Below are 70063 nucleotides of genomic sequence, written 5' to 3'. Positions count from 1 at the left end.
ACATTTACTCACTATTGGAATAATTATTTGTATTTGACATATTAGTGAAATGAATTATCTTTGTTATTTATGGTATTTTATTTTGTATTATGAGATTTTTAATGTATTATTTAATTTGACAATTAGTAAATCTATAAATAATACTTTTTTTAAACATTTAAAATTATGATACGCAAAAATGTGTGTCATCTTCATTTATGACATGGCCTTTCTTGACAGGGGCTTTCTTGATACGCATTGTGTGTCATTAACACGCGTGTCGTAAGTTTACGACACGCGAATGCGTGTCATCTTCCTTTATGACAGGGCCTTCCTTGATACGCATTGCGTGTCGTAAATGCGCGTCGTAATTGCGCGTCGTAAATGAGCGTCGTCTATAGACGACGCGCAAAAGTGTGTCGTCTTCCTTTATGACAGGGCCTTCCTTGACGCGCATTTGTGCGTCGTCTGAGCCTTTTACGACGCGCAATGAGCGTCGTAAAAGGCTGTTTTTCTAGTAGTGGTTGTTGTTATTTTTAAATAATTTTTTAAAATTTATTTGCTTAACGTTTTCATTTCTATCATTTTAATTATTTAAAACATCAAAGATTGTTTTTTAATATGAAAGACAACAATATAATCATTTATATAGAATTATTTTTAATAATTGTTATTGTAAGTTATTTTAAGCTACTTATTTGAAAGCTTTTAACAATTATAAAAATATCTTTAGGAAAATTTTTACTTAAATTGAGATCATAATTTAGTTTTTGCATTTAGCACTACAATTTATCACTTTTAACTATTCACAAAATATTCATTGGGTTTTTTAAGTGGAACTTAGATTTATATTTAAGTTGACACTGTAATGTTATATTTAAATTAATAATTTAAGTATTTTGTCTAAACTGTTCCAAAGTTGTAGCTTTAAACTGATAATGGTTTACATAAAACAACATATAAATTAAGTATAATATGTTAAAAGTTAAATACATAACTTTATAAGTAGAAGTCAATATATTATTTTAATATTGAAATGTTGTTTATTTATTATTACACTTTAAGTTTGATATTTATTTAACTTTATTAACCAACTTATAATCATTATTAGAAAGACACTATATCTGATTACTTCTAACTATTTACAAAATATTATTTGGGTTGTTTAAGTTAAACTAAAATTTAAATTTAAGTTGATCCTGTAATGTTATATTTAAATTTATAATTTAAGTATTTTATACAAATAGTTCAAAAGTTGTAGCTTTAAAATAATAATGGTTTACATTCAGCAGTATATTAAAACTAATAAATTAAGTATAATACGTTAAAAGTTAAAAAACATAACTTTATAAGTAGAAGTAAATATAATCTTTTAGTATATAAATTAAGTTATATAAGATTACACTTTAGATTTGATATTTATTTAATCTTATTAACCAACTTATAATCATTATTAGAATGAAAATGAAAAGTCATGGGAGTTTCTAATGAATGTAGAGAAAGGAAAAATACATGAGAGTTTCGAATGAATGTGGTGAAATGAAAAATATTTCCTTTATAGTATAGTATGATACTAGTAATATATACATGATACAATAGGCCATGTGCCTACAAACAACACTATACAAATAGGATAATCTAGAATACAACTATTTTAGAAGAGGTGATATTTTTGTTCTTTATTTATTCATTTAAATTTTCTTTTTGATATTTATATCTTTCATTTTCGTTTTAATCGAAGAAAAAAAAATAATGATAAAAGTATAAAAATCAAAACACATTTATTTTAATGAAAAAAAAACACAAAAAAATATCACCTTTTTATTTCGTTGGTTTAGGAAACAACACATGATGAAATGAAAAAAAAAATGCACATACAATGAATTGATCTTACTCTAAAGAGTAACAAGCTACTAACTAGAATAAAATATAATGTATCAAATATTATTTTGAAACATTTTAAACATGTAACATATCGTACTTTATTTGATCACTGCTTTATAATATGTGTGTTATACGGTTGACATAAGTAACATAATATGAAGACTATAAATCATAATAATTAATCATAATCATAAATACCAAATATATATGTATTATAATATGTCAGTTGGTTAGATATTCGTATATTACAAAAGTTAATTAAAAAATATTAAATATAATGAGATACATAAAAAAAATATCAAAACTACTTAGGGGCTGTTTGATAAACGTCTGACCGAGTCGGGTCAGACGTTTTTGGCTGACTCGGTCAGCTGATGTTGTTTATTAACCCAAATCTGGATACCTGACTTGGTGAGAGATGTCTAAGTGAAAAAGTTGGGGAAAATTGTTTGAATAGAAGCGTTCGAAGTATGCCCTTGCCCTAACGAACGATCTAAGGACCGAACGATCTGAGATTGACGAGCCTGCCCCCCCCCCCCCTCCCCCACCGATCGAAACCCCTCTTCTCATCACTCATTAGGTGCGCTGATCTTCTTCTCTTTCACATATGTTTGTTGTTTTTTCTTCCAATTTTTTCCACTTTGTTGATGTTTCTTGTTAATAAAGATGTTTTCGATTTTTTTATGATATGTATATGTTTGTTGTTAATGAAGCATTGTTTGCATTATGAGATCTTTTTTCTGATCTATATATGTTTGTTGTTAATGAAGAATTGTTCCAATATCAGATTACCTAAACTGAAAAGAAAAATAATATACAAAAATCACAGTAACATCACTTAAGGTAGAATTGATTGTTACTAGGTATTATATTCATGTTTGAAACTGTAATATGAAAGTTAATTGATGTTTGTTATGTTAATATTTTGTCAAAGTCCTTCATCCTTGGTTTCAACAGGTATATCTTTTTTCAAAAACATGTTAAATTTGTGATTTTTGTTTATGTCTACTTCTCAATTTACAACTTAAAACCCTACCAAAAATGTTAAAGCATGTGTATAATGACTTATACATTAAGGATTAAGAGCAGAAAAAGAAATTATCTTCAAATGGTGCTTGTGATATCTTCAAAAGAAATTATCTTCATAGCATTACCAATCTTATGCACTTTTATAATAGACATATCACAATTCCATAGACTCTATGCTTTTATAATAGACATATCACAATTCCAACTGTTATGAAATTTTTTGGATATATGTTAGCAATGTTGACCGTAATTTTGTTATTATTATTTAGGATGATGTTGATTTCATTGGTACAAAATTGTTTTATGTTTAAATTTGCTTTTAATCATGATAAAAGTTATGATAAATTATTTTAAATATTAATGTTTTAGGATGTTGGTTTGGAATAAGAGTGAGGACAAAACTTTTCTTGATGCATGTATCCATGAACTAACCACTAATGGTCGTGAGGGTTATGGGCTTAAGGCAAGTTCATGGAAGACAATATGCGAAAATTTGATAAACGAACATGGTAAAGAGGTTGATCAGAAGCAAATGAGAAACAACTTTGACTACTACAAATCAAAGTATGTTGCTTAGGTGAAACTGAAAAACAAAACCGACAATATATATGATCCTATAAAAAAATTAATTTGACCGATGAACAACGAAAGGAAAAGGTGAAGGTAATATTTTTATAATAAATACTAGTATGATTATTTTTATAACTTATACTAATATTTATAAAAATTGTAAACAGTTGAACAAGTTCGTGTTGTCATTGAAAACTAAACCCCTGTTGTTCCCTGATCTTTGCATCCAACTATTTGAAGGGTCGACCTCAACCGAATTTCAAAGTTGGGGGCCATCTTCTACACTCCATCATCCTATAGAAGGGTTTAGTGTCCATGATTTTGATGATGATGTTCCAAGGGAAACCTCAACACAACATGTAGGTGCAAGTGAACAATCTTCGGGGCGTTCACAAAATAAGGAAGTGGGTGGAAACAAAAGAGTTGGTGGAAAAAAAAAAGAGATCCAAGGGCATTAGAAGTTGAAGAGGAGATTGTCAAGATTGCAAGGTCGTTAGTGGAAAAAATGAAAGAATTGAAAAAGGTGAAATAGATAAGGTTGTTGATGCATGTATGGAGAAATTGAATAAAATGGAATGGGGTGAAGAAGATAAAAGACACAAGACCGCTCTTTTACTATTTGGTGAAAGTGTCGATGGTAGGAAAGTATGGTTACGACTTTTGTCTACTAGTGGTGAGTCGTGGGTGATGGGTACTGGTGGGAAGTTTGGTTACCTTTGATGATTTTTACTAGTTTTTGGTTGCATGACTTTTGGATATTATGTTTGATAAATTTTTTGGATGTTACTTTGCATGATGCTTACTAGTTTTTTGTTACATGACTTTTGATATTTTGAATGATATGTTATTGGATATTGAATATGACTTTTGTTATATACTAGTTTTTGTTACATGACTTTTGTTACTTTGGATGATATGTTATTGCATGATTTTTTTTACATTAACATTTTATCTAATTGTTTGTAACATGTAAAGTATGGTTTCTGATGGTGAAGTTGTAGCTTTTATTTAACTAGTGTTTTAGAGGTTGAGCTCAAACCGGTGCAGGCTAATCAAAATTCATAGAATTAGAGATAACGATTCAAGCGTGTATGCGTATATGCAAGATTTGATGTACGGAGACCCTACACAATGTTACGATATGATGCATCTTAAACAAGAGGCATTTTCATTATTATGCAACCATTTTATCAAAAAAAAAAATCAGGTTGCAAGGTAGTAGGACAATAAGCATTGAAGAGAAGATGGTTATGTTCTTACATGTTATAGGACATAATGAGTGTTTTCGTGCAGTTAAGGGAAGATTTCATCACTCCACACTAACGGTTCATCAATGTTTTCACGAGGTCCTAACTGCAATGATTTGTTTTGCAAAAGAAATAATAGTACCAGCAACTTCTAATCCAACAAGACATAACTCGAAATGAGATAGACGGTTAAAAGAGATTTTTTTCCGGAGAAATAGGTGCATTAGATGGAACTTTTGTACATGCGATTGTACCCGTTGATCAACAAACTCATTATAGTAGAAGAGGAAAAGGATAATGTTTTCAAAATGTAATAGGAATTTGGATTATGATATGATATTTACCTTTGTTTGGGCTGGATGGGAGGGTATAGCACATGATTCGAGAGTTTTGAAAGAACTTGGATTCAATTCGACTTCTAGATTTCCATTTGCTCCACTAAGTTTGTAGTACTTATATAACTTTTATTATATATATATATATATATTCTTTATATAATATGTGTCACACTCATTTGCAGATAAATATTACCTTTGTGGCGCCGCATATACAAACACTTGTGGGTTTATGGCTCCATACCGCAATACTAGATATTGGTTAGTCAATTTTCGAAGAGGCGGACCTTTAACTAGAGAAGAAAGGTTCAATTATGCCCATGCACAACTTATAAATGTTATTGAGCGTTCTAATGGTGTGTTGAAACCGAGATTTCTAATCTTAAAACAAATGGCTCCTTATCGTTCTACAGTGCAAAGAGACAAAGTTATTGCATGTGTCGTGGTCCATAATTTTATAAGGAAATACAATATAGAAGATGACTTGTTTACAAATTTTGAGGAGAAAACTATAGTTACTCCTGACGTCCAAGGTGGGGTAATTGATAGAGAAAACATACAAGGCATAGAATAGAGTCCGGAAGCCATTCAATATATATGTGTTTTGCGTGATCGGGTGCAAATCAACTACTTTCACATACTTTACATTAAATTATTATGTTAATTTAAATTTCATTATGTTTTTATTTGGATATGAAATGATTTATGTTTAATCTACATTTTATATGAAAATTTTTATTTGGCATTTTAAATGACTTGTGTGTAATTTACATCCTGTATGACAATTTGTAATTATTCAGCAACTTCAGCAACTTCATCCATCACTATATATAGCAACAGAGTAATATGATCATTTTTCATCAGTCAACACATTCAATCAGATGTACAATCAAACAACATGATTTCTTACTAAGTCAGGATTTCTTACCCGGACAGACCTTTCTCAGTCAACACTTTCTCATTCAGCAACAATCAAATGGGACCTTATTTATTAAATATAAACGATTATACAATATATGCAACCCGAATTAAGCACCATGCATAAGTGCATACTAAAATCTTTCGCAGTATGGTAATTACAAGTAACATTCATGTAGAAGAAAAGAGTACAAGATTTCTTCAATGAAGAAAGTAGAAGAAAAAACATACATACCTGTTGAAAAATGGATATTATAAGGAATGTTGCAAGCCTTATAATGAATATATTGTAAATATGAGTTCAATTTCTCAATTATGCCTATGAAAATTAATTGATTTTACGAATATGTAGGTACTTATTAAACCTCTGTCTCCATATAGGAACTAAAACTAACTAATGTTACTACATTATGTAATGGTAGATCCCACATGAATGGTAGAACCTTATAATCCTACAAAAATAAACAAATCAATGTTGTCATAAACTATTACAACCTAGTTGAATGTTTTTTTCGAAAGAGCAACCTACTTCAATGCTAAAATCATATAATCCTGCAAAATTACGTATATAAATAAATTAAGTTCTATTTTATAGAATAATTCGGGTATTTAAATAGTATTTGCACCTGATTACACCTACAAATACACATATAAATCTATACCTCTGCTTGGCCTTTAGTAAAATCTTTCAAAGTTGGACATTACTCCATTGTGTATACCTTCCTACAAACAATGGAGCTCAGATCATTACATTCAAAACCACAAAAGAATTACTCTAGAAAAATGAAATAATACAACCAGATTCCATTTTACGTTTTACTTACAGAGACTCACAATATCATATATTTCCTCAAGCATTCTACTTCCAACTCAACCACCAATTTTCTCCTTTAAAACATCAACAAACAACACCAGATTATAGAATATGAAACAAAACTTGTCTACACAGACACACATTTATACTCTTATATTTACACCCAAAAACTAATATGTAGAATCTATTAATCTATTTTACTAACCATGGAGTTTTCCTTCATAAATGAAAACACAATGAAAAACCAATATACTTTGAAAAATTATTCATTCAGACATTTCATCAAACACTTTATCTATGTACTTACAAAAAACTTTCATCAATCAAAGTTATATTATTAATGAACTTAACATCTAAAAGTTTCATTAGGCTAATGTGAATGCATCTTAGGTCTTTTTTGTTTTGAGAAATCAAATATCTCTTTCGTGCATAAAATTCATATTTGAAATCGATGTCACTTTGATCAAGTATGTAGTTAAAAATAAAATTGGAAGAAGAAGAAGAATGATACATTACTAACCTCAAATCTTGAAATTGAGAATGCTTGGCAAAAAAGAAACAACCTTCATTGAGGCAATGGTATATATGAACTGATTGATTTGGAAATTGGAGAAGATTACATGGCTTACATTGAATCGATAGAGTTGTTACCTTAATAATCTGGTGCAACTGATAGTAATCCTGAAAAATTATTAAATCTATTACAGCTTACAATGGGAAAAATTAATAGTAGCATAATAGAAGGTAATATAGCGGGAATAAGATTGAAAGGGCGCATGGAAAACAAATATATGTTAGAATTTCGGGGTAACAAAGTCACTTTGATATCTGAGAATTATGATTTCACTTTCAAATCAAAGTATTTGGGTGGTACTCACTAATATTTTGTTAGATAAGACTCAGAAGAGATTCAGAATAGAGAATGAAATGAATGAATTTTGTGAGTACCAGAAAACTAACCAAAAAATTGGTTAAAAACCTCATTTGTCTGAAAATTGTCATAAAATAGTTTTTTTTTCAACAGTAAAAAAGTGTCACAAATTCGGGTTTTCTATAAGGATTAATGTAAAGCCCAAAACGGGCCAAATATTCAAAACTGTCAGCTCGACCCCAGCCTGGGGATCTGCCCCTTAGACCCCGCTCCCAGAGGTGCTGCCCCCAGACCCCCGTTCGTTCAGGGGCTTCGCCCCTAAATGACGATCTGCTTTTAATTTTGAATAAACTTAAACAAGTGTGCAGTCTGCACCTTCCTTACTTGTTTAATATTTATCAAGATTGATTTTGGTCAACAAGTCAACCTATTACACTTAAATACAATTAGTGAAACAAATCACCAACAAACCTCCTGCCATTTAAGTGTAATCTTGATTAACTTAAAAGAAAACATAACAACAACAACAAATTGATGCGTAAATGAAATGTCGAGATGATTGAATTTCACATTAGTATATTATTCATACTAAATATTTGAATATCAGGGTGTCACTAAGGATTGAACCCTTTCTATTCATAGTTAATACATGAAGATAATACACACAACAATTTACATTCTCATAAGTTCTAACTTGACACTATATTTTACTAGCTTGTGTCCCATCCTTCAATAAGCATATCAAATTCAAGTCCCAACTTCTTGAAGCAGCTAAATTTCATGCTTATATAGGTAGTTCTTTTGTTCTTGCACCTGCAAAATGCAATTTTTCAAAGAACTATTAATAAATAAAATTTCAACATCCTTAACTTGGAGTACTGAACACATACCTTGGGATGATGATAAAATGTGTTCCAATCTTCAAATATCAAGCTTTCCCCAATTAATTCAACATCTAATATTGCAGTATATGGGAAGTGGGTATTTCAATATAAAAGATTTTAAGTGGGCTTTAAACCCATCCCTACAGCCACCTTGTGCACAGGCTTTCTGGCTAACCCTTTGGTTAGATGATTGGATAAATTCAATTGAGTTCTTAAAAACTCCACAGATATCACACCAGTCATGATAAGCTCATGAATCATGCTATGTCTAACACCTAAATGTCTAGACTTTCCATTATACACTTGACTATAAGCCTTAGCCAAGGTTGCAATACTATCACATCTGATTGAAATGGTAGATATCAGCTTGGGCCATAATGGAATTTTAAAAATCAAATTCCTTAGCCACTTAGCTTCCTTACCTGCATCAAACAATGCAACAAACTCAAACTACATGGCTGAGTTAGTAATACAAGTTTGTTTCTTAGATGCTCATGAAATGGTACCTCCTCCAAGAAGAAACACCTAACCACTTGTAGAGGAGTGATCCTCTAAGTTGTTAATCCAACTAGCATCTGAATAACCTTCCAAAACAGAAGGATATCCACTATAAGTTAAACTATAATTTATGGTCCCTTTCAAATACTTGAATATTCTACTTACAGCTTGCCAATGATGTGAACTAGGATTACTAGTATGTCTACTAAGCCTTCCCACAACATATGCTATATCAGGCCTAGTCTTGATTGTATCATCCGGACTTCCAGGTATATTATTTATTTATTTAATTATTTTGAGGACTATTGAGCTAGTCGACGATTCGGTGCTTCAACTCGTCGAGTAGAGTCGCGATGTGCTACGTGGGATTAATGACCTACTCGATGAGTACAAGAGCCTACTCACCGAGTAGACGCTGTGACGAGAAACCCTAAATCCCCGGGTCTGGGGCCTATTTAAGGGCAGTTATAGCCTCATTTGCGACTATACTTCCATGAGATTAAACCCTAATCGGCCTGTGAGCTTAGAGAGAGAGTTTTGAGTTAACCTTGAGTGTTTGGTGCATCTTTTGAAGAGAAGAGAAGGATTCCAAGCCAAGGGACGAGAAAGAGTTGCTAGATCCATGGCTATATCACCTCAGAGCTTCTGGGAAAGGTATAAAGCTTGCACATTTCTCATTTTGTTGAGTAGATCTCATGATTTTGGGAGTTTAGGACTTTTTCTATCTAAATAAGGACCGAGAGTGTTTTAAGTTCATATAGAGGTTTGGAATTCATATCTGGACCATGTGCGGTCCCTAGAGTCCAAAAGTCCTTGCTTTATTAAGCCATAATAATGATCTTGAGTGAAAAACCCTTTTTCAGGTATGTTTTGGCATTTCAAACCCTTAGTGCCATGCATGGACGTAAAGCCTGTGACTTTAAGTGATAAAATAGCCTTAAGAGTGTAGATCTAGAGTTTGGGAAGGTTTTCTGCCTTGAAATCGTCTGAATGAGAAAAGAGTGTGAATAGACTTGTCGAGTCGAGGATCCGACTCAACGAGTCGGTTAATGTTTGTCCCGATGAGCTGGCTATGCTATAACTCTGCGAGTTAGGGGTTAAATCGACGAGCTGGTCCTTCACAGATACTTCTGAGGAATGACTAGACTCGACGAGTCACAAGAGTGCACTCGGCGAGTCAGGTGAAACTGCGACTATTGACTCGAGATTGACTTCTGTGAACTTTAGGGTTTGGTCAACATAAGTGATGGAGACCATGGAGGGGTAAAATGGTCTTTTACCCATTCCAAGATTTAGAGAAAATGAGAGAGAAACCTTTAGTGTAATTGAGTATGAGTGGAGTATTGATTAGAGATACTTATCTAACATGTGAGGCGGATGCTAGTTCGGGATTCTCGAGTACGAGACTTTTACTTGCTAGTTTACAAGGTAAGTCTTCTCACTATACCTATCAAGAGTGGTATATTTGCATGATTGGGCTATCTTATGTGCTTATTTGTGTATTGTTATATATTCTGCATTTTGTCTTTGTGATTATGCTAAATATTGTTATTATGAGTTTACTGAGTTGGGGTCGGAGAGTCCCACTGAGACACACTAACCGCAGGGTCTTATTGAGTTAGGGCCTAGAGTGGCTAATGAGCTGTGTGTGGTATTTTGGGGAGCTCACTAAGCTTTGTTCTTACCGTGTTATGTGTTATGTGTTTCAAGTACCTCTTAGGATCACAGGAAGGTGCCGGCTTGATTGTACACATATCGGAGATTGAGTATGATTGAGAGGATCCTAGAGTTTTATATACAATTTTTGGACATGAGTTTTTGATGATTTGACATTGTGACTCTTTGTGGGTTTATTATTGGAATAAATGTGTTTTGAAATTTAAAAAAATTTGGTTGAAAATTTACGTCATTACACTAATCATGGCATACATTAGACAACCAGTATCCCTTGAGTATTCAAGTTGAGACACTGGAGATCCTTTATTAGGTTGAAGCTTAAGACTTGGATCTATAGGAGTGCTAACAGGAGAACAATTCTCAAAATTAAACTTTTTTCAATATCTTATCAATGTAATGAGATTGAGAAATTGAAATCTCATTGTTTCCTCGTTTAATTCTTATACCAAGAATTACCTCAGCCTCCCCCAGGTCTTTTATTTCAAAACTAGATGATAATAATTTCTTGATTTTATAACCTTCTTCTAAATCAGTACCAAAAATCAACATATCATCCACATATAAATAAATCATGACTCCTTTACCAGAAGTATCAAATTTTCTATATACACACTTGTCAACTTGGTTTAATTCAAAACCATTAGACAAGACAACATCATCAAACTTTTGATGCCATTGTTTTGGTGCATGTTTATAACCATATAATGATTTCTATAACTTGCACACTTTGTGTTCCTTTCCAAGCATCACAAACCCCTCAGGCTGTTACATGTATATTTCCTCATCAAACTCACCATTCAAGAATGCAGCTTTCACATCCATTTGGTGAATCACAAGATTATGTATAACTGCAAGAGCTAATAATAATCTAATAGTAGAAATTCTAGCAACAGGAGCATAAGTATCAAAGGAATCAATGCCTTCCGTTTGTCTAAAGCCTTGGATAACTAATCTGTCTTTATACTTATCAATTGTGCCATCCACCTTTATTTTTCTTTTTAGGATCCATTTACATCCTAATGCCTTGCAACTAGGAGGTAAATCAGAAAATACCTAAGTATTGTTATGCATGATAGAATCATTCTCATCCTAAATTGCCTCTTTCTAGAAATGAACATCCCTAGAAGCCATAGCTTCACTGAAAGTCTTTGGAACTCCTCAATATTAAAACAATATTGATGTTGAGACATAGTCTCATCCCTTGTTTCTTCAAATAAATATAGTTGAAAATCAAATCCAACAAATTTAGCTTTTCTAGCTCTAGTACTCTTTCTAAGTTCAGGCACATAACTTGTACCACCAAAAGATCTTCAGCTTGAGTTGTGTTCTTGCTGAAGGATTACTGAATCATGTCCCTTGTTCTAGGTATAGATGTAAATATTTCGTTATCAAAAATAGCATCTCTTGACTCTATAACAATGTTCACAGACTTAGAGTCATTAGATTTTAAAACATAGAATCTATAAGCTTTGGAATGCTCAACATATCCAATAAAGATACAATCTATACCTTTTTCACCCAATGTTTTCCTTTTGGGTTCAATGAGCTTCACAACTCTTCGATAACCCCAAACATTGAGATAACTCAAATTTGGTACCTTTTTATACCAAAGTACATAAGGAGTATTCTTACTCGTTTTGTTTGGAGTTCTATTCAAAATATAACATGTTGTTAACATTGCCTCACCCCAAAACCCTTCACTTAATCTAGAATATGACTGTTACGACCCAAAAATCTCAACTAAAAATTTTCTTTAAAACATTACTAAAACCAAATTTATAAACCATATCATAAGTCATAACATAATTTCAGAGTATTAATTCAAGACATATTCTTGTTATCAGAGTAAAACATCCCAGGCTGTCTAATCAATGGTGTGTGTGCCATGTGATAATCTCGAGCTCTTCCCTCCACTACCGGAAGTACCTGAAACCAAAATTGAAAACCGTAAGCACGAAGCTTAGTGAGTTCCCCAGCCTACCACATACCCTGTATAATCACATACTGCAAATACTGGGCCACACCCGCTACTTCGGGCCTCACCCACTACCTCGGGCCTCGCCCGCTAAAATGGCCCTCGCCCTAGACCCCGCCTGGTTTCGAGCCCTGCTCAGATACATATATGTTTCTCTTAGGCCACGGCTGTCTCTGGGCCCCGCCCACTAACCACATAATACAAAATAGCATATCACGCATAACTGAACATACCCTACTGTATTCCTATCCTATGGCCTCGCCTGTCTTGGGCCTCGCCCCTATCCTGTTACTAGTGAGTCATGGAACCCTGTCCAAGCTCCTTCTGTAAGTGAGATACGGTCCCCCGCCCACACTCACTCCATGCCTATCTCGGTCCTCGCCCCTGCTCTGCTGCTAGTGAGATATGGAACACCGTCCATACTCTGCTATTGGTGAGATACGGGACCTCGCCCACACTCACCTCCCTACCATGTACATACATGCATCACACAGACAAAAAGTATACTCTATCACACAAATCATTCCTTGGGCACCCGCCCGACATTGGTCCTTGGTCCTGAATATCATACTAACAAACAATGCCTAGGGCTACCCCTGAGTCTTCCTACTCATAACTACATGGGCCGGCATTGTGGCCATAGACCCATTCACACAAAAGGGAAACTCACATGCACTGCTGAACTTTGCTGATAACCCTCTGGATGCTGCCCGACAACTCTCCGAAGCGCTGCTCCACTAGCTCCACGAGCTACTAATATCAATATAATACTTAGCTCCAAACCGAACTCTAGAAATCAAACTAAGTCAACTCTGGTCAAAGTCAAAGTCATGGTCAAATTCAACCTTCCAGGTTGACCCTACTCGCCGAGTTCATGAATCCAGAAACTCTCAAAATACGACTCAACTCGCCGAGTCACCCCAACACTCGTCGAGTTAAATGATCTCTAAGTCCCATCCTGTCTAACTCGCTGAGTTACCACTCAACTCACTGATCTGCGTCTTAACCAGAAAATGTTGGGGTTCTTCTACCAGACTCGCCGAGTCCAAGGCAATCTTCAACAGACTCGCCGAGTTGTTCTTCCAACTCGTCGAGTTCCTGCCCATCTTCATACAACTCGCCGAGTCGCTTCAATTCTTAATCCATACAGTGGCATTTCGAGCCATGCAGGGGCTCCAAACTATAGATCCACTCTTCTAAGGCCTACCCTTCACATAAAGTTGCAAACTTTACGTGAAACCAAGGAGCTATAGGATTAAAACACTCTAGGGCTAGGGTTTAAGACAAACATGCTTCACCAATACACCAAGGGCTGATACTTTACGGGTTTTTAGACCAAGACAAGCCTAGATCTGAAGTAGCAACCTCAGATCTGGACTTCTAACTTGAAATAGCTCCTTAACATGCCAAAATGGCCCTAAAACATCATCCAAGAAAAGATCTAGAAGCAACAAAGGAAAAGTGACGGATTTTTACCTTCAAACTGATGCTCACAACCAAAAAGTTGAATCCTCCGACTCCTTGGTGGTCAAATCCTCCAAATCTTCCTCTTGCAAAAGCCCCAAGCTCACTTTGTTCCTCCACTTACTCAAATTAGGGTTTGGAAACGCTTAAAGAAGCTTCTGGACGACAAGGGGGGCTGAGGAGAGGACATAAGGTCCTTTAAATAGGGTGCAAACCCTAAGTTTAGGGCTTTTCTCGTCCAGACCAGACTCGCCGAGTCGGTCACTCATTCTATAACCCGGATCCCGCTCCGACTCGTCGAGTTCTTCCCTAGACTCGACAAGTTGACTCCTTAACTTAGAACTTTTCCTTTCTTTTCTTGGTCTTTCTGATTCTGGGTGTTATAATGACAACATGGAATTAGCCATTTCTTTCAAAGTCCTATTCTTCCTTTTAGCTACACCTTTTTGTTGTGGTGTATAAGGAGCTATGGTATGATGTATTATTCCAGTTGATTCAAAGTAAACTGGACCATAATACTCACCACCTCTAACAGTATGCAATACTTTTATTAATTCATTTTTATGAAGCTCAAATTGTTGTTTATAAATTTTAAATTTATCAAGTGCTTCATCCTTAGAATGTAACAAATAGACATAACAATATCTAGATGCATCATCAATAAAAGTAACAACGTACTTTTTTTTTTCTAATGGAAGGTATTCCATGGAAATCACATAAATCACTATGTATAAGAACAGCTTGCTTTCCCTGACAACATCTTTGAAAGGTCGTCTTGTGATTTTAGTTAACATGCATGTTTTACATTTTTCATTATTTATATCAAAACCAGGAATTAAACTCATTTTTACATGTCTTTTAATCTCTTGTAATGAATGTGTCCTAGTCTAGCATGCCATAAATCAGATTTATTAAAGTTATTGCTAGTACTAGAAGAAGCCATGCAAACAAAATTAACATAAGTAGGATAATTAATCTTAAGCAAAATCATTCCATTACATACATATCTGAAACCCATAAAAGAACCATTTCTTGATAAGATATACTTGTCACTTTCTAATACTTGTTTGTAACCACAATTATTTAAAACAATTTCAGACACAAGAGTCTTTCAAATCCCGGTACATATAAAACAATGTTCAGACATAAACACTTTCCAAAAGTAAAGTAAAGTAAAATAGATCCTACACCCTTTGATTGGTTCGGTTGAAACATTTCCCATTTTCACCACAAATCCATCTTCAATTGGTTGACATTCCTTGAAACAACGAAGATCTTTACATATATGGCTTGTTGCTCCCGAATCAACCCACCATGCAACATTATCATCCTGTACATAAAATGCTTTAGTAATCACAAAAATCTAATTCTGAGCACATTTAGAATTTTGCATGAAAATAGAAATCTGACCTTGTTGCTTTTCTGGATCCTTGGATCCACTTGGTCGAGCGCCATCCTTGTTCACTTTACGAAGACGACAATCTTTTTTGAAGTGATCCGGTTTGTTACAATTCCAACAAACCAACTTAGACTTCTTGTTGGAAGACTTGTCATCCTTTCCTTTAAACTTCCTTTTTTCCATTAGACTTCTTAGGATTTTTTGAACTTTCTCCTTCCACCATGTTCACAGAAGAGAAACCAACATGGTTCTTGCCTTTAGGATTGTTATCAAGTTCTTGACTCCTTAAGGACTCTTCAATCCGTAAATGGCTTCCAAGTTGAGTCAAAGTAAATTCCTCTTTTTTATGTTTCGGATTGTGTTTAAAATCCTTATAGGAAGGGGGCAGTTTGTCAATGATCACAACCACAGAAATGGCTTCATCCAGTTTCAGATTGTGTTGAGAAAATTATCTCAGAATCCTTAACATTTCATGGAATTGTTCTATAACAGGCCTGGATTCAATCATCTTGTAACCCATAAAGTTACTAACAAGAAACTTCTTTCCAGAAGCATCTTCAACCATGTACTTGGATTCAAGAGAATCCTACATTTCTTTTGCAGATTCAAAATTTTGATAGATATAAAACAGAGAGTCAGACATACCATTAAGAATATGACCACGACATATGCAATCATCATTTTCCCACGTTGACCTCCTTCTTGTTGCCACCATATGTTCATCTTCAATAGATTCTGTTAAGACTAGCATGGGTGTACTCATAACATACACCACTTTCAGAGTTATAAGGAGAAAGTGCATCTTTTTCTGCCATCTATGAAAATCTTGCCCTTCAAACTTGTTTAATTTGTCAAACTTGATTGTCATATCCTTCATAGAATCACCACTTGCCATGATTACTGATTACTTTGATTTTTTTTTTCTAGAATTTCGGGATAATAAAGGTACTTGGATATCTGAGAATTATGATTTCACTTTCAAATCAAAGTATTTGGGTGGTACTTCCTAATCTTTGATTGGATAAGACTCAGAAGAGATTCAAAACAGAGAAGGAAATGAATGAATTTCGTGAGTACCTGAAAACTAACCAAAAAATTGGTTAAAAACCTCATTTGTCTGAAAACTATCAAAACTGTCATAAAACAGTTTTTTTTTTTTTTTTGAACAGTTAAAAACTTTCATAAATCCGAGATTTCTATAAGGATTAATGCAAAGTGAAAAACGGGTCAAATACTCAAAACTGTCAGCTCGACCCCACCCAGGGGCTCTGCCCCTTGGACCCCGCTCCCAGGGTCGCTGCCCCCAGACCCCCGTTCGTTCAAGGGCTTCGCCCTTAAATGACAGTCTACTTTTAATCTTGAATAAACTTAAACATGTGTGCACTCCGCACCTTCTTTACTGGTTTAATATTCATCAAGATTAATTTTGGTCAATAAGCCAACACATTACACTTAAATACAATTAGTAAAACAAATCAGCAACAGATTCAAAATCAAATTAAAATAAAATCAAATTCAAAATGAAGAAGCAATACACTGACCGGTGGCATATGAAATTAATGAGGAGGTGTAATACTTTGACACATGGCATAAAGAGATGACACTTATTCTTTTATTTGAATAGAGTGATGTGTATATATATTGATGATGAAAGGGTAAGCCATCCAAGGTTAAAACCTCTATAAGTCGAATCTAACCCCACATTATTTTGAGATGTTAATTTGATACAAAATGATCACCACTAAACCATGTTTATGATGCAATATTTCACAAGTACATATGAGCTACAAGGCAAAGATCATTCCGCTTATGCATGGTTATTCCTTCCATCGCCTCAAAGTCCAAGTCTTCCTTCTTCATGCCATCAGGCAAAGCCCAATCAAACAAGTAAACAAGATTAGCAATCAATAACTCCACTGTCACAACACCCATCGACATTCCAGGACAAATTCTTCGACCAGCTCCAAATGGAATGAACTCAAAATTATTCCCTCTAAAATCAATATCACTACACAAAAACCTCTCTGGTATGAACTTCTCTGGGTTCTCCCAAGCTTCAGGGTCCCTTCCAATGGCAAATGCATTCACATAAACTATGGTTTTTTTCTTGATTTTGTAGCCATGTAAAATGACATCTTTCTGACTTTCTCGAGGTACTAAAAGAGGAGCCGGAGGATATAACCTCAAGGTCTCTTTTACAACAGCCTTCAAATAGGTGAGCTTTGAAAGATCATCCTCATCTACTCTACCCTTCTTTCCAACTACGTTCCTCACTTCTTCTTGTGTTTTCTTCATTACCCTTGGGTCGCTTACTAATGATGTCATTGCCCAAATCACTGTAGCGGCACTAGTATCTGTCCCAGCTACCAAGATATCCTAACACAACAATCAGGTGTTGGACCCAAGAGAGCAGAGAGTGAAAGGTTAATCTACCATTAAAAGATCCTTAACAATAGCTTAATTAAACGCTAAGGCATAACAAGTTTAAATATACATGAAAATTAGAATCATATTGATGAAGTAGACTACGTTTTACTATTGTCGTGTGAATGGTGGTTGTTGAAATAGTTATGCGAAAGGTAGGGTAGGCTATATATAATTTAACTTTCATAAAAAAAAAAGGTGTGCTTGTGAATAATTTATGAAGTAGAGACCATATAATAATTACTTATATGCGTTCATTCACCTTATATTCCAATCAGGGACCATATATTAATGGCGGGAACACAAGAGTGGCTGGGGGAGGCCACTCCTATCACACTAATTTCCAAATCATATTACAGAACACATACCACTCACTTGCCTTTTGGATTGTCATTACTTTTAGAAAATAATTTATCAGTTTTAAATTAAGTTTTAAATTACCACAAAACTTATATATACTGTAAATTAAATTACTGAATTTGGTTCATCAATATACACCACCAGAAAAAGGAGGCACTATAAATTAAAAAGGAGGCACCGACAGGCAGTATATGTGGGGACTCAGTCGGAGACGGCTTTTACCGACGGATTTGCAATGGGCTGTTAAAATTCGAAATGATTTTATTAACACTTACAAATGTTTCTACACACAAATAGTATTTGTTTACTGTAAATTATATAAAATATTCAATGTTAAAAACACAAAAAAAAATATAATTGTTTTAAATAATCTGTCATTAATCAAAAGTATAATTTAATTATAATAAATTAATACCTAAATATAAATAACATATGATGTGTAATTTTTAGTAATTTAAAGTTCACTCATAATTAAATTATTCAAATAATGTCATTTAGTGTTAATAAGTCTTTTTTAGTAGTGATGTATATCAATTAGTACAAAAAAAATTATCTTCCAGATTTATGTGATTATAAAAAATCACTTTTGAAGATGCAACTTGAATGAAGACGTTCAATGTGAAAATTATAGACAATCAACATCTTATTTAGAATTATCAAATTGTTAGTTAGTTGCATATTTACTCTTCAGGTTTCTGCTATAGTAGATATCATTTCCAATACGAGGAGAAGACCACAGGCTCCAAATTCAACAGGAAATCGTTGGATGGAACAGCTTTGACGTACCAACCGTTTAATTTATAAAGTAAGGACATCTATAATTTATAAAGTAAGGACATCTTATTTAGAATCATCATAATTTTATTTGGTATACAACTCTATCAAATTATTTTTACAATTCAAACTCTAAAAATAAAAATAAAAAGATTAATGAAACATATATTTAGAATTAAAAATTTTTATTTTTTTATTGAAAAGTTCAATGGTCATTAAATTTTATATTTTGATTAGCATGACATAGTGATATCTACGATAAAGTTGAAGTCATTGAATGTCAATTAGACATATCCTCTCATTCAATTTTTTCATTAAAACTATGCATTATAGATGTTTTAAAAGTTATAACATAGTTTATATATTATGAATATAAAAATTAAAATACTACCCTTGTTATATAAAATCCGTAAGTTTGATTGGATTCAGAGTTTTAGAAAAACTTTCGATGTGATTAAAATTTATCAAACCTTTATTATGATAAGTTTTCATGGGACATATGAAAATCAAAGTTGATGGTTAGTGGAAATCTTGTAAAAAAATGACCACTAATCCAACCAATAAAATGAGCAAGTAATGATTACCACGAGCATGCCTTTAATGTGGTCGTATGTGAAATTGAAATCTTTGTCTTTCTTAAGGCGGAGTAGAATGTCAACAATATCCTCTTCTTCCTCATTAGACTTTCGGTTTTGAGGGTCGAGGTGTTCACCAATGAGTTCTTCGTAAAATGAATCAAGACTTTTGAAGCATTTTTCTACCCGATCCATCTTTCCCAAGAACCTATCAACCAAACCCACAAACGGAAGACCAGGCCAAAGATCTGAAACAAAAAATTCTGCCGTTATCGATTGAAGTTCATTAAGTAGTCGAAGGACATTTTTTCTTTCATGTTCATCCTGATAACTCTTCCCAAAACCCACTCTTGTCACTAAAGTAATGGCCACATGCTTCATAGTTTCGCTCAGGTTTACCATCTTAGACGAAAGAGCTTGCTCATATATCTTCTTCATGGTACTTGAGACCTCGTCTTCACGAATATACCTAAAAGATTCTACTTTTTTAGGGCTCAACAAATGAAACATATAAACCTTTCTCATATCTCTCCAATAGTCGTTATAGGGAGAAAAAGTTACATCAAGGCCATTGTAACTTAACTTTTTTGACCCAACAAATGAAGGCCTATTGCAAAAGATGATATCTTGGGTTTTCAAGACTTCTTTCGCTACATTCGCAGAAGAAACAACGATAGCTGGAATGAAACCGAATTGAAGAGATATGACTGGGCCGTAGGATTTAGAGAGTTGCCATAGGAAAGTATGGAGGCTTGAGTAATCGATCTGGTGCAAGTTTCCAATGAAGGGTAACCCATGAGGGCCTGGCGGATATGAACATGATCTGTTTTTGATGATTTTTGAAAGAAGGTAAAGGAGAGATAGGAGAGGAACACACACAAGAAGACACAGAAAAAACAGTGCCATCTTTTAGATTCTACGAACCTCTAGTAGTAGTTTTGGTTATATTGACTACATACACGTAAAGATAAATGGATAATAGTGTGTTGGATTTGGATGCATGATAGCCACACAATAAAAGTACAATTGCGTGCACAATGGTATGCAAATCTAATAAGAGTTCTATTCAAGTGAAAAGAACAATCTCAATTTGTCTTCCGGCATCACAATCAGAGGATATTATGTAGGCTCATTTAGTATATGTACAAGAAATTAATTGAAACTTTTTATTTATATAGCAAAAGAGGTTTAAAAGATTATATTTTTATTATCATTATTTACTAATTTGTTATTAATATATAACCAAAGCAATTGTGTTATTTGTAATGAATTATAATAAAAAAATTATGATTGGTCTGTTTGGTTTTTAAAAACTAGATAGTAAAAATTAAGGATGAGCATTAGAACCGCCGGAACCGGAACCATAATTGGTAATAAGGTCTGGTTACCGGTTCTCCATTTTTATGAAAACTGGTTTTGGTTCTAAAAACCGGAACCGGTTTGACATTTTTTCTGTTTTTATGAGTATTAACTCGCTCATATGAGATTGGAGTTAGTTGATTTTTTTCCAACATGTAATTTGGACTTTGTAATTATTTTTGACTGTATATACATATGGTTTGGTTAGATATTGAATAAGACACATGCCTCAAAAGAAAGAATATCGATGTCGCGTTTTTTTTCTATTTTAATATTTTTTTTGAATCCGTCCCATTTTTTTAAATATGCATAACCTATTCATATGACGTCGGAATTATTTAATTTTTCTTCCGGCATGTAATTTGGTGTTTGTACATCATTGTAGACTATAAAAACACATGTTTTGGTTAGATATTGAATCAGTTATAGACCCTGGAAGACAGCATATCAATGTTGTCATTTTCTGTTTCAACATTTTTTTGGAATGCGTAGCACTTTTTTTTTTTGAACCGGCAAATCTAATCTAATGCACATAACTCACTCATATGAAGTCGAAATTACTTGATTTTGTTTTCATCAGGTAATTTAGTGTTTGTACTTCAATTTAGAATGTAAAAAGTCATAATTTGATTAAATATTGAATCATTTATAAACTCCGGAAGATAACATATCATCCATAATATTTCAATCGATTATAATTTGAAAAATAACCAATAAAACCGGGACCGAAACCGGAACCGACACTACAACCGGTGGTCCAGTCCCCGGTTCTTATAATATAGGAAAAACTAGTTCCGGTTTTAAGTCGGTCTAGTTCTTAGCGACATAAACATTTACTTCATGTGATAATTTATGACATTTGGACACTTTTTTTTACTCCATTATATTTGTCACTTTTTTATGTATTGAGTAACTAATGGATCGAACTCAATATTCTATAGTCATGCCTCCTAATTAATAAGTGGTTGACCGTTTCGCAAAAATCTTTCAATTCACTTCAAATACTTAATTATTAGAAGGTGTAACAATACAATTTCGAATAGTCACATGATGGAGACCTACAACTACTTAAAATATTATATGAGTGACTGTTCGTTTCTAATATCAAGTGACCAAAGCCATAAAATGTAGTAGTCTTAGAAGAAGAATAAGATTAAGTACTCACTGAGTTGAGTACTAGAGAAGTAGAAAATATCTCTTGATGAGATAAAGAGTTATCATGTCTATGGGACATGTGTAGAGAAAGAGTAAGAAAAAAGTAGAAAGATGTTTCTTTCAAGAATGAGAGTATGATTGATCATGAAATAGAGAATATGATTCCTATGTGAATAAGAGTATGGCCCCTTTAGTAGATGATGATATATGATTCACATGGGAATGATATTATGTATGATTAAAGAATTTAGAGGAAGGGTTCCATGGATGGAACAAGGATAAAGAGTTCTTTGAAGGAATTTAAATGTGATATGTGAGATATTAAGAGTAAGAAATCCATGGTATGATTAGAGGAGTGGTTAAATAAGTTTTTAGTGTGATCCGATTATGGTAGTGCTTAAATAAGTTGGTCGACACTATGTGGATGAGGTGGCAGTTGAGTTCACATTGATTGTTTCTACATTACTAAGTCACCAGAAAATATGTTAAGCAGGTCACAAATTAGTTATTTAAACAGATAAAATAAAAAATTAATGGTGTAATGAGCAAAATACATAGTTGATCAATCCGAGACAACAACTTAATATCATTGTGCTATAGTGTTAGTTTTCCAATCTAGAATAACATTTAGAAGTTTCCTCTCATACTAGTTGTTAGTGTTTGTTGTCATATAAGTTTTTTGTTAAAATTATAGAAATTAACAATCGCAAAAATAGGAATAAAATACCAAATGTTAGGAATCAATACCAAATTTATAGAATCAGGAGCATATGATCATATTTACTAACAATAACATATAAAAAGCAAAAATTAAAGATCAAAATTCAAGAATCAAGCTATGGAATCATGGATGTATATCTTAATTAATTAAAAATATCATTTACAAAACAGGGTCAAAAGCCATCATATTGGGATTTCTTCGTCGGAGGAATGTCTCCGTCGTCTTGAGTCATAACCGGTAAAGAGAGCAGCTAAGAAAGAGAGTAGATAATACCTTTAAAAAATAAATTATACACTATAAACAAGGGTATAGTTATTATTTCGCTGGGTCCTCACTAGATTCCTTCACTGGTACTGAAGAAACCCCACATCATGTTCTTGTCAGAACAAAAAGGACGATGGATGTGTGAATGATGAAGTTGGATTGATCCCTAATTTAAATCAGGCAGATTATATGTCTAAAGAATGAGTATCAAACGATGACACTTTATATATTGAACATAGATATGGAAAAATTAAAATATATTATTTAGTTTTGATAGAATTCTACCCTATACTGATAGATCTTTGATCTATATAAATTTTCATTTTGGAGAATAAATTTTATTCCCGTGGCAGATTTTTTCTAAAAATGATATAGAGCAGACTTGTCGTCCTTATAGGTAAAGATATTTATGGGACAATTGTCACATCTATAGGGTGGCTAGGATAGCGTTTGTTTTTTTTGTAGTGAATTCAGATGGAATTACTCGAGATGGCCATAGTTTTATGTTCAATTGAAGAATAAAGTGTTAGACAAGTTTACAATTACAATAATAAAATACCTAACTAATTGTTATAGTGAACACGAAACGATTACTAAATACAAAAACAACAAAAGTACCCTAATGATATGTAATTACCAAAAAGTACACTCACTTGTAAATAAATTTGAGGTGATTCCCATTCTTCATATCAAATATCAAATATCAGAGAACAAGAGATCAATAGTTTCATATCTAGTTGTTGGTATTCGTTCTTATATATTATTGTGTTATGATGTTAGATTTCGGGTTTTGGATATCCATAGTACACTTCGATAATTGTTGGACCGTGTATGACTTCTGATGGATATATCATGTACCGTAATGTATTACACATAGGCATGTGCATGAGTCGGTTTGGGTCGATTTTGGACCCCAACCCAACCAGAACCGTAAATGGTTGCTTTATGATTTTCTGAACCCAATAGGATCGGTTTCTGGTCGGTTCAGTTTCTCGGGTTCTGTTATCGGTTTCTCAGTTTCTTGGGTTCAATCCATACACTTACGGGTTCTGGGTTTAAACCCATTTTCCGGAGATGGAGCAATAAGTTAAATAATTCAAAAAACACCAAATTGAAGTTAAATACTTCAAAAAACAGAGTTTTACAACCAAAACACATTCAAAGTAAAACACAAAGTCCGTAGTTACCAAAAAATTATGTTTTTAGGTCATACAGGAACAATATTTAAGCATTATATTTCATAAACAAATTCATGAACAATATTTCAGCATCAGAATGACAGAATTCATAATAAATCGCCGATATTTCAGCATTATAATTCATAAACAAATCCAAAACCAAACCATCAACTTTGAGTTAACAAATTGTGTATTATATACAAATTTATAGCAGTCGGAATAAGAAATTGAACATTAGGGTGTAATAATTTCATAAATTGAACCGGTGTAGAAGATTAGAATAGTCGGTAGTTTCCTGCCATTCCAAAATCGGTGTACTAATCAGCTGTTTAGGGATGAACAAGCAATCCAATAACAACAAAGCAATGCACAAATTGGCAATTGCAACCAAGAAGTGACAAACTGATAAGCAAGAAGGGAGAAATTTGAAAACAAACCTGAGAATTTGATAAGTGAGACGGGAGAAGGAACTGTCAGAGGCGTAGCACGGTAGCAGGCTAGTAGCTTTGGTCTTTGGATGGGTGGCGTCGGCGGTTTGGGAATGGGGTTGAGCTCGTCGGAGTGTTGCGTCGTCAGCTTCGATCAGGGGAAGGGAGATGAGCAATATTAAGAACGGTGCTAAGTGAGAAAGTGAGACCTAATTTTCGATTTCGATTACCGATTACGCCATTTAGGGTTGTAATATTAAATATTTTGTTTTTTAGTATATACATGGGTCGGTTCTTGGTTCGGTTTCTTGGGTTTATATATGGGTCGGTTTTACGGGTTTAGTGGGTCGGTTTCTATGTAAAACCGAAACCGAACCCGATTTTTTGGTTTTTAAAAATTGAAACCCTAACCGTCAGTTTCAGTTTTTTTTTTTTTTTTTTTTTTTTTTTTTTTTTTTTTTTTTTTTTGTTTCGGTTTTGTCGGTTTTAATCGGTTTCTTGGTTTGGGTTTGCTCACCCTTAATTACACACACTTATCCATTCTCGCCTTAAAATTCTTCTATCAAAGAGGTATCACGAAATGTAATTTTTTATAATCCAAGAAAATCAGTTTGAAATTGCAGGTCTCTTACGATTTCACAACTAGGAATTCTGATACGTTGTAGACACTTAACAAAGAATGACATTGTAGCTAAAACTAGAAAACATGTATGGTGTTATTCAATGAAAACAAAATTCCATCAAATACCCTATACAAACTCTCAATAGTCAACAAAAGTTGGAAGCCCTAAAAATCCCGGTTTAAGTCCATTCTGGACTATGATTTTCGTATTGGCCCTAATGGACCAATAAGCTTACAATTTGACTTTTTGAGCTTAGAACCCTTTAATGGGCCTTAGTGGGCCATAACAAAACTAAATAGCCCTAATGGGCCATAAAACTCATTCTTTAAATTATATTGGGCCGAAAATCATCAAAATGGGCCCATGATATGGACTTAAGCACCAAAGGCCCAAAATCTTTTTCTTTCTTCCCTTTTCTCGGCCCAAGAGGAAAAACAAAAAAAAAACAAAAAACTAATGAAATAAGGAGGGTTAGCCACCTCCTTATTACACTATGGACTTCCAAGCAACATCTCATATCTCCAAGCAACCATCCTTTCACCTCTCTCTCTTCTCCTTTTCTTCTTATCACTCTTGGCCAAAGGGAAAAACACACACACACATAATTCACTTAAACATATCTCAAGAACTCACATTAACCTCTCATTTCTCCATCAAAATTTCGAGAATTAAGAACTCTTCAAGGAGGTTATTCCACCAAACCCAACACGAACCTTCGTCTTATCTCGTGCAGTAAGGCACATAAGTATCTACGAAAGAAGGACTTGATGTTTTTGGCTCATATAGTGGATAAATCCAAGGAAGAGGTCAATATTCTAGACATTCTAGTAGCTTGCGAGTTCCCGGATGTCTTCCCTGAAGATCTTCCGGGGATACCCTCAGAAAGACAAGTTGAGTTCCGAATTGATCTTGTACCATGAGCTACACCCGTCGCCAAATCGCCCTACAGATTGACTCCTACAGAGATGCAAGAATTGTCCAGCCAACTCGGTGAGCTTTTGGACAAAGGATTACTATGGACTTTGTGATCAAATTACCCAAGTCAACAGATGGATTGGATACCATATGGGTAATAGTCGACAGATTGACGAAATCCGCTCATTTCCTGTGAATAAAAGAATCCTACAAGATGGAAAGGTTGACGAGGACATACATCAAGGAAATTGTGAGACTCCATGGAGTGCCAGTATCTATCATCTCAGATAAGGATAGTAGATTCACTTCACGTTTTTGGCAATCACTTCAGAAAGCACTAGGAACACATCTCAACATGTGCACCGCTTATCATCCGCATACGGATGGTCAAAGCGAACGAACCATTCAGACGCTTGAAGACATGCTTCACGCATGTGTGATAGACTTTAGAAATTCGTGGGATACCCACTTGCCCTTAATCGAATTCTCATATAACAACAGTTATCACTCGAGCATCAATGTTTCTCCCTTCGAGGCGTTGTATGGACGTAAATGTAGATTGTCGTTGTGTTGGGCTGAGGTAGGTGACACCCAGCTAGCAAGAGGACTGACACCAGTCAATGCGTTAACGGGACCGGAGATCATACGTGAAACAACAGAGAAAATAGTTCAAATCAGAGCTCGACTACAAGCATCACGAGACCGACAAAAGAGTTACGCTGATAAACGGACAAAGCCCTTGGAGTTTCAAGTCGGGGATCGAGTGTTGTTAAAGGTCTCTCCTTGGAAAGGGGTTATTCGTTTTGGAAAACGGCGACAACTAAACCCTAGATACATTGGACCCTTCGAGATTCTGGCCCGAATCGGTCCAGTGGCTTATAGACTGCAGCTACCCGCTGAGCTCAGCAGTATACACCCCGTGTTCCATGTTTCTAATTTAAAGAAATGCTTATCCCACGAGACTCTCGTCATTCCATTAGAAAAAATCGAAATCAATGAGAATCTCCTGTTCATTGAAGAACCAGTCGAAATCATGGACAGGGAAGTGAAGCGTACTAAGTAAAGTCACATTCTGATTGTGAAAGTTCGATGAAACGCAAGACGCGGACCAAAATTCATGTGGGAACGCAATGACCAAATGAAGCAGAAGTACCCTCATGTATTCTCACATTCTCCAATCTAGCTTTAAAAAGAATTTCGGGACGAAATTCCCTCTAACGGGGGGATGATGTCACAACTAGGAATTTTGATACGTTGTAGACACTTAACAAAGAATGACATTGCAGCTAAAACTAGAAAACATGTATGGTGTTATTCAATGACGAAAAAATTCCATCAAATACCCTATACAAACTCTCAATAGTCAACAAAAGTTAGAAGCCCTAAAAATCCCGGTTTAAGTAATTTTGGACTAGGATTTTCTTATTGGGCCTAATGAACCAATAAGCTTACAATTTGAATTTTTGGGCTTAGAACCCTTTAATGGGCCTTATTGGGCCATAACAAAACTAAATAGCCCTAATGGGCCATAAAAATCATTCTTTAAATTATATTGGGTCGCAAATCATCAAAATGGGCCCATGATATGGACTTAAGCACCAAAGGCCCAAAATCTTTTTCTTTCTTCCCTTTTCTCGGCCCAAGAGGGAAAAAAACTCATGAAATAAGGAGGGTTACCCACCTCCTTATTACACCATGGACTTCCAAGCAACATCTCATATCTCCAAGCAACCATCATTTCACATCTCTCTCTTCTCCTTCTCTTTTAATCACTCTCGGCCAAAGGGAAAAACACACACACACAGACAATTCACTTAAACATATCTCAAGAACTCATAATAACAACTCCTTTATCCATCAAAATTTCGAGAATTAAGAGCTCTTCAAGGAGGTTATTCCACCAAAAATCATCATCTTAGGTAAGTTGATGCTTGGATCCATAATCTAGACTCTTTGTTTTATCAAAAATCTCTTCTTAACTCATATAAACTCATGATCACCATCCTAGAAATCTCTAATATCAAAGTCAACCCAAGAAAAGCTTGCTAGGGCCGAAAATAACATCAAACTCTTCCATCTCTTCTTCAAATCGAAATCAACAAGAAAAGGTGAGTTCATACCCCTCTCTTTTCGGTTTTCACAAGTTTTATAGGGGAGAATACAAGTAAAATGTGTAGATCTATGTGTATGTGTATGCTGTGTGTGATTTCATGCATGTATGTGTGGTTTTATGTGGTTATGTGGTAAATATGCAAACAAAAAGAAAGAAATATCGATATCTATGGCACAAGAAGGAAAAAAACATGATCTAATACATATTACACTTAACAAGTTAATAAAAATTATCATCTAAGGTTAAAATAAGCATGTTACAACATAAAACCCATTTTTGGACTTAAATTCTCAAATAAACAAAAGTTGGGTTAAAAATCGTCATTCACGGTTTTTCTTAAGGATCAAAAAAGTCAAAATAGTTAAAATAAATGTTGCTATGAATATTATACTCTTCAAAGGACTAGAAATGTAATGTGTAGCTTAATGGGCCAATTTTTGGGCTATTCGGCCCATTGAGCTCAAAATTGCAAAAAAAACTTAATTTTCAAGGAACTGAAATGATAAAATCCTCAAAACAGGGGATAAAAAGGGTAAACAAAACCAATTTAGGGGTTAAAATGATTTATTTTCCAAATAAGGATAAAAAAATGTAAAGTTTTTGGATTTTGGGCCAAAATTGTAAAAATTGCGAAAAGCTTGGGTTTTAACTGAAACGTTCCTTACTGGAAGGGTTGAAACTGCCAAAGAGAAATTTTTGAACTAAAAATCATCATTTAAACAAGTCTATGGGTCAAAAATGTCAAGAACATGGTTTAAGTGCCTAAAATGTTTCTTTTTCAAAATAAGGGACTAAAATTGTCATTTTTATTAAAGAAATGGTGAAAAGGGTCAAACCAACATTTTAAACCAATTATTCTGATTTTAAGACATTCGAGTCAAAAATACCAAACTACAACACATGAAAATAGAAAGATGAATATATATATATATATATATATATATATATATATATATATATATATATATATATATATATATATATATATATATATATATATATATATATATATAACTCCAAATATCGTTATCAACAACCGACCGACCACGCGTCGATACGAAGATAACAATCGTTCAATCAAACTTTCCAACAACTATACTATACCTAAAACAAGTAAATATCCAAATAGTTGGGCTTGAAAGATTGTAATCATGCTTATTGGACCTTCGTGGCCCATTGACATGACTTTTGGGCCTAACATTAATAATAACGCGTGTCTATTGGGCCTCCTGTGACCCAATTACATGTTTAACGGACCCTTAATGGCTTATATGCGCTATTGGGGCTTGGTGGTCCATTAGCATTGCTAGTAAGGTCCAATTTAATCAAATATATAATGGGCCAATGTGTCCTTCGTATATCCAACAGCCTAAAATAACACACGAAATTTAGCAGGACTTTGTATTCCTCTTCTCCTCGTTTGTTAGGCTTATTTGTAATCAAATTAAACAAATTCAGGTTGTTAATCAATAGTAATCAATTTTGTTTGGATTAAGTGAGCAATAACGGGCGACACCTCTAAGGGTCGTTCGTAGTCTGTAGTTATAATCAAAGTCTCATGGAAGGAGATCGAGAGTTTGTGTATAGATCTATATGGGGGTGACTCCCCCACACCTCAGTTGTTCGCTACAATTAGACTCGGCCAGTATAGGGTGACAAAATCTTAAGATCAATCCCGGCGTACGTTAAGTTGCCAAGATAAATGAATTAGTCATTATTATGCATGGTTATAATGACTTACATAATTAATTAAATCCAATATCATCCGAGTAATCAAGGAAGAGTAATCAAGATCATTCGTTATGGCGGTATAGCAATTTGAAAAACAATTATATTTTATGTTATCGGAAAATATCGGGTTTTTCGAGGAAATCAACACCACTCACTTGTATTTATCTATAAATATAATACAAAACTCCCTTTTATACACGTTTTGAAATCACTCATGCATCAACTTATGGATCTTCACACTTTAGTAAACAATTGTCTTTTAAGAAAATATCGGATTTTCTGGGTTTTATAAACAAAACAAATCATTTTTAACACAATCCTGCTTATGAACTCACCAACATTTCATATGTTGACCGTTTTCAAAATAACTTGTATTCTCAGGTAACAGGTAAGCTGAAGGATAATACCAAGTATTTTAGGATGTTATGTTCTGAAAACTCTCAAACAATTTATGTTATGGATGTGTAATATTTAAAACAATGTATTGGACGTGAACAATATCAGTTGTAATGTATTGATGCATGGTGATGTTTATGTTATGATTCATGTATATTCATTGCGATGATATTCAATTTAAGTCATGCGAACCCTCGGACGTTTCCGCCGTCTGGTTTCGGGGGTGTGACATACGAATACTAAAACACATAATTATCTTGTTTTGTGATATGTTTACTAAAAACAATTTTAAAGATACAAGAAAAGAGTTTTCCCAATGTATAAAAACTCTTGCAACATCAAATTTTCCAATATTGACGGTGCCTCCTTAACACAAAAAACTTCCATAAGGCATGAAAATTTCAATATGGTTTATTTTCTCTATATCAATTATTTTTCAAGTCAGGGTCTACTTCTTGACCCTAGCTGTTGACGGGACTGCAAAACCCATGTCAGGGGTGATCCCTTGAAACCCCACCAACGGCGGTGTCCTAACACCTAATGTTCTCAAGTTTTATTGAGTTATCCGAGCTAATATAACCAAAGAATATTTGAATTTTCTTGAATTGAATCTTGTCTAACACTACCATAATTATGGGAACCATGATGTTTAATTAAAAATCTAAAAAAACAACATTATATATATATATATATATATATATATATATATATATATATATATATATATATATATATATAACGTAATAAATAAAAATTTCTATATGCCACACATTATTTTTTGGAGTCTATATTTAATTTTCAGTTTTATTAATAAGGTAAGAAATGACATCCTAATAGATTTTATTTTAATTATTCGGTTTTTATTTAACTATATTAATCATTTTCTAAAATTGTAAATTAATAGATTTAAGCTGCATCCCTTAGTTTTAGCCATGATTTCAATTACTTTTTAAATACAACTTATTCTATATTTTTTTAACTTTTTCTTATTGGCGGTCAATTTTATTATAAATCAAATAAATATCCTATGTAATTTAAGTTTTATTATAAACTAGGTGCAAAATCCGTGTATTATACGAGTTGATTAAAAAAAGATTAAATATAAGAATCTAAATAATAAATATTTTTAAAATAAAATTTTGAAATAAGAAATAAAAAACATATTAATTGCAATTTATTATTAAATTTATTACATTTAATACTTTAATATATAAGTATAATTATTATGTAATTTTAATTTTAAAATTTGAAAAAAATTTAGAAATTGACATGTGGATATTATTTTATTTTAAATAAATCACAAAATGACAAGTATCAAAACTTATAAGAGATTAATGTGACAAATTAATCTTCATTTATTAAAATAGATAATACGTGGCTTGTCGGCATAGATATAGACTTGGTGAAGATATTTATTGGGAAGAAAATTCAATAGACGATATGTATAATCGCAATTCAGATCCATATAAATAAATCTTTGGTTCCTGGTCGTTCCTTATTCTCCCACAATCTACCGACCTCATAATATCTATTACTTTCAAAATAATCAATTAACCCTTTCGACTTTCAAATTTATGTTTGCTTTATTGTACTTACATTATTATTACTAGGTTTAAACTCATGAAAATCACGATTGAGAAAGAAAAATAGTATTTATAATTCGAAATCTTAATGACTAATAAAAAGTTAAAAATTTTAGTAAAAAATGTTGATAACTATAAAATGATTAATTAAATTATTTAAAAAATGATTAAAAACTTAAAATATAAAATTTCAAGTATTTAAATTTTATTATTTTGACAAATTTAAAGTTGTACTTCGCGGATCGAAGGCAGAAGACCTATTAAAAAAACAGACAAGAGAAAAGATCAAGATTAGTACCAAATTCATACCAAAATCTTTGATTGTACTAGCTTAAAATCAAGACCACAATGAGAGACATTCAATCCGAGAATTATATCCCACCTCCAATGAGATGTTTTAAACATATACTTTTGTGGCATTTTGAATGAAACTAGAAAGAGTGGCACTTAGATCCTTAAAGGGAAATGACTTGGCTTCGTCTCCCACACCGGTTAGCAACCAGGATAAGAGTGAAACTAAAGCGGGAAGGAAATGAGGATACAGATTATATATTCCATTTTTTTCTTTAGTAATTCTTTTTATTATTTCATGAAATGCTCAGATAATTAACTTTTTCATAGGCTAATTTTTCAATAGTAAGTTTGAAATCTAATATTTTTTTTCACCTGATTTTATTATTTTTTCTATTCATTCATAAAATCTGTTTTTTGGTATCAATATGATAATAAAGGTAAAGATACATCATACGCAACATTTTATAAAAACTTTAATTTAAAACATAACCTTGAAATCAGTAACAATCATATACCAAACTTTAAAAATTATCAAATACATGTTAACACAGACAAGTTTCTTTTCAATTAAAACATAAATTTCAGATTTATTAAAAATCAAAAGATATTATGTTTATGGAAATGGAAAAAAAATATGATTTTATCTTTAAAAAAAGAGGCTTAACTCTAACAAAAAATAAAATGTATTAAATTTATGAAAATGAAAAAAATAACATGTATTAAGTTTACGAGTTACTAAAAAAACAAAGTAAAGAAATTAATGAGCATTAATTTGGAAGTTTTATTTTTTATAATATTATATTATGAAAACAATATTATTATTGTTTTTTATCTTAATAATAGAATTAGTTTAAAATTACTAATTACTAATATTAATAAAGTCAGTAATAAAAATGTAATTGTTAAAAAATTATAATGAACTAAAATATAAAAGTTAGTCAAATGATAATCATATGATAATTATAATCTCAAAAGTTAGGCTGAAATGATGTATGATAGTATATAGGGTGATCTCTTCCCTGATAAATGAAAATAATTTTGCCACATGTCACTCTCTCATTAACTTGGACACATGTCATTTTTTGGTATTTTTGATTAAATGTTATTTCCATTTGTCATTTTCATATATTTTTTTTTATTTTTTCTTAATTAATACATCATATTTACACATCAATTAATCATTGCTTTAATTGAAAATAACCAATAAATTACAATATTAGTATTCATATAATATTTATATGTTTCTTTTTAAATTTAAATTTTAAATTTCAAATCTAAAATTTCAAATTTAAACAAGTTTTAGTTTAAACTTTTATATTTAATTTTTGTTTTATCAAACCCGTATAACATACGGGTCTCACAACTAGTTTATATAATATGATCAATTTTTTTTTATAGTGTCCCAGTTGTACCCACTTTAGTGCAAGAATTTTTTAATTAACGACTTAAAGGTAGAAAATCACTAAGCTTTGTATTCTATTTGGATATGGAATGCAATCGAGGAATTTCAGGGATTTTTATATCATAAAATGATGGTTTAAATTTTGAAATCATTAATCATTACCTTTCACGTACTTTATCTCGTATAAATATAATTCTCCACCCCGATTCCTTTTCTCTCTAATCAATTACAACCACACAAAAAATATAAGAAATGTAACATCTATTCTTTCTTTTCTTCTTGGTGCGAGCTTACAGAGGTGGTTGACTGGTGGTGGTTCTTGGGTTTTTGGTAAAGCATATGTTAATGGTGGTTATCAGTGATTCATGCAGTACTTTTAAAGTCTCATTTATTAAAGTACAATATTGTCTTATATTGACAATCACATATCAATATAGTTTAGTATTTAATTTTAAATATATATATATATATATATATATATATATATATATATATATATATATATATATATATATATATATATATATATATACACACACCACATAGTTAGGTTCATATATAACATTTAAGTATTATATGAATGTATAACCAATTATTAACCCAACAAGATATAAGGGAAATTTCGATATTTTCTTTACAACTATTTTAATAAACAAAAATAAATCTTATATTTATAAATATTTCCATTAAATCACGGATAAGTTATAAAATATATAAATAAACATCTTTTAAAATCTAAACCGTACTGATCTGAAACAGTCACTTAATCATCACCAATTCACGTTCCCAATTCTCTGGTTCAATACCACTATACACGCCATCATCGTAATCTTAAAATCAACCAACATCACCACGGACTGGTTCATCTCCATCGGCACACGATCTACAACAAAGAACGACATTATCACCACCAGATTCATGTAAGAGATCGATGCATAAAGAGAGAGAAAGAGAGAGAGAGAGAGAGAGAGAGAGAGAGAGAGAGAGAGAGAGTTGATGCTCTACAATTGCTTAAACCTTCCCCTTTTCTATAACGACTTAGAAATTTTCCCATGGAATGCCTAAAAAAATTGGTCAAATTTTCTTTTTGAGATTCTCATGCACTTAATGTCACAACCTCAAATCAATGGTGGCGCTAAACATATTTAGGTTAGTCTGTAAAAAAAAGCACAAGTCTCTATAAAAAAAATTGCTACTTTGCTTCTCTTACCAACGATTTCAACATCAAATTCATTTTTCATTTCTATCTATGTTAATCCAAGGAGAAGCATGTGAGATACATAGGATTTGAGGTGAGATTTTTGATCGATATACTTTATTTTTCATATGTTAGCTTATAGAATCCACTGATTGAATGATCTAATCAAGAGGAAACCATGGTTCTCATCATCCAAATTGGTTGTGAAACCCAACTTGTTTGGAAAATGTGTGAAAAGTAGAATTGCTTCCCTACATCTTGATTTGCCCACAATTGGGATAAAGTATGTGAACACCTCATTATCGCATCACTACTTAACTTAAGCATGCTGTAACAATGATTAAACTTGTTCGAACAAAGGGTTCTTAAAGAACACGCATTTACTGTCTTTGTACGGTTAAAAAAAAGCATCAGAGGATTCGTTCTCTGAGAATCTGTGAGTGTTTCCAAGGATGTTCTGGTACCTTAGGAATCAAATTTTTTTGACTGAGTAAAGCAAAACATCAATTTTTGGATTTATTTATTGAGGCTTAGGTCTTGTTCCTTTTCTTCTCGGCATTTCTTGGCTCTACAATTCTACTAGATCCGGTAAAGTTTTCATCGATTACGTTTGTAGTGTTTATGATAGCCTAAATGTTAGTTTCTGTCTCTACTTCACTATCTAGTTTATAGACGATAGAGTTAACACATGTTGATTTCATTATGCTTTCAATTTGTACATATTAATGAAAAATCATTGGAACTTCATACCCATTGATTGAAATCTATCCATGTTTGGGATTTGAATATACAACTAATCTGATTCAAATTGAGATTGGTACAACTGTACTGACTTTTTCAATCAGGTGCTTAAAATAATTATTTGTTATAGGAAAGATGTTGATTTTTCATAGGAGTTTTACCATCATGTTCTTTTCTAAGTTATATATATATATATATATATATATATATATATATATATATATATAACTATCACATATCTATATTGCTGAAAAGCTTCTCTTTATACAATTCCATTAGTTACATAAGCAAGACCTCTATATGGTATTATACAAACTTGTTATTCTGGACAATGATTTGTGAAACATGCATATATATATATATATATATATATATATATATATATATATATATATATATATGCATGTTTCACAAATCATTGTCCAGAATAACAAGTTTGTATAATACCATATAAAGGTCTTGCTTATGCAACTAATGAAATTGTATAAAGAGAAGCTTTTCAACAATATAGATATGTGATAGGTGATAAAAACATTTATCAAGAAAGGTTGTGTATCAAAAAGAATAAAAGCATCTATCAACAAGGGTCATTTTTCAAAAAGAATCAAGAATATCAATGTATTATTTCAAGAATGAGGCATGTTTTAGTTTTTACATTAAAAGAATGGAGTTGCAAATCGACCCTATGTACATCAAAAATGTTTCATGTAGTTGTATTTTTTTTAGTTTCATGTATTCTTTTAGAATCATCTAAAAAGTTTCTTTCGCTAATGTGGGCATCTTTAACTATAGAATTGTTTGCCATTTTCTCTCATTTTTATTCTTTCTTATGTATTATTACTCATTATCAGACTCAACTATTCTGTAAAAATTGATATTGTTAAAGAATGCATGAATATATATATTATGTGAGAATTATCATATTCTCAAGAAAGCGTTGCGCTTTGTGAAATTCTTATTTGTGTTACTTTTTACATATTTTTTAGAAGATGTGTCAACGTTGCAATAAGTATATGATTATTTTGTTGATGAAATTCTTAATTATTGAGAATATATGTAAATGTATTCTTTGAGAATATTAATTTTTAAAAAAAATAACTTGAATAAAGTCGTTCTATAATAATTAAAAGAAAATATGAGTTCATCATATTATAATATATATTTGCTTTTTGATAAAAAAATATATTCATGATTAATTTTATAAAATAAGATATATAAAAATTAAATAAAAATCCCATCAAATTAGGATATAAATAATGTATTTCTCTTTTTAAATAAAATTTTATTAACTAGGTGTATAATAGAGTACATGTTATCCTTTTTTAATAACATGTACACTCAAATCATAGTCATTCACTTCTTTTAATCAAATAGACAAAAAATGGTCATACATTCACATAATATTTATAGTTCACATTTAATCATAACCATATATATATGTATATATATATATATATATATATATATATATATATATATATATATATGTAGGTAGAGGTTCATTTGAGACCACCTATATTTTGTGAGAAATGGGGATCAAATCTACAGTCGAAGTTCTTAATCGAGCTCTTCTGAGGTGTTAAAGTTTAATCATTCGACAACGTTTGAGCCATTCCTGTGTTCTTTAGATTACTATTCTTGTTTTTCTATTTAGAATCTATCGATCATACTAGAACTTTGCTCTAACAATTGGTATCAGAGCAGGAGACTGTGTAACTGATACGCATTCCTTCTGTTTGAAGAACTCTTTAGGGTTTCCGCTTTTATCGAATATATAGAAGTCGACTTCTTCCTGTCTGTCACACCCCAAAACCAAGAACGGCGGAAACGTTCTGGGGCGGAGGACGTCATGTAGGTAATTCACAACACAGTTAATATAAATAGGCAAACAACATCATCCATTGCATTATATAAAGTTTTAATACATGCGTGTTCTGTACAATTTTTAGACACCAAAAATATAACGTAAATCAAAATAACAAAATGATGAGTCTTAGAACACTCCATCTTCTCAAAAGCTGGCATCGGTACCTGTCTACTGATGACCTGAGAATACAAGTTATTTTGAAAGAGTTTATCAGCATTAAGCTGGTGAGTTCATAAGTATTTTAGTGTCAATGTTCATTGTCAAAAACGTTGAACTTGTCCCAATGTATAAGTTTGTAAAAATGTAAATAAATGTTTAAAAGTATTTGCAAAAGTTTGAATCTCTCAGAAAATCCTATATTTTCTATAAAAGTAACCTTCTACCAAGGCTTAACTGTTTTGTAAACTCGTCTGTTGTAAAAGTGTGTGATTACCCAAGTATAACTATCATTTGATAAAATATAGTTTGTACATTAATGCTTAAGTGAGATTATCACCAAAATATGTAATGGGTAAATCATTGTAGTACTGTAGTTTTGTATAATAAGAACTACTGTTGTACTAATTACTACTACCTTAAACCGGATTTATATTAAGGTATAATGTGATAATTGCACCATACTATCGACTTATAACAACGACATAAAGAACGGTCGTAATAACGGAATGACGTTTGGCACCCGCAAACCTGCAGGTCCGGCTGTAGCTAGCAGACTCAACGCTCTCCCTCCAAGAGAATTCTGGCTACAACTCGGGCCATGACATTTAAGGCATGCTCCGATACAGTGGATCACATTTGTTATCGTATTCTTGCATGTGTGATGAAATGTTTCTTGCTCTAGTATAGTTGTATATGTTCTCGTAGTATAGTTGTATATATTCTCTTCCTAGTATAGACTCATGAATGAACTGACTCATTGATCTAGCAGTTGTAATAGTATGATTCTGTGTTACCCTGATGGTAACTTGTTAACAGTGCGTTTAGTACATATGATTATGGAAGTACTTTCATGTCTATATATGTATATTTGATATATAATTAATATGGAAACGACCTTCGGATGGTCACCCAAAATCCTATCAGACCACATCCAAATCGAGGAAAAGGAAACAAGGTGGATAGCCTTCCTAAGTCCTTTAAACATTATTTATACGTCTATACATATATGGGCATGCAATTTGTAATATAAAAGCATAAATAAGTATTTATAAGGCATTTGAAACATAAGTATTATTTTTAAAGAAAGATTGACTTGATGTCAATCTATAAAACCATTTGAAGGTGTAGATTTGATTAAAACAGTTTAAGTATAAGGAACATTTGCTTAAATCACAGTTGCAGTGTAAATTCGAAAAGTAAATGGGTTTGGAAAACATTTAGAAGTAAAACAGTTTGATAGATAGTTTGAATAGTGATAAAACCACTGATTTCCCTAGTTATTAATCACATGTGATTAGTACAATCACATGTGATTGAAACAATAACTATAAGTATTTAACTTGTATTCCCCCCTTTTGAAAGCATATAAAAGCATTTAGAATATTTAACAGGTTGATTAAGGGGTATGAAACTCACTTGATTGATTGAAGAAAGCGAGATGGAAAACCGGGCAGAGTTTCGTCTCGGAAAACGGATTTTTTTCTCGGGATTCTCGGGAATCTCGGGAGTAAAATCGACCCTCGGGACCTGAGCAAAAAGACCAGAGCTTCGGGTTATAACGGGCACGGAAAACGAGACAAAGTTGTGAGAGAGAGGAGAGAAATGAGCAACATTTTCGGAAAGCCTCGCATCCTATTTATAGGAAGGCTGAACCGCCTCCGAACGCGGGGCGTACGCTCGTACGCAGCGCGTACGCGTACGTCATGCATGACCGAAGCCTCGACTGCCTCGGTTCGGATGGGACGGGTTGCTGGGTACGCGGGTCGGATGGGACGGCGGGTCGGACGGGACAGCGGGTCGGACGGGTCGGAGCTTCGGACGGGTCGGACGGGTTAGATCTCTTCGGATAGTGCGACGTGGACGATCCGAGACCCTCGATCTCAGTACGCGGGGCGTACGAAGGTACGCAGGGCGTACTTCGGTCCAATCCGATGACTCCCCTTCGGATATTACCGGGAATTTATAATTAAATTTATATTTATTATAAATAAACTTCAAAAATTCATATCTCCCTCATACGAACTCCGTTTTTGACGTTCTTTATATTCACGCGAAGGTGAGACCATGATCTACGACTTTCGTTTAGATTCCGTTGGCTAATTCCGAAATTATTTTTATTATTTATTTATTAAAATGACGTGATTAAGGAATTTCTTCAAAATTTCATAACTTCCTCATCCGAGGTCAGATTTGGACGTTCTTTTTATGTACGCAAACCTTGATATGATTCCTACTACTTTCTTTAATCCGAACAAGATTTTAGGAAGGTTACATTTTGACCTAAATTTGATCGGTTTTACATTACATTGACTCGAAATATCGGGTTGTCACATCATCCCCCCGTTAGAAGGAATTTCGTCCCGAAATTAGAATTTTAAGCAAGTTAGAAATTACGAATAACTAAGCAAAAAGGTGAGGGTATTTCAGTTTCATCTGATCCTCACGTTCCCAAGTGAATTCCGGTCCTCGCTTAGCATTCCAGCGAACCTTCACGATAGGGATACGGCTTTGCTTTGTCTGCTTGACCTCACGGTCCATGATCTCTACAGGTTCTTCCACGAAGTTGAGGCTCTCGTTGATTTCGATCTCGTCGAGTGGGATTACAAGAGTCTCGTCGGATAGACACTTTTTCAAGTTAGATACGTGGAATGTAGAATGTACGTTACGAAGTGCGTCTGGTAGTTCGAGTTTGTAAGCTACGGGGCCGACTCTTGCAAGAATCTCGAAAGGCCCTATGTACCTCGGATTAAGCTTCCCACGCTTGCCGAAGCGTATCAAGCCCTTCCAGGGTGAGACTTTGAGGAGGACTCGGTCTCCCACCTGAAATTCCAAAGGTTTCCTTCGTTTATCAGCGTAGCTCTTCTGTCGGTCTCTGGAGGCTTTCAATCGTTCACGGATCTGAACGATTTTCTCTGTTGTTTCCCGAATGATCTCCGGACCGGTGAGAGTACTGTCGGAAGTTTGCCCCCTGGCTAATTGGGTATCACCCACCTCAGCCCAGCACAGAGGGGATCTGCACTTACGGCCGTAGAGAGCTTCAAATGGAGCAGCCTTGATGCTCGTGTGATAACTGTTATTATAGGAAAACTCGACAAGGGGTAAATGAGTATCCCATGCCTTCCCAAAGTCAATCACGCAGGCTCGCAACATATCTTCCAGAGTTTGGATGGTCCTCTCACTTTGTCCGTCGGTCTGAGGATGGTAGGCTATGCTCATGTCCAGCCTTGTTCCTAGAGAATGTTGTAGTGATTGCCAAAATCTTGAGGTGAACCTACTATCTCTATCGGAGATAATGGACATAGGTACACCATGTAGCCGTACGATTTCCCTAATGTATGTTCTCGTAAGCTTCTCCATCTTGTCGGTTTCTTTGATAGGCAGGAAGTGTGCAGACTTGGTCAATCTATCAACGATGACCCATATGGTGTCAAGTCCACCCGTTGTCTTGGGCAACTTGGTTATGAAATCCATAGTGATCCGCTCCCACTTCCATTCCGGGATCTCTGGTTGCTGCAATAAACCAGAGGGCTTCTGGTACTCGACCTTAACCTTTGCGCAAGTAAGGCATTTACTTACGAAGGTAGCAATCTCTGCTTTCATATTAGGCCACCAGTATAGCTTCTTAAGATCCAGATACATCTTATCTGAACCTGGGTGGACGGAATACCGAGTGTTGTGCGCCTCGGTCATGACCAAGTCTCGGAAGCCACCATGTTTCGGTGTCCAGATCCGGTTCATGAAATATAAAGCTCCGTCACCCTTGGCTTCTAAATTCTTGTCCATTCCTCTAAGGGATTCACTTGACACATTTTCAGATTTCATGGCCTCAAGTTGAGCCGCCTGAATTTGCTTAGTCAGGTGTGAATGGATGGTTATCGATAATGACTTGACTTTGCGACCAGAATATTCCTTCCGACTTAGGGCGTCTGCTACTACGTTGGCTTTACCCGGATGATAACGAATATCGCATTCGTAATCACTGAGTAGCTCGACCCATCGTCGTTGTCTCATGTTGAGCTCCTTCTGATCGAAAATGTGTTGTAAACTCTTGTGGTCGGTAAAGATAGTGCTCTTCGTTCCATACAAGTAATGTCTCCAGATCTTCAGAGCAAACACTACTGCTCCTAGTTCAAGATCGTGGGTTGTGTAGTTAACCTCGTGTGTCTTCAATTGTCTTGAGGCGTAGGCGATGACCTTACCTCGCTGCATCAGAACACATCCGAGTCCTTGGTTTGATGCATCGCAATAAACTACGAAGTCTTCTATTCCTTCGGGAAGGGATAGTATTGGTGCGGTGCACAAGGCTCGTTTGAGCGTTTGGAACGCTCTTTCTTGTTTCTCTTCCCAGTCAAAGGCCACGCCTTTCTGGGTTAGTGTTGTAAGAGGCTTCGCTATTCGTGAGAAGTTCTGAATGAACCTGCGGTAGTAGCCAGCGAGACCTAGAAATTGACGAATTTCTGTAGGAGTCTTCGGTGCTGACCAGTTCTCAATGGCCTTAATTTTGGATGGGTCCACGTGGATTCCCTCTTCGCTTACCACGTGTCCTAAGAATTCGACTCTTCGGATCCAAAATTCGCATTTCGAGAACTTCGCATAAAGTTTCTCTTTTCGTAATGTCCCTAGAACTTGTCGCAGATGATCGCCATGTTCTTTCTTACTTCGGGAGTAGATTAGGATGTCGTCAATGAAAACGATGACGAACTGATCCAAGTAGGGTCGGCATACTCTATTCATCAGATCCATGAATACTGCGGGCGCATTGGTCAATCCGAATGGCATCACCACGAACTCGTAATGTCCGTAACGAGTTCGGAAGGCGGTCTTCGGCACATCCTCCTCTAGCACTCGTAACTGGTGATACCCGGATCTCAGATCAATCTTAGAAAAATAGTTCGCCCCTTGCAGTTGGTCGAATAGATCATCTATGCGTGGCAGAGGGTAACGATTCTTGACCGTCAGTTTGTTGAGTTCTCTGTAGTCAATACACATACGGAAGGATCCGTCCTTCTTCTTAACAAACAAGACCGGTGCTCCCCAAGGTGAGAAACTTGGCCTTATAAAGCCCTTGCTGAGCAGTTCGTTAAGTTGACCAGAGAGTTCTTGCATCTCGGCTGGTGCTAAACGGTAGGGCGACTTGGCTACTGGGGTAGCTCCTGGGACTAAGTCGATTCTGAACTCGACTTGTCGTTGCGGAGGTAATCCGGGTAGTTCTTCTGGGAAAATGTCGGGGAAGTCGCTCACTACTGGGAGGTTCTTTAGTTCTTTCGTTTCTAGGTTCGTGTCGACGACGTGAGCAAGGAATGCGTGGTATTCCTTACGCAGGTATTTCTGTGCTTGAATACTTGATATGATGCGAAGACTTGCACCGGGTTTGTCGCCATAGACTATAAGAGTTTCGTTAGACGGAAGGTTTAGACGGACTGCTTTCTCGAAGCACATGATGTCGGCACGATGAAGGCTTAACCAGTCCATGCCAATGATGACGTCGAAACTTTTTATTGAGACTGGCATGAGGTCGATTGGAAATGAATGGTTGTCTAGGGTTAGGGTACAACCTAAGTATATGCTACTCGTATTTTCAGTTTTTCCATTAGCCATTTCTACTGTAAATAGTTCTTTGAGTGCGTGCGGTGGTTGGTTAAGCATGCGAGCAAATTTATGGTTTACGAAGCTTCGCTCCGCTCCACTATCGAATAGAATGCATGCATAGGAGTTATCGAGGAGGAACGTACCGGTTACTACTGTCGGGTCAGCAACTGCTTCCCCGTGGCCAATAGCTAGTACCCTCCCTGCTCCTCCAGCATTCCTCGCTTTGGGGCAGTCCCTCTTAAAGTGGCCTGCTTCGCCACATCCATAGCAGGTCGGGCTCGCGCCAGAGCCAGGGACTTGGTTGATAGGTTGTGCCGGGAACTTACAGAATCGGACGGTGTGTCCTTTCTTGTTGCAGTTAGAGCACTGCAATTCACGGCAGGGGCCGTTGTGGTGGTAGCTGCATTTGTTGCACTTGGGCGAACTTCCAGCATACCGACTAACCGGGGCAGTAGTAGCAGCAGTAGGGGTTACTGCGGCATGAATTGCCACCAATTGCTGCTTTTTGGCAGCCTGATGCTTCTTCCTTTCATCCTAGAATTTCCGCTTAGTATCGGTGGGTTTGGAGGGTTCCGGGATGGCTAGGGTGGTTGTGGTTGCAGGGGTTTTGACTCCATGGTCAATGAGTCGTTGTGCCAATCGTTTGGCACTGTCGAAGGTAGCGGGGTTTGACGCTAGCACATTCCCCTGATACGGAGGCACTAGCCCCCATATGTACCTCTCGATCTTCTTCCCCTCGGTGCGAACCATATTGGGGCAGAGGGCCACCAGCTCGCTGAATCGGGCAGTATAAGCGACCACATTGGTGCCCTTCATTGACAGGTTCCAGAGTTCCTGCTCCAGTTTCTGGATCTCGCCCCTCGGGCAGTATTCCTCAGTCATGAGGTCTTTCATCGTTTCCCAGCCCATGTCGTTGGCTACGACGAGAGTTAGGGCTTTGACGTGGCCGTTCCACCACGTTAGGGCTTTACCCTCAAAGGTGCAGGCGGCATATTTCACCTTGCACGCAGCAGGGCATGAACAGATTTCGAAGACTGATTCAGTCTTCTCGAACCACTGCGAGAGAGCAATGACTCCGCCGGTGCCATAGAAAGGCTTCGGCTTGCAGTTTGTAAAATCCTTGTAAGAGCACTCCCTTGAGCGCACAGGGATTTCGATCGGAATAGATTCCACAGGGGTTCCACCTCTGCTGGCATCAGAAGAGTGATACTGAGCCATGGCAGTTGCCACTGCTGCAGCTACGACAGCATTCAGGGCTACAGTATCGATGACCGGAGGCGGAGGAGGTGGTGGAGGTGCAGGATTATTCCTATTCCTGGGAGACTTGCGAGGAGGCATCCTTCAGTTTAATTAAAAGACGGAGCTGTACTAGACATCAACCAACGGCGATGGGAAAATCCCGGGCGAGTACTGCGGTCGGATACTTGACGAAACACCTCTTGAATGGGTCGATCCTGAGTCCTCTGACGAGCTCGAAGTTCCAATATTTCAGCTCGTGAGGCAGCCAACTGCTATTGCAGGGTTTTATTTGTCCTCCGGGTCCGTTCCATGTCTTCTTCAAGACGGCGGATGCTGACTGTGTTGACACCTGAGTCGGCATCAATCTCTATGACCCGGTCGACGGCTGCTCCACCTTGCTCGACAATACGAGCTATTCTGCGGATAATGACAGGCAGAGCTCGGTCAGTAGAGCCACCATCGCTGACGTTGTAAAAGGTTCGGTCCCCAAAGTATGGTAAGGGTTGACCCTGATCATCACTCCAGCGGTTCAGGTTGTTTGCCCACATGGGTGTAGGACCTAGAAACGCTGGTCGAGGGTTGTTGTTCGGGGCTTGACCTACAATCGGTAGGTTGTTGACTTCAGGCTCGGAGTCGGATCCATCTGAAAAGCCTTCTGCGAGGTGATCATCCAAAGGGATTGGATGATCAACTTCGGGCTCTTCATCGATCCACCCGGCATTGCCTTCATTAGGAAAGTACGGGTCGCCATGATGGATATCTAGCCATCAAGATCTACGCGAGAATAGAGGTATAAGAATATAGTATACGTGTAACTAGTAGCGCAAAATACTCCTATAGTATTTTAAGTTTAAGTTCTATTGATCTTCTTGTGGTATTGTTGGTAAGTTTTTAGACATGTTAACCTATCACAACCATTCTAAGGCATGTGCTAATCACTCCTAGGATCAGCATAGTTGATCAGGCTATGCCATTCCCAGGACTGACCATACATCCCCGAGCTCACTTGTGATATTTAACAATCGTAATACTTTTGTTCTTGTCATTGTGACACTTATTTTAGTATGAATGCAGACTAGTATACTTAGTTAAATATTTTATTATTTTAAGTATAGACTCTTGGTCAGAGTTTAATCCCCAATGGGTTTATAGTTTAGTATATCTTTTATGGGTTGATATACTCAATTCACTATAAACAATGCTCTGATACCAATCTGTCACACCCCAAAACCAAGAACGGCGGAAACGTTCTGGGGCGGAGGACGTCATGTAGGTAATTCACAACACAGTTAATATAAATAGGCAAACAACATCATCCATTGCATTATATAAAGTTTTAATACATGCGTGTTCTGTACAATTTTTAGACACCAAAAATATAACGTAAATCAAAATAACAAAATGATGAGTCTTAGAACACTCCATCTTCTCAAAAGCTGGCATCGGTACCTGTCTACTGATGACCTGAGAATACAAGTTATTTTGAAAGAGTTTATCAGCATTAAGCTGGTGAGTTCATAAGTATTTTAGTGTCAATGTTCATTGTCAAAAACGTTGAACTTGTCCCAGTGTATAAGTTTGTAAAAATGTAAATAAATGTTTAAAAGTATTTGCAAAAGTTTGAATCTCTCAGAAAATCCTATATTTTCTATAAAAGTAACCTTCTACCAAGGCTTAACTGTTTTGTAAACTCGTCTGTTGTAAAAGTGTGTGATTACCCAAGTATAACTATCATTTGATAAAATATAGTTTGTACATTAATGCTTAAGTGAGATTATCACCAAAATATGTAATGGGTAAATCATTGTAGTACTGTAGTTTTGTATAATAAGAACTACTGTTGTACTAATTACTACTACCTTAAACCGGATTTATATTAAGGTATAATGTGATAATTGCACCATACTATCGACTTATAACAACGACATAAAGAACGGTCGTAATAACGGAATGACGTTTGGCACCCGCAGACCTGCAGGTCCGGCTGTAGCTAGCAGCAAGGTGTAGGATAGTCAATCCAGTATAGATCTATACGCAAACTCAACGCTCTCCCTCCAAGAGAATTCTGGCTACAACTCGGGCCATGACATTTAAGGCATGCTCCGATACAGTGGATCACATTTGTTATCGTATTCTTGCATGTGTGATGAAATGTTTCTTGTTCTAGTATAGTTGTATATGTTCTCGTAGTATAGTTGTATATATTCTCTTCCTAGTATAGACTCATGAATGAACTGACTCATTGATCTAGCAGTTGTAATAGTATGATTCTGTGTTACCCTGATGGTAACTTGTTAACAGTGCGTTTAGTACATATGATTATGGAAGTACTTTCATGTCTATATATGTATATTTGATATATAATTAATATGGAAACGACCTTCGGATGGTCACCCAAAATCCTATCAGACCACATCCAAATCGAGGAAAAGGAAACAAGGTGGATAGCCTTCCTAAGTCCTTTAAACATTATTTATACGTCTATACATATATGGGCATGCAATTTGTAATATAAAAGCATAAATAAGTATTTATAAGGCATTTGAAACATAAGTATTATTTTTAAAGAAAGATTGACTTGATGTCAATCTATAAAACCATTTGAAGGTGTAGATTTGATTAAAACAGTTTAAGTATAAGGAACATTTGCTTAAATCACAGTTGCAGTGTAAATTCGAAAAGTAAATGGGTTTGGAAAACATTTAGAAGTAAAACAGTTTGATAGATAGTTTGAATAGTGATAAAACCACTGATTTCCCTAGTTATTAATCACATGTGATTAGTACAATCACATGTGATTGAAACAATAACTATAAGTATTTAACTTGTATTCCCCCCTTTTGAAAGCATATAAAAGCATTTAGAATATTTAACAGGTTGATTAAGGGGTATGAAACTCACTTGATTGATTGAAGAAAGCGAGATGGAAAACCGGGCAGAGTTTCGTCTCGGAAAACGGATTTTTTTCTCGGGATTCTCGGGAATCTCGGGAGTAAAATCGACCCTCGGGACCTGAGCAAAAAGACCAGAGCTTCGGGTTATAACGGGCACGGAAAACGAGACAAAGTTGTGAGAGAGAGGAGAGAAATGAGCAACATTTTCGGAAAGCCTCGCATCCTATTTATAGGAAGGCTGAACCGCCTCCGAACGCGGGGCGTACGCTCGTACGCAGCGCGTACGCGTACGTCATGCATGACCGAAGCCTCGACTGCCTCGGTTCGGATGGGACGGGTTGCTGGGTACGCGGGTCGGATGGGACGGCGGGTCGGACGGGACAGCGGGTCGGACGGGTCGGAGCTTCGGACGGGTCGGACGGGTTAGATCTCTTCGGATAGTGCGACGTGGACGATCCGAGACCCTCGATCTCAGTACGCGGGGCGTACGAAGGTACGCAGGGCGTACTTCGGTCCAATCCGATGACTCCCCTTCGGATATTACCGGGAATTTATAATTAAATTTATATTTATTATAAATAAACTTCAAAAATTCATATCTCCCTCATACGAACTCCGTTTTTGACGTTCTTTATATTCACGCGAAGGTGAGACCATGATCTACGACTTTCGTTTAGATTCCGTTGGCTAATTCCGAAATTATTTTTATTATTTATTTATTAAAATGACGTGATTAAGGAATTTCTTCAAAATTTCATAACTTCCTCATCCGAGGTCAGATTTGGACGTTCTTTTTATGTACGCAAACCTTGATATGATTCCTACTACTTTCTTTAATCCGAACAAGATTTTAGGAAGGTTACATTTTGACCTAAATTTGATCGGTTTTACATTACATTGACTCGAAATATCGGGTTGTCACACTGTCGACGGTAACTCTTGTGTTTGATAAAACCCTAATCTCAAGTTTACAGGTCTGATTTTAGTAGTATCAAGGAAAGGCTCATCATGTCTCACGAAGAATCTCAAACTAATCCCATCTCCAACAGCATTGGATCCACTACAAGGATTCCCATTCTTTACACTCAAGACTATGAATTTTGGGCGCATCACTTTGAAGATTACGTAGTTGGATCTGAAGAAAATGGTTATCTCATCTGGGAAGCAATCACTTTGGGTCCGTTTGTTCACTCTGGAACGAATAGAATAGTAAAGACTCAAAAAAAAGTATAATAAACTCCTCGTGGACGTGGAGAAGATCCCTCAAAATGAGAAAGACAAGCTGTTATGCAATGTTAAAGCTTTAAGAATGATCAGATTTACCTTACAAGCTGACACTTTTCGTCTGGTAAGTTTGTGCACTACCGCTAAAGAGATATGGGACAGCTTGAAAGAACTGTATTCAACCGATGAGGATCTAGAGCACTCGATCGAAACCTTACTACTCTCTGAGTTTGGAGCTTTTGCACAAAAAACTGAAGAGAAACTACTTCAGACATGTCACACCCCCGAACCAAACGGCGGAAACGTCCGAGGGATCGCGTGACTTTAATTGATTATCATCACAATGAATATACATGAATCATAACATAAACGTCACCATGCATCAATATATTACAACCGAAATTGTTCACATCAAGTATATTCTTTTAACATTTCACATTCGTAACATAAATTGTTTGAGTGCTTTTAACAAGATAACATCTAAGATTACTTCATATTACTCTTCCGCTTACCTGTTACATGAGAATACAAGTTATTTTGGAAAAACATCAACATATGAAATGTTGGTGAGTTCATAAGCAATGTTGTGATAAAATGATTTGTATAGTTTGTAAAACCCAGAAAATCCGATATTTTCTGAAAAGACTTTTGTTTATCAAATTGTGAAGATCCATAAGTTTATGCATGAGTGATTTCAAAAAAACATATATATGAAGGGTATTTTGTATTATAGTTATAAAATTTCAAGCGAGTAGTATTGAATTCCCTGGAAAACCTGATGTTTTCCGATGTTGAAATGTATTCATGATTACTGATTTTTGTATTGTCTTAATGAATGAATATTGATTAACCCACATTGTATATCATCCTAATTTTGTCTACTTTGATTTCTCGTAAGCCTTAACGAACGAAGAGAAGGGGAGCATTATCTCCCACTACTACCGTAAGTACCTTAGGCTGTCGTGGATGCGAAAGGCACGATTATCCATCTCGCATTTGATTACTGTGACCTTACTAGCTTTTCTAACGGGACACTTTGGCCCACTAGCACATAAAAGCTACTGAAAGTCCTTTTGGAAAATATTGGGTCATTGAAGGCCCAATAACATATAAGCGTTATCCCTTTCGGCCCAAAGATCATGTTGGTGGGCTTGCAAGGCCCAACAAGCATGATTTGAAACTCACAAGCCCAAAGTTTGTAGATTTACTCATTATAGTCATCACGTGTCTATTGAAGTGTTTTGATTTAACGATTATTGTTTTGTATTGATTCGAGACCGAATCAATTCGTTTATAACGATATTTGGTGTTGAATGCGTATTCATTTTCCGTTTCGTCGGTAGTCGTGGATCTTGTATTTTATATTATTGAGTTAATTTGTTTAAAAGTAGGATTTGACCTTTTCACTACCTTTCTTTTATAAAAATAACACTTTTAGTCCTTTATATAAAAGAATTTCATTTTTAGTCCTTAAAACATTTTCTTGATACTTTTGTATCATAACTTGTTGAAAAGACAGTTTTAACCCAAAATTTATTTAGTAAACAGCTTTAGTCCTTCCAGAATGGAGCTTCTCGGTTAGAACCCCATATTTCGCAACTTTTACATTTTTCACCCAAAATATAAAAATGTTTACATTTTTTATCCTTTTTGGAATTGAAAAGCATTTTTTAGCTTTGAAATAGTTTTATTTCACTTCTTATCCCATGTTTTGCAGAATGTTACATTTCAGCCCCTTTAAACTTCAAATTTCGCAATTATGGGCTGATTGGGCCGAAAAGCCCAAAGTTAGCCCATTAAGCTAAATTTTTGCATTTCTTTGAAAATTCTAATTTTCAAAAAAATGATTATAGAAACTATTTTGACTCTTTTGACCCTCAAGAAACCGTGACTTGACAATTTTTAACCCAAGTTTTGTATTTTTGACAATTTAAGCCCTAAAATGGGTTTTATGTTAGAATATGTTTCTCATAACCTTGTAAGCTATTTTTTCTTGACTTGTTTAGTGTAAAATCAATTAGATTATGTTTTTTTCCTTTCTCAAGTCATAGATCTAGAGTTAACACCCCTTTTGGTTACATAATTATCACAAAAACACATAAAATCACACACATACATACATAAAATCACACATAGCATACACATACACATAGATCTAAACATTTTCTTGTATTATCCCCCATAAAACATATGAAAATCGAAAAGAGAGGGGTATGAAGCTCACCTTGAGTTGTAGTTTCGGTTTTGAAGAGAGAAAAGAAGAAAATTTCGATCCTAGCAAGTCATCTTGGTAGATCTCGAGTTTAGTGGCTTCTAAGGTGCAAGATCACAAGTTGGAATAGATTTAGAAGTGATTTTTGATGAAATGAAGTAGCTAGATCATGGATTTAACTTCAACTTACCTTAGATGATGTGTTTGTGGGAAAAATCTCCTTGAAAGCTTCCTAATTCTCGAAAACTTGATTAATGAGTGTAAGGATGTTCTAGTGAGAGTTTGAGAGAATGGAAATGAATTTTGTGAGTGTGTGTTGTGTACGGCCGAGAGAAGAAGAGAGAAGAGAAGAGAGAAGGTTGATGAGATGGTTGCATGGAAATATGGGAGAATGCATGGAAGACCATTAAGTAACAATGAGGTGGCACATACAAAGTCAACTCCTCCTTCTTTGTGGGCTTGGGCCGAGAATGGAGAAGGAAAAGAGAAAGAATTGGGTCTTGAGTGCTTAGCCCATATTATGACTCACTTTAGATGATGTTTGGGCCCAAATAAATCAAAGTGTAATTTTTATGACCTATTAGGGCTAAATTAAGTTGGTTGTGACCCATTAAGGCCCATTAAAGTTAACCTAGTATATTTTGGGCTCATAAGGCCCAAAAGTATTATGTTTCATGTATATGGGTCCAACTAGGGCCCATTTGAGAGTTCTAAGTTCCAGATTGACAAATTGGAGATATATTAGTCCATTAGGCCCAATAAGGAAATCCTAGTCCAAAATAGACTTAAATCGTGATTTCAAAGGTTTCCAATTCTTTATTGACCATTTGTAGTGCTAGAATGAAGTATTTGATGAAGTTTTGTTGTCATAGAATAAGCATCATGCATGCTTTTCATGTTATTGATTTATAGTTGTTATAAGTGTTGTAGTTACAAGGCCTCAAAATTCCTAGTTGTGATATCATCCCCCCGTTAGAGGGAATTTCGTCCCGAAATTCTTTTGAAAGCTAGATTTGAGAATGCAATAATATATGAGGGTACTTCTGCTTCCTTTGATCTTCTCGTTCCCATGTGAATTCTGGTCCGCGTCTTGCGTTCCATCGAACTTTCACAATTGGAATGCGGCTCTGCTTGGTACGCTTCACCTCTCGGTCCATGATTTCAACTGGCTCTTCGATGAACAGAAGGTTCTCATTGATTTCGATTTCCTCTAATGGAATGAAGAGAGTCTCATCGGATAAGCACTTCTTCAAGTTGGAGACGTGGAACATAGGGTGTACACTGCTGAGCTCGGCGGGTAGTTGCAATCTATAAGCCACTGGACCGATTCGGGCAAGAATCTTGAAGGGTCCAATGTATCGAGGGTTTAGTTTGCCCCGCTTCCCAAAACGAATCACTCCTTTCGAAGGAGAGACTTTTAGTAACACCCTATCTCCAACTTCGAATTCCAAGGGCTCTCTTTGTTTATCGGTGTAGCTCTTTTGTCTGTCTCGTGACGATTGCAGTCGTGCTCTGATCTGAATTATCTTCTCGGTCGTCTCGCGTATGATTTCCGGTCCCTTTAAGGCATTGTTTGGCGTTTGCCCTCTCGCTAGCTGGGTGTCTCCTACCTCAGCCCAGCACAATGGTGATCTACATTTACGCCCGCATAATGCTTCGAAAGGAGCAACTTTGATACTCGAGTGATAACTGTTGTTATACGAGAACTCGATCAAAGGCAAGTGGGTATCCCACGATTTTCCAAAGTCTATTACGCACGCACGAAGCATATCTTCTAGCGTTTGGATGGTTCGCTCGCTTTGGCCATCCGTTTGTGGGTGGTAGGCAGTGCTCATGTCGATTTGTGCTCCCATAGCTTTCTAAAGCGATTGCCAAAAGTGGGATGTAAACCTACTATCTCTATCTGAGATGATAGATACAGGTATTCCGTAGAGTCTCACGATTTCCTTGATGTAGATTCTTGTCAGGTGCTCCATCTTGTAGGATTCTTTTATTGGCAAGAAATGGGCGGACTTTGTTAGTCTATCAACTATTACCCAGATTGTGTCCAAACCATCCGTCGACTTGGGTAGTTTGGTCATAAAATCCATGATAATCCTTTCCCATTTCCACTCGGGAATTACTAGCTGCTGTAGTAATCCAGAGGGCTTCTGATATTCCACCTTTACTTTAGCACAAGTGAGGCACTTGCTCACGTAAGTGGCAATCTTTGCCTTCATATTTGGCCACCAATAATTTTGCTTAACATCCAAGTACATTTTGTCTGAACCCGGATGGATGGAGTATCGCGTCTTGTGGGCTTTGTTCATGACTACTTCTCTGAATCCCCCAAGTTTAGTGACCGATATGCGGTTCATGAAGTAATATGTGATGGGTTTTGAGCATTCTAACACTTCCTAAGTGTACATGCAACCCTAATAACCTTGGATCTATGTTTGTCTAATTATCATGCAAAGTTGAATTCCAAGGTTATATTCCTATCTAGCATACATGGAGAACAATTTTAACTTGAATGACAGATAGAATAACTTACCTTGTTGTTGCTTATGTTCCTTGAAACCTTGTGAGCCTAGCACCCCAAGTGTGATGCCTCAAATGCTTCACACAACACCAAATACTCTTGGAAAGACTTTTGAGAGAACACACACTTCTAAAAATCGGCCTAGCCCTCTTGTTTCATATGTGTAGTCGATTTTGGTGGAGAATAGGATTCTTATATAGTGTTGACACATCTAGGGTTACACCATGTAAACCCTAATGTGTCATGACTCTTCATTTCCATGACCCATGGATTTGTAACTCCCATGGAGCATCCTATGGGTGGAACCCAACTTGATAATCCATGGAGCCTCTTAGCCCACTATACAAGATATGGATGATTTACATAATCAACCCATATATTTAACTAGTTATCTTTTGATCACTTAATTAATTCTAAATTAATTCTTGATCAAACTAATTAAATAATATTATTAATATATTAGAACTTATAATATATTAATAATCTCCAAGTGTTATTTCTTTCATTTAGTTTATCCAATTGCATGGTGCCATGCAACCCAAATGGACCATGTCGGGTCGGGTCAAGTACTTACCAGAAATAGTTATGGACTTTGACACCTTATCCAACAGTCTCCCACTTGGATAAGTCTAATAACTATATCTGCAGTACTTCAGGAACCGATCGACAATCGTAGCTCTTTCAAGGTCTCTCGGAACTGAGAAGATGATGATACGCCATTTAAGATAAGTGATCATATAATCCTCTGTTCTAGATATCAGCCGGACAAATACATGGAACAATGTCTTACTTATTGTCTAGCAGTTTGTTTCCCGATTTCCGACTTGTTTGACAAAGAACTTAATTGAACACATCAACTTAGTTCTGACCGGGCCCGATACATAGGTCAAAGCAAAATCATCGAGGGGACCAGATATCAGCTTTTAATCCAAGAAGGAACAGATAAACTTCGACTCATATGTTTGTTCTACCACTCATTGAATTATACACAAAACCACGTTTCATAACATCGAGTTACCAATGCGTTTTCGTATAATCAATGCATAACCAACTCGTAGGTAACAAATCATATCTCTAGGTTTGAAGACTTATATGATATTACCATCTCACGATCACTCAAGATAAATTCCATGAAGTGATTCCAGTGAGTGTGGGTTGAATCCAATGCTCAGAACTTATGAGCACTGATGAATATTGTAGCCATGTCCAACACCTTAGACCTCTACAACCAATCATGAAAATCTTGATTCATACCTACTTCCAACATATGACCGACTGTGGAGGTTTGAATAATATGATATACCAAACATAATTATTCTGGAAGTCAAAACATGCAAAAGAAATATAGTAAATGATCGCCAAGAGATAGCAACACTTTACTCAGAAATAAAACACCTTTTATTCATCATCTAATGTCAGTTACACTTTACAAATTTCGAGGTTATCTAACTACTAAATCTAATATCATCCTTCAGCCCTATGCTCTGAGTATGCTGGAGATGCTTAACCCGAGTCAGTCCCTTCGTGAGGGGATCTACTGGATTCTCATCCGATGATATCCTCTTTGCCACGAGGAGTCCTTCTATTCGATGTCTGATAAATTGGTATTTTCTGTCGATGTGTCTGGATCTCCCATGATCCCTTAGTTCCTTGGCTAAGGCAACATCTCTTTCACTATCACAGAAAATTTCCATTGGCTCTTTAATAGCTGGTACAACTCCAAGGTCTCCAATGAAGTTCTTCAGCCATATCACCTCCTTTGCTGCCTCGCTAGCTGCAATATACTCTGATTCACAAGTAGAATCAGCCACTGTCTCTTGCTTGGAACTCTTCCAAGAAATTGCTCCTCCGTTTAGAGTAAAGACCCATCCTAACTGAGAGCGGAAATTATCCCTATCAGTCTGAAAGCTAGCATCACTATACCCTACAACTCTCAAGTCATCACTCCCACCGAGAGTAAGGACCCAGTCCTTAGTCCTCCGTAGGTAATTGAGGATATTCTTTACAGCAGTCCAGTGTGCCTTGCCAGGGTTCCCCTGACACCTGCTAACCATGCTTAAGGAAAAGGCTACATCAGCTCAAGTACACGTCATAGCATACATGACCGATCCTACAGCCGAAGCATAAGGTATTCGACTCATTTCTGCTATCTCAGCCTCAATACTAGGACTTTGTGTCTTACTCAATCTGGCGTTACTCTGGATGGGTAACTCTCCTTTCTTGGAGTCCTGCATGCTGAATATCTTGAGCACCTTATCCAAGTAGGTACTCTGACTAAGTCCAATTAGTCTTATACTCCGGTCTCTCAAGATCCTTATCCCTAGAATATAGGCAGCTTCTCCTAGGTCCTTCAGAGAGAAACACTTCCCAAGCCAGGACTTAACTTCCTGCAGAGTTGGGATGTCATTTCCTATGAGTAGTATGTCATCCACATACAATACCAAAAAGCTAACTATACTCCCACTAGCCTTGACATATACACAAGATTCATCTTCACTCCTAGAAAATCCAAATTCCTTGACTTTCTCATCAAAGCAAAGATTCCATCTGCGAGGTGCTTGCTTTAACCCATAAATGGATTTCTCAAGCTTACACACTCTATTAAGGTACTCTGTATTGATAAAACCCTTTGGCTGACTCATGTAGACATCCTCAGCCAACTTTCCATTAAGGAAAGCGGTTTTAACATCCATTTTCCATATTTCATAGTCATGAAATGCGGCTATGGCTAACAGAACCCTAGTAGACTTAATCTTGGCCACTGGAGAAAAGGTCTCATCATAATCAACTCCGGGAGTTTGTGAGAAACCCTTTGCAACCAGTCGTGCCTTATAAGTGCGTACTTTACCATCCATGTCGGTCTTCTTCTTGAAGATCCATTTGCACCCCACAGTCTTACGACCTGGTACATTCTCAACCAAGTTCCAAACTTGATTGTCATACATGGATTGTATCTCGCTGTCCATTGCCTCTTTCCACTTGGCTGACTCAGGGCCTGCCATGGCTCCTGCGTAACTGTTAGGTTCATCCAGACCTATCAGTGTCTCATCACTGATAAGTGTATCACCTTCTGCAGTAATATGGAATCCATAGTAATGCTCAGGTGCATTCCTAACCCTTGTGGAACGCCTCAGAGGTACAGACTTGTCAATTGGCTCAATAGGAGTTTCCTCCTCAAGTTGAGTGCTAGGGTTTGAAGTTCCTTCACTGCTTGACTTTTGAATTTCTTCAAGATCAACTTGCCTCCCACTGTTTCCTAGGCTTATGAACTCTCTCTCTCTAAAGAAAACCCTCCTAGCTACAAAGACCACATTTTTCACTAGGTCTGTAGAAGAAGTAACCAAAGGATTATTGTGGGTAGCCGATTAAAATACACCTCTCGCTTCGAGGTTCGAGTTTATCATGAGTCTCGCGTCTCACGAAAGCCTCGCAACCCCAAATCTTGATGTGGTCTAGTTTGGGTACTTTGCCAGTCCACATCTCATGAGGAGTTTTGGCAACTTTCTTTGTAGGGACTAGATTAAGGATATGGGCGGCAGTCTCTAAGGCATACCCCCAAAATGAGATTGGTAGCGAAGCTCGACTCATCATGGAACGAACCATATCTAACAAGGTTCGATTATGCCTCTCAGCCACACCATTCAACACCGGTGTCCTGGGAGGTGTCAATTGTGAGACAATCCCACATTCCCTAAGATAGTCAAGGAACTCTGAACTAAGATACTCACCACCTCGATCGGATCGAAGCATCTTAATGTTCCTGCCCAATTGATTCTCGACATCTTGTTTAAATTCCTTAAACTTTTCGAAAGTCTCCGACTTATGCTTGATTAAGTAGACATATCCATATGTATTGTAATCATCAGTAAAATTCAGATAATAACGATTAGCATCCCTTGTGGCATGTTTGAAGGGTCCATACACATCTATGTGTACAAGATCCAACAAACATTCACCCCTCTCACAACACCTGTGAAGGGTGACTTTGTCATTTTTCCAAGTAAGCATGATTCGCAACTATCATCTGACCTGAGGTCAAATGACTCCAAGACTCCATCCTTTTGGAGTTGGCCTATGCATTTCTTGCTTATATGTACAAGACGACAATGCCATAATGATGCTTTATCCAAATTATTAACAAAATCAATACACAACACATTATTTCCTAAGTTATCAACCATAGATACTGTTTCATACACGCCATCACAAGGTAATGCTTTAAAATAAAGAACATTATTAAAGAAAGCATTAATAGAACCAACTTCATTATCAAATGAAAAGGTGAAACCTTGTTTATACAATGCATGAAAGGAAATAATATTTCTTGCCACTTCTGGCGAATAACAACACTTATTCAAATCTAAACTAAACCCACTACTTAGCGATAAAGTATAAACTCCAATCTCGGTGACAGGTAAAGCTTTCCTATTCCCCATGATTTAGTTTATTCTTCCTTGCTCCACATTCTCACTTCTTCTTAGTCCCTGCAAATTAGAACATATATGAATACGACAACCGTTATCAAGGACCCAAGAGTTAGAATGGGGTGAGTTATTAGATAAGATAGTGTAAATACCTGCATGGTTGGGTTTAACTTTCCCATCCTTCACATCTTGCTGGTATTTTGGGCAGTTCTGCTTCCAATGTGATTTTTCATGGAAATAGAAGCATTCAGTCTCTTTTAGGTCAGAAGAAAGAGTGAAGAAACCTTTCTTGGTTCCACTTGAAGAAGAGCCATCAAGGGTCCGAGCCTTGGTACCCTTTGACGAGCTCTTTCTCTTCTTCCCTCAACTTTTTCCGATTGCCAAAACCGGGGCGGAGTTTGGGGTAGGAGTGTTAACAACCGACTTCCCCTTAAGACCTGTTTCTGCGGTTTTGAGAAGACCCTGAAGTTTGTTGAGTGTGACCTCTTCGTTATTCATGTGATATGTCATGCGGAATTGATCATAGCACAATGGTAAGGAGCGCAAAATGATATCTATTGCAAGCTCCTCTGGGAAGTTCACATTAAGCTTCAGCAACCGATCCACATACCTTTGCATTTTCTGCATGTGGCTCATGACGGATTCCCCATCCTTCATCATGGTTGTTATCATGGAGCAGATGATTTCATACCTCTCTTGTCGTGCACTTTGATGGTATCTTTCTATCAGATCTTAGTGCATTTCCAAAGGGTAGAAGTCCTCATAGGACTTTTAGAGTTCCGTTGTCATCGTGGCCATCATGATGCATGCCACTTTGGTAGCATCCCTTTCATGTGCCTGAAAGTTAGCGATCTCCTGGGGAGTTGCAGTGGTCTCATCAATCTCCTTAATCTCCTTGTCGAGGACATATTCTTTGTCCTCGTAGCGGGTAAACATCCTGATGTTTCTGATCCATTCATTGAAGTTGGATCCATCAAAAGTGACTTTCCCACACAAGTTCATAAGGGTAAAGGAGCCATTAGGATTCGAGCCAGAAGCAACATTGTTTGAAGACATCTGAAGGAAGAGGACAAGATTAGTTTAGATACTAAGAGAGTCCTTAATAAAACACCCAAATGTAATATTAAGGCTAGGATCCAATCACAATATTATAACTTAGAAGTGGTATGCTGTAATCCAAGCTATAACATATTTGAAAGGTAGGTGAATGACGATTCACCAATTTCCACCATGAAAAACGAAATAATAAATATTAGGTTTTTTGATTGGTTCTTAGAAATTCCTAGATTCTTTTGAGATTCAATGAACTTTTCAAAGGCATGTTTCAATCTCGAGTGTGCCCTCCAAGTTTTGTGACTGGGATATTGAGGATCACAAAACGAGGTGTGAAGTAACCATGCAAATCACTTGGTACCCTTAAAGTTTATCACTCAACTGATGTGCCGGTAAACCACACACGCTCCACCGATACTATGATAAACCTTAAGTCACCCTTTACCTACCTTGTTAAGTCCAAGTTAGTGTGCTGGTTAAACACACACGCTCCACCAACGACTTAAACAAAGTGTAAAGTGTAATTTCATGGATTAGCACCTTATTCACATTTTTCCTAAAGTAACTAAGAGTGGGAATTTAATAAAAGCATTTAGTTACTTTATAATATTCATCATACTTTTAATGAGAATTTATAAGTCCTAGTCTTACCCGTTCAGCTAACGACCCTCCACCGATCAAGGAAGCGGTGGGTGATAGTGGACACCCATTAAGTTGCCATTTTATAGGCAACAACCTTATACCCCCCTTATAGACCGGCTTCATGAATGAGGCATACTAGCGGTAAGACGACTTGCTCTTATACATATATATATATATATATATATATATATATATATATATATATATATATATTAACTTATAATATTATAAAGTATAAGGTTTGAATATTAACTTTTAAAATTCTAAAGGTTGGAACTAAAGTTTTTTATCAAGACTTTATTTGTTCCAAAACATGAGGGCAAGTTTTGCAAACTTTCAAAACTTTTCATTTCTTGTAACTTATGAGTTAATTAGAGTATTAAAAATGAAGACTCTTAATTTTTATAACCCATGTGTTCTTTTAATGGTTTTAAAACAAAGTGACTTTTGGTTTTCCATAACTTGAGGACAAGTTATGGACTCCATTAAAACACATAGTGATCATGAATTAATCTACCACATACGTTACAAACAATTCCTATGATCATCTAAACATCATAAGATCAAGAACATGAATATGAACACTTTCATGAATCAAAAATTACACTTAAAACTTCGTATTTTTGATAATTGTCATTGTAAATTGATTAACATGAACATTACACCATCTAAAACAAGTTTTCAAGTACCAAAACAGTTTAGGATAATGTTTCTAGTCCATTTCCAGCAGCAAAAGTCGAAAATCTGCATTCTGAGGCTCCTACTCGCCGAGTGCACGAACCTACTCGGCGAGTAGGATGAATTTACACATGAACTCGGCGAGTCCCCCAATGAACTCGGTGAGTAGGATGAATTTACACACGAACCTACTCGGCGAGTTCATCAGGCAGATTGCACAATATCGACTTTTTCCAACAATTTTGCACAAATAACAAACAAACAAGCCTAGGCTCTGATACCACTGATGGGTTTTGAGCATTCTAACACTTCCTAAGTGTACATGCAACCCTAATAACCTTGGATCTATGTTTGTCTAATTATCATGCAAAGTTGAATTCCAAGGTTATATTCCTATCTAGCATACATGGGGAACAATTTTAACTTGAATGAAAGATAGAATAACTTACCTTGTTGCTTATTTTCCTTGAAACCTTGTGAGCCTAGCACCCCAAGTGTGATGCCTCAAATGCTTCACACAACACCAAATTGTCTTGGAAAGACTTTTGAGAGAACACACACTTCTTAAAACCAGCCTAGCCCTCTTGTTTCATATGTGTAGCCGATTTTGGTGGAGAATGGGATTCTTATATAGTGTTGACACATCTAGGGTTACACCATGTAAACCCTAATGTGTCATGACTCTTCATTTCCATGACCCATGGATTTGTAACTCCCATGGAGCATCCTATGGGTGGAACCCAACTTGATAATCCATGGAGTCTCTTAGCCCACTATACAAAATATGGATGATTTACATAATCAACCCATATATTTAATTAGTTATCTTTTGATCACTTAATTAATTCTAAATTAATTCTTCATCAAACTAATTAAATAATATTATTAATATATTAGAACTTATAATATATTAATAATCTCCACGTGTTATTTCTCTCATTTAGTCTATCCAATTGCATGGTGCCATGGAACCCAAATGGACCATGTCAGGTCGGGTCAAGTACTTACCAGAAATAGTTATGGACTTAGACACCTTATCCAACAATATGTTCCATCTTCCTTCACTTCCAAGTTCTTCTCCATTCCACGTAGCGCTTCACTTGTTTTGTTTTCCGCCTTCATGGCATCTGACTGGGCTGTTCTGATTTGTGAGATCAGGTGGGATTGGATGGTTATCGAGAGAGTTTTCACACGACGATTTGAGTATTCTTTTCGACTCAAGGCATCGGCTACCACGTTAGCCTTTCCTGGGTGGTACTTGATTTTGCACTCGTAGTCTTTTAGCAGTTCGACCCATCTTCGTTGCCTCATGTTTAGCTCTTTTTGATTCAAGATGTGCTGGAGACTCTTGTGGTCAGTGAAGATAGTGCACTTGGTACCGTAAAGGTAGTGTCTCCAAATCTTCAGAGCGAAGACCACTGATCCCAGCTCCAGATTGTGGGTCGTGTAATTCACTTCGTGAGTCTTTAGTTGTCGGGACGCATAAGCTATCACTTTTCTTCGCTGCATGAGTACACAGCCTAAACCCTGATTTGACGCATCGCAATAGACAATAAAGTCTTCCGTTCCTTCAGGTAGCGATAGCACCGGCGCACTGCAAAGTGCTTGCTTCAGAGATCGAAACGCGGCTTCCTGTTTGTCCGTCCATATGAAGGGTACGCCCTTTTGTGTGAGCATGGTAAGCGGTTTGGCTGCCTTAGAGAAGTTTTGGATGAATCTAGAAATTGGCGAATTTTTTTGGGTGATTTTGGAATTGCCCATCCTTTGATAGCTTGGATTTTAGAAGGATCCACATGAATTCCTTCCTGACTAACAACATGTCCCAAAAATTTCATGCTTCGGAGCCAAAACTCGGACTTGGAGAGTTTTGCGTATAACTTTTCGGTTCGCAGGGTTTCCAGGATTTGTCGAAGATGTTGGTCGTGTTCCTCTTCGCTCCGAGAATATACGAGGATATCATCGATGAAAACGATTATGAAGTTATCAAGAAAAGTTCGGCAGATTCGATTCATTAGATCCATGAATGCGGCAAGAGCATTCGTTAGACCGAAGGGCATTACGACAAATTCATAATGTCCGTAACGAGTTCGGATGGCGGTTTTTGGAATATCCTCCTCCCAGACCTTGAGTTGGTGGTATCCAGATCGTAGATCTATCTTTGAGAAGTGACTAGCTTCTTGGAGCTGGTCGAATAGGTCGTCGATTCGTGGAAGTGGATATCGGTTTTTGATAGTGAGCTTGTTAAGTTCTTTGTAGTCGATGCACATCCTGAATGTATCGTCTTTCTTCTTGACAAAGAGAACTGGAGCTCCCCAAGGTGAGAAACTGGGTCGGATCAATCCTTATCCAAAAGCTCACTGAGTTGACGGGTCAACTCTTGCATCTCCGCAGGAGCCAATCTGTAGGGCGCTTTGGCGATTGGGGTAGCTCCTAGTACAAGGTCAATTCGAAACTCGACTTGTCTTTCTGGGGGTATCCCCGGAAGATCATTAGGAAAGACATCTGGGAATTCACAAGCTATTGGAATGTCTTGAATGTTGACCTCTTTCTTGGATTTGTCTACTATGTGAGCCAAGAACGTCAAGCCCTTCTTTCGTAAGTACTTCTGTGCTTTAATGCACGAGATTCTGGCGGGGTTTCCGACTGGTGGTGTTCATTGCGTGCCTCCTCTACGCCCTTTTCTTCGTCTGGCTCCTGGTCCAGCTCATCATAATCGAAATCAACTATTACGTATTCGTCCTGTTCCTCTTCAGGTTCAATGTCGTGTGCCCCTCCTTGACCTACCTCTGACTCATCCTTGATCCTCCTGTGGGTTACTAGGACTTGATGAAACTGAGGGCCCTGGTGTTCTCCTTCCATGTCGACTTGAGAAGGGGAATGCGAGTAACTATCATTACACCTATGACGCTTCTATTATTGTATAGATTAAGTTGTTGTTCTCTTTTTGGTGATAAAAGGGGTATGTTTTTTTTAGGTTTTCCTACCATCGCGATTTCCTCGGGACACGTGATAGTTGCACCTTGGAGGAAATGTAGTTGATAAGGCCACATCCTCTCCTTGATACAACCATGTACAGTCCCGACTTAGTCGAGATGATAGCATTATCTTTTTTGGTTTGGCATTATATTTTGTTTCCTAATTCACACAGGCAAAGATGTTTTATAGTTGTGTTTTTATTTGTTTTGTTTTGTTCAGAGTTGGGTTAGCCCCTTTTTGGTTTATAGTTGCATATCAATGTGTGGTTAGATATGCTAGTTCACTATAATCAATGCTCTGATACCAACCTGTCAGACCCCCGAACCAGACGGCGGAAACGTCCGAGGGATCGCGTGACTTTAATTGATTATCATCACAATGAATATACATGAATCATAGCATAAACGTCACCATGCATCAATATATTACAACTGGAATTGTTCACATCAAGTAAATTGTTTTAACATTTCACATTCATAACATAAATTGTTTGAGTGCTTTTAACAACATAACATCTAACATTACTTCATATTACTCTTCCGCTTACCTGTTACCTAAGAATACAAGTTATTTTGGAAAAACGTCAACATATGAAATGTTGGTGAGTTCATAAGCAATGTTGTGATAAAATGATTTGTATAGTTTGTAAAACCCAGAAAATCTGATATTTTCTGAAAAGACTTTTGTTTATCAAAGTGTGAAGATCCATAAGTTGATGCATGAGTGATTGCAAAAAAACATATATATGAAGGGTATTTTGTATTATAGTTATAAAATTTCGAGCGAGTAGTATTGAATTCCCCGGAAAACCCGATGTTTTCCGATGTTGAAATGTATTCATGGTTATTGATTTTTGTATTGTCTTAACGAATGAATATTGATTAACCCACATTGTATATCATCCTAGTTTTGTCTACTTTGATTTCTCGTAAGCCTTAACGAACGAAGAGAAGGGGAGCATTATGTCCTACTACTACCGTAAGTACCTTAGGCAGTCGTGGATGCAAAAGACACGATGGTCGAACTCGCATTTGATTACTGTGACGTCATTAGCTTTTCTAATGGGACACTTTGGCCCACTAGCACATAAAAGCAATTTGAAGTTCTTTTATAAAATATTGGGTCATTGAAGGCCCAATAACATATAAGCGTTATCCTTTTGGTCCCAAAGATCATGTTGGTGGTCTTGCAAGGCCCAACAAGTATGATTTGAAACTCACAAGCCCAAAGTTTGTAGATTTACTCATTGTAGTCCTCACGTGTCTATTGAAGTGTTTTGATTTAACGATTGTTGTTTTGTATTGATTCGAGACCGAATCAATTCGTTTATAACGATATTTGGTGTTGAATGTGTATTTGTTTTCCGTTTTGTCGGTAGTCGTGGATCTTGTATTTTATCTTAATGAGTTAATTTGTTTAAAATTGGGATTTGACCTTTTCACTACCTTTCTTTTATAAAAATAACACTTTTAGTCCTTTATATAAAAGAATTTCATTTTTAGTCCTTAAAACATTTTCTTGTCACTTTTGTATCATAAACTTCTTGAAAAGACAGTTTTAACCCAAAATTTATTTAGTAAACAACTTTAGTCCTTCCAGAATGGAGCTTCTCGGTTAGAACCCCATATTTCGCAACTTTTACATTTTTGACCCAAAATATAAAAAGTTTACATTCTTGATCCTTTTTGGAATTGAAAAGCATCTTTGACCTTTGAAATAGTTTTATTTCACTTCTTATCCCCTGTTTTGCAGAATGTTACATTTCAGCCCCTTTAAACTTCAAATTTCGCAATTATGGGCTTATTGGGCCGAAAAGCCCAAATTTAGCCCATTAAGCTAATTTTTTGCATTTCTTTGAAAATTCTAATTTTCAAAAAAATGATTATAGAAACTGTTTTGACTCTAGAAACCGTGACTTGACAGTTTTTAACCCAAGTTTTGTATTTTTGACAATTTAAGCCCTAAAATGGGTTTTATGTTAGAATATGTTTCTCATAACCTTGTAAGCTATTTTTTCTTGACTTGTTTAGTGTAAAATAATTTAGATTATGTTTGTTTCATTTCTTAAGTCATAGATCTAGAGTTAACACCTCTTTTCTTTACATATTTATCAAAAAACACATAAAATCACACACATACATGCATAAAATCACACATAGCATACACATACACATAGATCTACTCATTTTCTTGTATTCTCCCCCATAAAACATATGAAAACCGAAAAGAGAGGGGTATGAAGCTCACCTTGAGTTGTAGTTTCGGTTTTGAAGAGAGAAAAAGAAAATTTCGATCCTAGCAAGTCCTCTTGGTAGATCTCGAGTTTAGTGGCTTCTAAGGTGCAAGATCACAAGTTGGAATAGATTTAGAAGAGATTTTTGATGAAATGAAGTAGCTTGATCATGGATTTAACATCAACTTACCTTAGATGATGTGTTTGTGTGAAAAATCTCCTTGAAAGCTTCCTAATTATCGAAAGCTTGATGAATGAGTGTAAGGATGTTCTAGGGAGAGTTTGAGAGAATGGAAATGAATTTTGTGAGTGTGTGTGTGTGTGTTGTGTACGGCCAAGAGAAGAAGAGAGGAGAGAAGAGAGAAGGTTGATGACATGGTTGCATGGAAATATGGGAGAATGCATGGAAGACCATTAAGTAAAAATGAGGTGGCACACACAAAGTCAACTCCTTCTTCTTTGTGGGCTTGGGCCGAGAATGGAGAAGGAAAAGAGAAAGAATTGGGTCTTGAGTGCTTAGCCTATATTATGACTCACTTTTGATGATGTCTGGCCCAAATAAATCATAGTGTAATTTTTATGACCTATTAGGGATGAATTAAGTTGGTTGTGACCCATTAAGGCCAACTAAAGTTAACCTTGTATATTTTGGGCTCATAAGGCCCAAAAGTATTAAGTTTCATGTATATGGGTCCAACTAGGGTCCATTTGAGAATTCTAGGTTCCAGATTGACAAATTGGAGATTTATTAGTCCATTAGGCCCAATAAGGAAATCCTAGTCCAAAATGGACTTAAATCGTGTTTTCAAAGGTTTCCAATTCTTTGTTGACCATTTGTAGTGCTAGAATGAAGTATTTGATGAAGTTTTGTTGTTATAGAATAAGCATCATGCAGGCTTTCATGTTATTGATTTATAGTTGTTATAAGTGTTGTAGTTACAAGGCCTCAAAATTCCTAGTTGTGACAAGACGTTAAACCGTTACAATCATCTGCTTAGCAAGATGATGAAGCATGGTCTTGAAAGAAAAGGGACTGAACAGAAAGTTACGTTCATGAATGGCCTGAGACCCGAGTGGATGGCAGTGGTCTCAACTGTGAAGGCTCATGAACAATTTAAAACATATTTACTGGCGAAACTAATGGGTATTTTAAAATCTCATGAAAGCATGGTGACAAAAGAAGCGAAGGTAGTTTCGGGTGTGGGATCATTGGCTTTTGTTTCGAAGAGAAAAAAATGTGGCAGACGAAGAGGAAGAATCTGACATGTTAGAATGTGATCTAACCAGTGAAGAATACGCAATGATGGTCACAAACCCAAAGAAGTTTTCTCTAAGGAAATTCCCTGTCAATAAGAACCAAAACTGGCAAGGAAGCTATAGTTCGGAGAAGGTGAAAGAAGAGACAAAGAACACTTCTCAGAAGGATGATGAAAAGAAGGATAACAAGATTGTAGGAGACTCAGGGTACGATTGCAACTATTGTCATGTCAAGAACCACATTGCTAGGATTGTATGCTGAGGAAGATGGCTGAGAAAAGGGATGGGGAAGATGACGAAGCATACTACATGCGAAATCTTGAAGAAATAAAGAAAAAGAAAGCAGCTAACAGTCCTATGAACGCCTTGATTGTATACGAAAACGTTGATGAAAATGAGTTCGGTGGTGTCGAAGTTTGGTCCACAGATTCTGAGGATGCGGATGTGAGAAAACCTACACATGGAAGAGCTTTTGTGGCACGAGAGGAGGATGTTAAGTCGGATGGGAAATACTTGATGGTGACTGCTGAAATTTCAACCGAAGGTAAGCGTGAGGAACCGAACATGTATGAAGATAAATGTTTTGCAGCCAAGTCCGTCAGTGAAAGGATCAACAACTGTGATCGGTTGATCTAAAATGTACAATCCATCCTTGAATCTCTTAAAATTCCGGTAACAGATTGTGAAAAAGAATTAAATGAATTAAAATTCAAATTCTCTAACTTAAGCGGTAGTTTCATGCAAACTCACCTAGCAAATTCTAACCTAACTGACCAACTCAGCAGAGAGTCTTCCAAGAGTGAGGAGAGGAGGATGTGGATACAGCTGAAGGAACAAGAGTTAGTTAGGGCTAGGGACGAACTTATTTATTTACAACGAGAAAATTGAAAGTTTTTAAGCAACGAAATGTTTTTTGTTTAATTGCAAAACGGTTATATATGAATATTACTCAGTTGCACTTAGATTGTGAAATAGGGAAAAAGGTTCATTAAGATGATTTTACCCTTCCTTGAATTCAAGGAGGATGAAGTCATTGAAGAATTTGAATCAATAATCTCCTCAGTTGAGATTTCGGTCACTTACAAATATGGACTAGACAAGATTGAGACCTTCATTGACTCCAAGGAACGCAAATGCATGCTTAAGTATCTTTTGGATGAAAATAATAGGTTAAAAATTAAGTCCAAGACCATACAAACATTTGACTCGTCAAATGCCATATTAAGTTCAGAACATAAAATGAATGTAGAAAACACATATGAATTTGATGAGGAAAGTGAGATGAGCGAGATCTCGGTGGATGATGTGGTTGATTGTTCTGAATATCTGAAGAACGAAACCGAGAATGAAAAACCCCTCATATCTGAAAACTCGGTTGAATATGCTCGCCTGTTAAAGGACAAATTAAAGAAGCTCCAAGAAAAGGCGCTTGTCTATCAAAAAGTTCAAACAATGCCAAATCAAGTATATGTTGTTGAAGGAGTTACCAAGAAACAAACGGCAGAGTTGAAAACCTTGGTCGACAAAGATAACACTGAAGGGTGCGACAATTACTTCTAGTCCACCCCTATCGATAATGCAGACAAAACCGTCGGCATATCGGAGCGAACCTCATGGAGGGTAAAGGGTAAATATGTTGCCAAACCCATTAACAATCCCTCAAGTTTTGACAAACCAAGCTCGAGTGGATCAAAAGAGATACCAAAAAAATCAAGGAAGGCATCAAGTGTATCTTCCAAGACAACCGAAGCTCATAAGGAGAAACCGAAACGAAGATTCAATATTCATAAGTCTCAAGAGTAACTGGAGAACAAAAACGCCAAAGGAACCGGAGATACATGAAGAACCTAATGAGCGAAAACAGTTTTGACAGTCACAAAATCCTGACTTTGTCCCAACCAAGAAAAAGACTAATGTCAAATCGTGTGACAAGACCGGATTCTAATCTCCTTCACACAATCACCACAAACCTTCAAATGAACCAAAAGGGAAATTTTGGTCCCAACTCAAAAGTACAGAACCGAAAGCCCAGTTTCGGTCCCAACTCTTTCTACTCTCAGAACCGAAAGCCTAGTTTCGGTCCTAACTCCAAAGTTCAGAACCGAAAGCCCAGTCTCGGTCCCAAAGACAAAGTTCAAAACCGAATGTCTGGTTTCGGTCATAAAACCCATTTTCCTCACTCTCAACCAAAGAGTAACTCTGAGAAAGATATCAAAGGAAAGAGAAATATGGTCTCGAACTCTCAAGTCAATGATAAGAAAAGTGAACTAACCCTAGGACTCATAAGAAAACATCACCTGAAAAAGCATCTAACAAGAAACCATCTGATACACCACAACTAAAACAAGATAAAAATAAAATCAATGTTTATACAATCAAAAGAAAACACAAAACCAATTTGATTAAACGAACATATTTGGTTGATCTTTCTGTTGCTATTCCCTTTTGTGTAAAAGACTCACCAGGGCCTAAGAGACTTTGGGTTCCTAAATCTGCTTGAATTTACAGGTGATTAGTGACGAGCAGTTCGACGACGAATGGTACATAGACAGTGGCTGCTCTCGTCACATGACAGGAAGGAGGGAAGAATTAAGGGAGTTTTGGTCCCTTAAAGATGGTGGTTGTGTCAAGTATGGAAATAACTCTTATGGAATGATCAAAGGGAATGGAATGATTACCAACGGATAATTCTCAATAAGAAAATTAGCTTACATGGAAGGATTGTAGCACAACCTCATCAGTGTTTCTCAACTAGTTGTGGGAACCGGTTTGAAAGTTTTATTCAATGATGAGGGCTCGAAGATAATTGAAAAGAAAAAGAAAAAGGTTATGTTAAAGTCTGAACGCAAGGGAGAGATGTATCCTCTCAATCTCAACCCAATTCGGGGTAAACCAGCCATATGTCTGCTGACGAAGGCGAAATCTGACGAAAGCTGGTTGTGGCACCGACGACTTTCGCACCTGAACTTCAAATACATTAATAAACTTATGCTTGGTGATCATGTTCGAGGTCTTCCTCTTCTCATGTTTGATAAGGAACACTTATGTGTAGCATGTGAGATGGGCAAGCAAAGCAGAAAGAGCCATCCTACTCGTATCAACACAAAGATCATCGAAGCGCTTGAACTTCTGCATATCGACTTATGTGGGCCTTCAGCTATCAAAAGCATCGGTGGTAGTAAGTTCATTCTTGTAATAGTAGATGAATTTTCATGCTTCACTTGGGTTTTCTTTCTTAAACAGAAATCAGAGGCAACTCCCAAGTTGGAAGCATTCATCAAGCAAGTGGAACTGCAACTGCGAAAGGTGGTGAGGAA

The 70063-nt window shown here is 36.0% G+C and overlaps 1 protein-coding gene and 1 long non-coding RNA gene across 2 annotated transcripts; both read right to left on the bottom strand.

The window, feature by feature from the left end:
* Positions 1 to 17134: 17134 nt before the first annotated feature.
* LOC111886549 (6,7,8-trihydroxycoumarin synthase) lies at positions 17135 to 20668 on the bottom strand. The gene is made up of 2 exons (XM_023882804.3): positions 19687 to 20668; positions 17135 to 17920 (listed from the first exon to the last, which is right to left on the bottom strand). Exons 1-2 carry the CDS (start codon positions 20581 to 20583, stop codon positions 17312 to 17314), a joined length of 1506 nt encoding a protein of 501 aa, XP_023738572.1. The 5' UTR covers positions 20584 to 20668; the 3' UTR covers positions 17135 to 17311.
* Positions 20669 to 24386: 3718 nt separating this feature from the next.
* LOC122197741 (uncharacterized) lies at positions 24387 to 25077 on the bottom strand. The gene is made up of 2 exons (XR_006191404.2): positions 24792 to 25077; positions 24387 to 24649 (listed from the first exon to the last, which is right to left on the bottom strand). It is a non-coding gene; the product is annotated as an uncharacterized LOC122197741 (long non-coding RNA).
* Between the last annotated feature and the right edge of the window lie 44986 nt (positions 25078 to 70063).

The sequence above is a fragment of the Lactuca sativa genome, chromosome 4 (assembly GCF_002870075.4).
Source record: "Lactuca sativa cultivar Salinas chromosome 4, Lsat_Salinas_v11, whole genome shotgun sequence".
NCBI lineage: Eukaryota > Viridiplantae > Streptophyta > Magnoliopsida > Asterales > Asteraceae > Lactuca > Lactuca sativa.
The sequence above is the reverse complement of the archived record's forward strand: the minus strand, read 5'-3'. Positions and strand labels throughout refer to the sequence as shown.

Excerpts from the sequence above, each read along its gene's own strand:
- LOC111886549 (XM_023882804.3), bottom strand. The coding sequence starts at position 20,583 with ATGGCACTGTTTTTTCTGTGTCTTCTTGTGTGTGTTCCTCTCCTATCT. Across the intron at positions 17,921-19,686 it reads ACATTAAAGGCATGCTCGTG|GATATCTTGGTAGCTGGGAC; the intron begins GTAATCATTACT and ends TTGTTGTGTTAG.